Source organism: Pelodiscus sinensis, chromosome 3 (genome assembly GCF_049634645.1).
Source record: "Pelodiscus sinensis isolate JC-2024 chromosome 3, ASM4963464v1, whole genome shotgun sequence".
NCBI classification, from domain to species: Eukaryota; Metazoa; Chordata; order Testudines; family Trionychidae; genus Pelodiscus; species Pelodiscus sinensis.
The window spans coordinates 71,127,058-71,188,005 of NC_134713.1; the positions used below are offsets into that span (position 1 = coordinate 71,127,058).

At 39.1% G+C, this 60,948-nt stretch overlaps 1 long non-coding RNA gene across 1 annotated transcript; it reads right to left on the reverse strand.

The window, feature by feature from the left end:
- Positions 1 to 30,246: 30,246 nt before the first annotated feature.
- Positions 30,247 to 38,917, reverse strand: LOC142827611 (uncharacterized). The gene is made up of 3 exons (XR_012902305.1): positions 38,109 to 38,917; positions 32,734 to 35,302; positions 30,247 to 30,674 (listed from the first exon to the last, which is right to left on the reverse strand). It is a non-coding gene; the product is annotated as an uncharacterized LOC142827611 (long non-coding RNA).
- Between the last annotated feature and the right edge of the window lie 22,031 nt (positions 38,918 to 60,948).

Consider the following 60,948-nt stretch of genomic DNA (forward strand, 5'->3'; position numbering starts at 1 on the left):
AAGACAGTGAGTGGACAGCTTTGTCACACTCAGCACAAGGATGAAATATGAATGCGGAGAAGCCCTCTGAAATAATATAACTGCATTTACATTGTATGAGTAGCAGCTGGTCTTGCACTGGAACCATTAATACAGCTTTTTTTTTTCATTAGTTGGTGAATAGTAATAATATTTAGGTGTGTTGGACATAATAAAGATAAGTTGTATCTTTGGCGCACTGGGATTTTCACGAAACTTGGTCAACTTCCAATTCAAGAGAAATCTCTTAATGTGAGAGGCGCCCTAGAAATTCTATCTATCTAATCTATCTAGCTAAGGTTAGTTCCTTTGGCACTCTGGGATAATCAAGAACTTGGTCAGATTCCAGTTCAAGATATTTATTTGGCTTGTAGCAAAGGGATTTAAAATGGCCTGCTGGATTTAGTAATATATAAAAACTAAAATAGTATCATGAAGCCAGACCTGCAGGAAAAAATTCCCTTTTGAATATGAGCAATCCAAACAGATCCATCAGTGAAGCAGAAGCCAAGAACCCTGAAAAGTTGGATTGTCTGGTGAGTGTTTGCAATCAGGACCTATTCCACCCCCCCCCCCCCAAGGGTTTTGTTTTGTTTTATTTTGTTTGTTTTTGCACAAGTAATCCCATTTAATTTAATTGCATTACTGTTGTGACAATGGAGTAAGAGTGCATCTACACTGCACCATTATTTCAGAATAACAATGCAAGCATCTACACAGCAATTCTGTTATTTTGTTACTCTGTCCACACTCATCAGGACTCTATAGTTCCTCTTCCCCTGCAGCCCTTAAAGCTCCAGACACAGGGGAAAGGGCTTGTGGCAGGAAGCTGGCCCCTCTAGCCTTCAGCCATAGCACTGCAACCACAGCACAACATCTAGCCAGCATGGCTGACTGTTGAGCCCTCCAAGAGCCATCCACCACCCCCAGGGAGTATTCTGATGGATCCCAAAAGCATGCCAGATGCTGAAAGAAGCATGTGCCATCTTGGTCTGGGGTGGTCATCCTGGCCCTCGTCGAGGTATGCGGTGAGGAGGAAGACCTCCAGGATCTCCACTCCAGACAGCACAACACTGACATATATGGCTGGATGGCTGATAGCCTGGCCACAAAGGGACACATCTGGATCCAGGAGCCGGTCTGAATGAAAGTTCTGCAAGGGCAAGGGAGACTAGCTCACACACTGGGGCAGAAACCTATTTCTGCCCCTATTACAAAGAACTCCACTGTATTCTGGGGGGCGGTACAGCCCCTTCCCCACCTCTGGTGGTTGACTCGGGGCTGGAGACACTCATCATTGCCCATGCAGGGGTAAGAGATAAGGAGGAGGATCCCAACATGGCCTGCACCATGACTTTTCTGACCCTTGAGCCGGTACTCCCCTGGCCTGGATGTGTTCTAGGCATCCTCCCAGATCGGGGAGGGAACATCAGGTGAGTGACCTTATTCTTCTCACACAGACAGGGTGGAGTGTGCTCCTCACTCAGCCTTTTCTGTCTGAGAATTGCGCTGCATTCATGTGCAGTGGCTGTCTGCGCCACAAAGCCCCAGGAGGCTGCATCTGCACACCTCTGGGCTCCTGCTCACAGAGTCTGGGGAGGTCACACTTCAGACACCCAGGGAGGAGTGACACCCCCCCACCTCAACTCAGCGCTAGAAGGAGGTTGGAGACAAGGACATGCATGCGCACACTCAGGAGTGCAGTACATGGGCATGCCTGCACGCTTGAAGCAGCACCCGCTCCTAGAGACAGCGCTGCCAGGCACAGGTGTGTCTGCTGCTCACACCTTCCTTCCCACCTACACCCTCACATCATTTCCCCCAGTGGCCAGGGATACAAGTTCTTTCCCTTTGGGATTCCACCACTGCCAAACCCGACATGTGGGTGGCACCGAGGCAAGGTCAGCCAGCCCAAGGCCCCCCTTCTTCCCAACTGGATCCCAGTGTGGCTGGCAGCTCATGGTGTGTGCGGGGGGGGGGGGGAAGCATGCTCCCCTGGGGATATCCGGGCCCTTGTAAGTAAGGGCCTGCTGTGCAGGCTACACATGGCCTTGCTCCCAGGACATCACTTTCATCTGACCCAAGAACTGGAGGTCTCGGCTCACAGATGAGGGCAAGGCTGCAGTGACAGTGTCTCCGGGGATGACTGGCCATCTCTCTTTATTCTCCCTAGCTGGACCAGCTGCGAGAAGGGGGTGGGCAACACCACCCAAGGCAGCCTCCTGACACTGTGGGAGCCTCAGGCGCCGGAGAACTCAGGAAGCCCTGATACGGGAGCACATCTCCATACTCTGGGCCCTGCACCAGACACTCATCCACTGATCCCAGAGGAAGGTTTCTTGCTTATTTCATTCCATCCTATTATTTTGTTAGCTTTTCCCCACTTCACATTTTAATGTGGGCTTTTTCTTAGTTATACGTCAACATATTATACACTTCAGAGTTACATTCAGTATTTAAATTTTCTGTGGGATTGGGTGGTTTTCAGCTGAATTTTGTGGCAAAATAAGCCTATAATAAAACTATATTTCTGTCTGTAAATCTTAATGAAGAAAAAATATTTGGAAGTATATTTTATCTTTTCTGCTATATTCTGATAGATCATAATAGGTATTCTAGATGATAAAGGCTCGCAACTGTCGAGTAGTTAAGCCAAGGCTAGTCAGTTTAAATGAATTAAAACCCATTATGTCCTCTGAGGCCTCATGATTTGTGTCCAGATTTAAACCGTAGTCACAGCCTTTTGTTAACTAATATGCATGCTGTGGATTTTCCATCCCGTAGATAACAAATTCCTACAGTAGTGGGAAGAAGGAAAAAAAATCATTCATCTTAGTTATAAATTGCCAAGCAATGACTGACAAGAATGAACACAATCTTTGCACAATGCTGAGCTAGGGATGGCTACCTGCCAGTCAGGCTCCAGAACTGCATGCTGCTATTATCTTTGAGCAATTATAGAAAATGATAGCATACACTAGACCTTGGGGTAGGGTAAGAGAGATAGCATTAGACCTTTTACAATTGTCTTTTCCTGTTTCACTTACTTCACAGAAAAACAGAAAGGAAATAAAGATAAATGAGAAAACTCTATGCCATATGCTTTGCAAAATGAAAAAAAGACAATATAATTAATATGCAATGTTTTCTGAATGTTAGGGGTTTCGTTTTCCTTAAGTCTTCAGTACTAAGTTGATGTTTGTATATATTTAATATAATTCAGTTGGAGCATTTTTTTACATTCCTTAAGCAAGTATTTTTGCTGGAAAAAATAATTTCCAACCACTTACATACATATAATTCGTAATACATTCATATATTCAATAATGTCTCTGCAAATTCAGTCATTCGACTGATTTATGTGCACAGCTGTTTAATCACTATTTGGTATTTACTGTATAGCCACAAGTATTCAGTGTTGAACTTAAATAATAAAACTAGACAGAAAATACTTCACAGACTATGTCATTAGTTTCTTCACTGTTACAAGGGGACACTGTGATCAATCATTAATATATGCATGCTGCCTGTGTACCTTAAGATAATTTACTTAACTGGTCAAGGGAGAAAAACATTTCACATTAATAGATTTCAGAGAGGTAGCCATGTTAGTCCGTTTCAGTAAAAAAACACCCTGCCCCCCCCCCCCCCAAGAAGTCCAGCGGCACTTTAAAGAATAACGAATTTAGTAGGTTCTTAGGGTATAAGCTTTCATGAGCCACAGCTGGCTTCCTCAGAGGCTGAAGGGAAAAAAGGATACAGAGAATAGAGTGTGAAATCAGTGCTAATTAAATCAGAATGGATGTGGCTCATCAACAGTGATGAGAAGACGAAAGTACCTAATTGGGAAATTACCTGTGGGACTGCAAGAAACACTCAATGTGTCTATTTAAACCTTAGTTTAGGGCCAAATTTGCATATGAATTTCAGTGGAGCAGTTTCTCATTGCAGGCTGTTTTTGAAGGTTGTGGGTTTTGGGGTGGTTTTTGTTTGTTTGTTTGTTTGTTTTGTTTTGTTTTTCCCCAGAGAATAGAAACTTGCAAATCCAAAACTGTGTAAGAACATAAGAACGGCCATACTGTGTTATTCCAAAGGTCCATCTAGCCCAGTATCCTATCTGCTGACAGTGGCCAGTGCTAGGAAGTCAATAAACCCAACAAAAATACCTACTGAAGCACACACTACATGATTGTTGACAATAAAAGGAAGGGGAGAAAAAAGGGTCTCATGCCGAAGTGGACGTTTTTTGTAGCAAAACCTGGGCATTTTCCGCAACTTTTCTAGTTGTTCTCCAGATTTTGTTGCCAAAAAGTTTTTTTTTGGTGGCAAAACTTGCAGTGTAGACAAGGCCAGAATCTTGGCAATCCCAACTCCTGGAATAGCACATTGATTGCTCTGTTCTGTATATTAATAATCCTTGTGGTACATTTTAAAAGTTTCTGATTTCCCTGGGCTTTTTGTACGTATGCTATGGTTAGACAGAGGGTCTGCCTATTCATCCAGAATACTAAAGCTGGAACAGCAGGGACTTTCCATTCTGTGTAAAAAATATATCATATCTTCTTGGTCCATCACAGAAGTAAAATTGGGGCACGAAGCACCCTGAAAAGAAATTCATTTTATGTATCTAATTACCAATTAAATGATTTTAATCTCTCTTTCTATCAATACCCCTGTCCCAATACAGTCAGGCAGCATTACAGTAGAAGTAAAGGATGAACTAAAAATTACTATCTGATCCCTGCAATTACTCATGGAAACTGGTGATACTATGGAAGCTAGTTTACTTTGCAGGCAGTTCGAGGTAGGTGAGCTATAGCAAACTAAAGTGCCAGAAAACCTTTTGCTAGTTAATAATAATAATATTGTTAATGTATGTTTTATACTTTACCTCACCTAAACTTTTAAGCTCCATATTGTTTGTTATGCTTTGGGAGAACTGACCTCATAAAATCTGTTGTCATATTCACCATCCACCATAAATATTCCCAGTGCTAATAAATAAGATTTTTTTGTTTGCGTTTTTTTGAAAGGTGGCACTTTTAAAAACGTTTTCTGGGTTATCACAGTAAAAGGAGTCAACATTGCCATCTACCACTTCTCTCATTAAAGATTTGTTTTTACCTAAACATGCCTCTGATATAGGGGACATAACACCATTTCCAGAAGGTTCACTATAATGGGATGGTGCTTCCAGAAAAGTTCATTTCCAACTGATCAACGCTTCTAGTGCAGTGAGGTTAAATTGTGAAGATCTTATAATTTCTCCTGAGAAGGATACATCCAGGAAAGTGATTTTAGTATAGCACAGAGAGATTTAGTTGTAAGGATAGAAAATTGCCCCACCAGTTGGAAACATGTCAGATCCCCAATTATCAAAGATGCCTGAGTACTTCGTAGCATGATGTGTATCATTCCCAGGGCTTGACAAACCTCAGCGAAATCTACTCACCAGCCCCGCACTGCGCATGCGCAAGACCCACATTGAGCATGTACGCGCTGCCGGTGAACGGGATGACTGGCTGAATTCTACTCGCCATGGGCGAGTAGATGCACTGATTTGTCGAGCCCTGATCATTCCTGTTCTGCTATGTCTGGCCCTGCCAACACTGCAAAGGTGGGCAAATACATTTCTTTTAATGTTCGACAAAATGTAGTAGAAAGAAACTCACCTTTAAAAATATATGAACTGGGGTGGGGACTAAGTGATGTAGCACTGGAATGGGTTATTTAGGGAGATGGTGGAATCTCCATCCTTAGAGGTTTCTAAGTCCTGGCTTGACAAAGCCCTGGGTTGGGTGATTTAGTTGGGATTGGTCCTGCTTTTAGCAAGGAGTTGGACTCAGTAACCTTCTGAGGGCTCTTCCAACCCTAGGATTCTATGATTTTGTGATTCTATGTATTGCATCAGGATATGTCTACACTGCAGTTCTCTTTCGAGAGAGGAATGCAAATGCAGCTGAGTGAAATTGCAAATGAAGAGCGGATTTGAAATTCCCATGCTTCATTTGCATAATCTCATCCAGGTGCTATTTCTAAATATCCCATTTCGAAAAAAGAAACGCAGTCTAGATGCGGTTATTTCGAAAGAAAACCCTTCTTTGGAAATTACCCTTACTCCTTGTTTGAGGGTAATTTCGAAAGACGAGTTTTCTTTCGAAATAACTGCATCTAGACTGCATTTCTTTTTTGGAAATAGGGTATTTCGACATAGCGCCCGGATGAGATTATGCAAATGAAGCATGGGAAATTTAAATCCGTGCTTCATTTGCCATTTCGCTCTGCTGCATTTGTGTTCCTCTCTAGAAGGAGGAATCAAGAGTAGACATCAAGGCTATGTCTGGACTGCAAGCCTCTTTCGAAAGAGGCTTTTTCGAAAGATACTTTCAAAAAAGCCTCTTTAGAAAAAGAGTGTCTACAACCAGTACTTTCTAAAAAGCAAGCCGCTTTTTCGAATGAGAGCACCCAAGCAGTCTGGATGCTCTCTTTCAAAAAAGCACAGTTTGCATTACATAGCGCCTTTTTTTGAAAGAGCACTTTAAAAAAAAAGGCGGTCTTCCTCGTAAAACAAGGTTTTCCATGGTCAAAAAAACTGCTGCATTCTTTTGATTTACTTTCGAAAGAACACAGCAGCAGTCTAAATGCAGGGGAGGTTTTTTTTTTTTTTAAGACCACTTATTTTGAAAAAACCCTGTAGTCTAGACACACCCTTAGTGAACTAGACTTTAATCTCTAGAGACCTGATTTTAAATCCTGGTTCATACTATGTCAACAAGTGAGAATACGTTTGTTGACCTTATTCTAGATGCCAAGGAATTTTCCACATAAAAGTATCTGCACGATTTGGCTTGATTGGCAGGCTATGCTGAAAAGAGGCCAAAGAATGAGGGATATTGGCAGAGCTCTGTGGGAAGTTGACACAACATCTACATGCATTATGTCTGTCTCAGTTATGTAATGGATGTAGCCATGCTATTGTTTCCTCACAAATTTAATTTTAAACTCACATACTATCCAACAACCCTAAGAATCTGCTTTGTTTTATTAATACTTTTGAAATTTGTTCACCAAGTTCAAGCACGATTTTAGACACAACACAATGAAGTTTCTTGAGACATTCCACCTTTTTTCTCATTTTGTCTGGATTCAGCAGGTTGAGAAATATGAAAGGGTATGTCTACACTACCCCGCTAGTTCGAACTAGCGGGGTAATGTATGCATACCGAACTTGCTAATGAAGCCCGGGATTTGAATTTCCCGGGCTTCATTAGCATAAAGCCAGCGCCGCCATTTTTAAAAGCCGGCTAGTGCGAACCCCGTGCCGCGCGGCTACACGCGGCACGGGCTAGATAGTTCGAACTACGTAGCCATTCCGAACTATCTAGGAGGAACAAGGAGTACAGATAGTTCGGAATGGCTACGTAGTTCGAACTATCTAGCCCGTGCCGCGTGTAGCCACGCGGCACGGGGTTCGCACTAGCCGGCTTTTAAAAATGGCGGCGCCGGCTTTATGCTAATGAAGCCCGGGAAATTCAAATCCCAGGCTTCATTAGCAAGTTCGGTATGCATACATTACCCCGCTAGTTCGAACTAGCGGGGTAGTGTAGACATACCCAAAGGGACTATGGCTTAAATGTTTCTATATTTTATTGAATTGTGAAAATTAGTCTGTTTTCATTCACTCATTTTCCATTAGCATTGTGAATAAACATGATTAGAAAATGGGAACTTTTGGGGAGGCAGGCCAGTCCTCACTGACAGACAACCCCCCAACCTAAGAAAAGTACTTACCGCCAACTTCACACCCCACAAAAGAAACACTAATCTAGGAACCTATCCCTGCAACAAACCCTGATGCTAGCTCTGTCCACACATCTACCCCAGCGACACCATCACAGGTCCTAACTTCATCAGCTATATGATCAAAAGCTAATTCACGCGCACATCTGCTAATGTGATATATGCCATCATGTGCCAGCAATGCTCTTCTGCCATGTACACTGTCTCTATGCAAAAGAATAATGGATACAACTCAGACATTAAGAATGGCAACATATAAAAACCTGTGGGGGAGCGCATTAGCTTTTCTGGCCAACACCTTGGGGATAAGTATCAGAGGGGTAGCCGTGTTAGTCTGAATCTGCAAAAGCGACGAGGAGTCCTGTGGCACCTTAGATCAGTTAGTCTATAAGGTGCCACAGGACTCCTCACCTTGGGGATATGAGCTTCCAAAAGGTCCAGTCTGCTATAGAGACACCTTCATCTCCCTTTCAATCTGCCAAAGGCACTTTCAACAACCATATGCCATTGGCTTAGCTTGTTGTTTATCTGCTCCTTACCGTGGTCCAGGCCACCCATGTAAGGCTTCATGAGCTAGGGCTGTAAGGGGTAAGCTGCATCACCTAGGATCATTATAGGCATTTCCACATCCCCCACTGTAATTTTCTGGTCTGGAAGGAAAGTCCCAGTGGTGTAATCCTACTGTTTTTATACTGGGATGCTGTGCTGGTAAAATGTAGGCCATTCTTGCCATGAAATGTTCATCAATATGAAACACTGGAAAAAACCCACCACCCCACAACTAGCTCTACTGATCTGTTCATTGTATTTGTTTATTTGTGAAATTCCTTCCATTGGTAGCTATATGAGGTAGTTCTATTTTTATTGTGTTTGCATAATTCATATTGGCTTCTCTCTTCCTGGGACCCAAATATTTTGTTTTAAAATCTAAGAAAAGACAGTGTGCCATAAGGTAAGTACTACTTTAAAACACCAGAAAATTGGCTTTTTTAAAATGGCAAGCTCTTATTCTTTTAGATTTCCTCCTCGTAGGCAGTAGTGGGCGGCTTATTTTTATACCTTAATTTTTTTTTCTATTTTTCTAGTGAATGGAAAATCAGACAAGTCAAGAGAAGGTATAGAACTGAAACTTACTTTGGCTTCTTGTTCCTCAATTTCATATAGAAATTTGAGAAAACTTGATGTCAGTTTTGTTCAAATGATGGAAGGTCTGACAGCAGCTCCTTTGCCTTGAAAAAGCCCTCGGCCAGCATGAAGTCTACTTAGTACAATAAACAGCACAGTGTGAACTATTTTTGCAGGTGAGAAGTCCTGCTGGTGGCCCACCCATAAATCAAGGGCTCTGGGTAACAGCAAGGGAAACAGCCAGAGCTAAAAGAGGGGGAAATGAAGTGTTGCATATAACCCCCTACCGACTGAGGGTCAAAGACCTGTTGAGACTGACCATTTATTATAATTTATTAGTGTTGCATTTCTTCCTTAAACCAGCAGGAGCATCAGAATCCAAGCATATCAGTTCTGAAAACTTGAGGAAGAATAAAAGGTCTTTAGAGGGTGTGCACTAAGTGTACAAAGGAAAGGGAAGTAAGGAAAAGCTAGCTAGAGCAGTCTATTTTCTTTTGACAAAGGTTCGGTTAGAATGTTGGCTGAGAAACAATGTTTTCAAACGTCCAGACCACCATAAAATAAACCTTCATTACAAAGACAGAAATTATTAATCACATTCAAAATAGATGTGTGCCAGAAATACCTGTCAGCAATGCTGATACCTAATGTTTAGATCCGTTATAAAAGACCCACTTGGAATTTTTACCATATGTAGTAATTAAATGAGCCCAATCCTTCAGTCTCGCTGTGTATTCAACTTCCAAATGAAGTCAGTAGGAGTTCAGAGTTTTGAAAGACTGGTTGGGCCAACTTCTGTAGTCTTTATTTAGGGAGGATTCTGGGAAATTTGCAAGTGGATAAAATACTGTTTCAAGTAATAAAAGCACAGGGTGGGATCTTCATCTGATGTAAATCAGCATCATTTCATTGAAACCATAAGTGATCTGAAGATCTGGTCCATGATTTATAGGGAATAGGAAAGAACAGATACATATTCTTTTGGGCATCATTCCTGCAACAAGCAAGAGGAAAACATCAACTTTTATATGTCAAAATAATGGGTCCATTAACAAGGGGAAAACTGTAATTCGCTTTCTTTTGCTAATATTTTCCCTTTTATATATTTAGTCATTTTATAAATTGATTAAATATATTATTAAGGCAGGCCATGATCTTTCAAACAATTACCCATGTGTGTAATTTTATGAACATGAGCAATCTCCTTGATTTCTCATTGCCTTATGAACTCAAAAATGGGCCTATTTCACCAAACAATACAAAAATGAGACTAGCCAAAACAAAAGACAGCTTTAAAGTACATATGCAAAAGTAAAATGGGAATTTTCACATTTTAACGCAAAAATTGTTCAGGTGTCAATTTTTGAATAAAAGATGCATTAAAGGGATACTAAATTATCCAAAACAACTAAAAATTCCACACAACTGTATTAATGAACTCAAAAGCTTTCCTTGGAGTGAAATGTGAATGTAAAAGTAATGTTTATTCAGAACTCTTCTGGGATACCACGCACATTTAAGAAAAACTCTACACTGCACATAAAACATTACACTACACGTGCAAAAAAATGAAATACATATGTCAGATGTAGTTTTGTCACTTAATACTCTACTGGACTGTACTCTGCTACTATAGGGTATGTCTACACTACAAAGTTAATTCGAACTAACAGACGTTAGTTCGAATTAATTTTGATAGGCGCTACACTAGAGCTCCGCTAGTTCGAACTTAATTCGAACTAGCGGAGCGCTTAATTTGAACTAGCGGAGCGCTTAATTCGAACTTGTAAACCTCATTCTACAAGTACTAACGCCTAGTTCGAATTAGCTAGTTCAAATTAAGGGCTGTGTAGCCACTTAATTCGAACTAGTGGGAGACTAACCCTTCCCAGCTTGTCCTGGTGGCCACTCTGGCCAACACCAGGGAAATTCTTCTGCCCCCCTCCCGGCCCCGGAGCCCTTAAAGGGCCACAGGCTGGCTACACAGTTTGTGCCAGTTGCAAGGTTGCCAGCACCCAGCCAGCAGACCCTGCACCTGGCATGCCATGAGCCACCCACCCGATGCCACCCAGCCCTCCCCCTCTTCCTGGGACCAGCCTGGCGGCTCCCAGGAGCCTGCCCGGGGCCGCAAGAGGCGGGCGCCCGCTTGGTCTAGTGCGGAGATCGTGGACCTCATCAAGGTTTGGGGGGAAGCCTCCAATGTCCACGATCTCTGCACTAGCCACAGGAACACGGCTGTCTACGGCCGCATGGCTGACAGCCTGGCTGCCAGAGGCCACCAGTGGACCCGGGAGCAGGTCCGCTGCAACATAAAGGACCTGCGGCAGTCCTACTCCCTGGCCTGCCTGCCAGAGGCCGACCCGGAGGCCTGCCCCCACTTTCACGCCCTGGACCGCATCCTGGGGGCTCACGCTGTCCATGCCCCCCCGGTGGCCTGGGCTACCACTTCCCATAGCTCCCATAGACTGAGAATGGCAAACTGTGGCCAATGTGAGCTCTAAGTGGCTGTATCTACAGACACACAAGAACATAAAGTATTCAGCAGCGCACCAGGGGCTAGCCTTCATTAACCACATATGGCCTGTGGACTGCTTATCGCCCACCCTGGGATTTAAAGATGGGTCACCTATACCCCAAGAGAATACTATTCTCAAGTATTCCTCATTTTTTGGTTTTGACCACAAATGCCATCCTGGTCCTGACAAAACTTCCCACCGAAAATTTAAATAAAACTGGTATTTTTCCACAAAGATATTGATGTCGACAAACTGAATTTTTCTAATAGAAAAATGTTTCCTTGAAACATTACCAACCAGCTCTAGTTTTTGTTTCTTTTTTGTTCAAAATGCCTTTAAAAAAAAAATCATCCATTTATACTGAAAACATATTTTATACTAAAACATGACGGTCAATAGCAAAATGAAATGCTTTATAATTGTCAAGAAGAATGTTTCAATCAATCCAACAAACTGCCTCTCCCTCCCAGCCCCCCGGTCCCAGATTATCAATTTGTAAAAATTTGGGATTTCAACTTTTCATCTCAACTCATGAAAAGCAAACTAAAATCTCTTTAGGAAAACTGTTTCCTGCCTAGATGCATTTCTGAATTTCTCACGTTGACATATTAGACATTAGCAGTATTTATTTTTGTCCATGTGTATTTTTATTTAATTCCTTTTCCTAGAAGTCTATAATTTGTCTGAAACGTACTCCTATGTCTCTGCAAAATGTTCCTTCTCCATTTCAAATGCAATTAATGTCCTATCCTTTAATTGTGGTTAAAGAGTTAACTTTATATGTAGGGTTGCCACCTTTCTAATTACACAAAACTGAACACCCCTGCCAATGCCCATATCTTGCCCCTTCTCTGAGGCCCCATCTCCACTCATTCCATCCCCTCTCTTTCCATAATTCATTCTCCCCCTCCCACCCTCCCTTTCACCAGACTAGGGCAGGAGATTGGGGTATCCGGGGTACTAATATGACTTAATTCACAGATTAAATGACCCTGCTTCTTACTGACAACTGCTCTATTTAGCAAAGTGGAATACCTAACTACTGAACTCCTAGGCCAGAATTAACTACTGATCTCCTAGGCTAGAACTTTCAAAAAAAATTTCCTAATTCAAAAATTTTATAAAATTTTCTTCATTGACCTACCTTTGCTGAAACTGAAACCAACAGGAGTTTTTACCACTCAGCTTCAAGAGGTGCAGATTTTGGCCAGTGCCTTTCAAAATCTGTTCCACCCCTTGATTCATCCCTCATTTTAAGAGGGATAAGGAATCTTTCGGAAAAGGCTTTATTTTCCTAAAGATCCGCATCTAGGGTACGTCTAGACTACATGCCTCCGTCGACGGAGGCATGTAGATTAGCCAGATCGGCAGAGGGAAATGAGGCCGCAATTAAAATAATCGCGGCTTCATTTAAATTTAAATGGCTGCCCCGATCTGCCGATCAGCTGTTTGTCGGCAGATCGGGGCAGTCTGGACGCGCCGCGCCGACAAAGAAGCCTTTCTTGATCGGCACAGGTAAACCTGGTTTCACGAGGCATACCTGTGCCGATCAAGAAAGGCTTCTTTGTCGGCGCGTCGCGTCCAGACTGCCCCGATCTGCCGACAAACAGCTGATCAGCAGAGCGGGGCAGCCATTTAAATTTAAATGAAGCCGCGATTATTTTAATCACGGCTTCATTTCCCTCTGCCGATCTGGCTAATCTACATGCCTCCGTCGACGGAGGCATGTAGTCTAGACACACCCCTAGACTGGCGCTTTTTTCCGGCAAAGCTCCGAGCTGAAAAAAAGCAGCAGCCATTTTTATGCTAATGAAGCGGGGAGGATTTAAATCCCCGCTTCATTTGCAATTGCGATATGTCTAATTTGCATCCCTTTTACAGAAAAGGGATGCAGTCTAGACACAGCCTGAGGGTATGTCCATACAGCAAAGTTATTTCAAAATAACAACCCTTATTTTGAAATAACTTTCCTAGCGTCTACACAGCCAAACTGCTATTTCGAAATGAATTCAAAATATTGGAGTGCTTATTTCAAATTTGGTAAACCTCATTCTATGAGGAATGATGCCAAATTCAAAATAGCTATTTCAAAATAAGTGCAATGTAGACACTTATTTCAAAACAGGGGACCTCGAGCCTTCCCAGGGTGCCCTGGTGGCCACTCCAGCCTCAACCAAGAACACTCCTCTCTCTTCCCTCTCCCTGGAGCCCTTAAAGGGCCAAACTCTGGCCACTGTGCCTGTGCCAGCTCCCAGCCTGCCAGCCCAGAGCCAGTGGTCGCTGCCTCTGACCCAGTGGCCCCAAAACAAGAGCCAGCAAGCCACTGGCAGACAGCCTTCCACCGCTCCCCAGGAGCAGTCTGCCAGCTCCCAGGAGCCTGCCAGGGCCCGGAGAAGGTGGGTGCCTTCCTGGTTCAGGGTGGAGATCATGGACCTTATTCGGGTTTGGGGGGGGTGCCCCCAAAGTCCATGATCTCCACACTAGACGGAGGAACACAGATGTCTATGGCAGGATAGCTGCCAGCCTGGCCACCAAAGGCCACATGCGAACCCAGGAGCAGGTTTGCATGAAAATCAAGTTGGTTTTGCAAGACCCCCAACACTGAGCCCTGGGCTTCCTCTCCCTCTTCTTCCCCTTGCTTCCCCCTTCCAGCTCCCTCCTCCCAGGTTTTGCCCCCCTCACACCCTCTCTTCTCCCCTCTCCTGCCTCCTTTCCCCAGTCTCACCAGAGTTTCATCCCCCCCCCCCCCATTTTGTTAAATAAAGAGAGTTTGTGTTCAAGAAAATACATGTATTTTATTTGACATCAAGAAGGGGATTTATGGAGGGGTAAGTGGAAGGATGTGAGGGAAGAATGAGGCACAAGCCCCCAGTGGGGCAGACCAGGGAGGCTCTTAGTGCTCCTCAGGGTGGAAGCTCTTCCACAGGGCCTCCTCGATACTGAGAGCCCCCCGATGGACTTCCCAGATGGCAGCCTTCAGAAAGTGCAGCCAGGCTCGCAGCAACGCATCCAAGAGAAGCACCAGCGTGCCCAGGGGTGGCTCCGGCTCATGTTGCATAGTGCTATGGTGTCCCGAGTGAGGGCAATCAGAGCACGCAGAGACAAAATGCTTTGCTGTCCCTCATCAAGGTAGGCAAGCAAGCAGGGAAACCTGAGAACTGGCTGTTCGGGGGGGGGGGGTGTCTTTAAGCTCAGACCTCAGATAGTCTCAGGCAGCAACCCCAAACAGTAAGTCCTGACCTGGTGCCCTGCTGGAACTGGTTCTGGTCAGCCTTAAATGCGATTCAGAGTCCACTCAGTATGGACGCACTATTTCAAAATAGCAAAATGTTATTTCGAAATGCATTTAGTGTATAGACGTGTTATTTCAAAATAAGCTATTTCAAAATAACTATTTCAAAATAAGATATTTTGAAATAACACTGTAGTGTAGACATACCCTGATTCAACTCATTTGACCTATGTTCAGTGTGCAGTTGCAGGCTAATGATTAGTAAATTACTCAAGTCACCTATGGATACCTGCGTACCTAAGCATATATATCCAGAGATACTCAAAAACTTCCAAACCAGTTTAACTTTCCTGATAATGACATTCTGAAATGTGAAGTCTTTGTGATTCCCAGAGTACAATCCAACCACCAAAAGTTGTGCTTAGTAAATGTAGTTGCCATTCATGTAACAGCAAACAGACCATTCAATTTTAATGACTTGTGATTCTATAATCCAGGCTAGCGTTCAGTGGTGAGCTCACAATTTGCAGCACTTTCCTCTTGAATCTTGCAATACTTTCCTAGTCTTGAAAGTATCTGTCTGTCTGGCCACAGATCCAAATTACAGACATGGTATAAAACTGAAACACTAAAATCAAATCAAAACAAACAAACAAAACATTTCAACCTCCATTATTTTGGATTGATTTGTCCATTTCTTTTCATTTTTAAACCGAATGAAATCCAATAGAAATTCCAAAGTTAATTTGTTCTACTTCTTTGACTAAAATATTCTGGACCTGAATCATGGCGATATTACTTCAGTCACTAAAATGAATGAATTTACATCATCTAAAAACTGTAATAACAGAAGATAAGTCAGGATCTAATGAACGCTTATCTATCAGATAAATATCTCTCTGCTATGCCTATTTTACTTAATTTCACTAAAAGCAGCTTCCTCTATTTTAAAAGGTTTTCCAGGGGTCAAAAACCTAATAGCTTTCTTTTAGTACAAGCCAAGACAAATTGTTAAAGTACAGCAAAACTTAACGTATGAGCTACTGTGTTACTCTATTTTCTAGGCTTTAGATTGTAATATTGATTAAGCACTTGAGTATTAATTATTTTTCATATTTTCCTGATATCAAATAGGCTATGACGAGAAAGTATCTATAACATGAAGTTTTATTTTTAAATTATATCATTTTCCTCTGGTTCATTTCCTGGTTATTCTGCTAAAAAATAAATAAAAACAAAAAAACCCACTAAACAATGAATTTATATTGGAAACAGAAAAATCCCTGTTGAAACTGTACTAAATTCAGAATGGAATGAACACTCATTCAGTCAAAAAGGAGTTTGGTTGTTATTTGGTATACCCAGCACCACAGAAAAAAAACAGAAAAGCCACTGGGGATAGAAAAGGATACTTTTATTATTTTATTTTTTTGTATTTTTACCAATAGCCAAAATGACCTAGAGTAGTTAATAATCCCCGTGAAGTAGAAGGGGAATAGTTAATAATCCTGATGGGACAAGAAAATATATTCCATGTAGCATCATATTGTCCCATTATAAATATCCCCAATTACAAGAATGTCTATCTTAACTTCAGTCCCTAGGACTGTAGCAATCAAGGGCAGAAATAAAACAATGTTGGCTCACAAAGAAGCAAGCTAAAAAGAAGCTCAACTGATGACTTCCTGTTTAGTCTTGAGCAAGTCACTTCCAGGTTTCCCATTTATAAAACAGATATTATACTTCCCAAATGCACAGAGATGCCTCCTATATAAAGAAGTAGCTATAAAAGTATTAAATTGTTACTTTGCCATCACCAAAAAGCAGGCTGGTTGAAAGATTGCGCCAGGTACTTAAAATGACATTACAGAAATCTGTGGATGAGACAGCTGCCATTCTTTGATTTTCCATACCACTACCACAAAAATTATGCTGAGCTTCTCACATATCCCTTACTCTCTGGAAAGGATGTTTGGCACCTAATTCTAGGAAATACAGACCCATCTGTACACTTGTGTATTTATTTCAGTTCACTGTAATGCCTTTTATTCTGAAGGGGGCCACGGCCACAATCCAGAGGCTTGTGAACATGGACTTGGAAAGGAATCAAAATTTTGCCATGGGCTGTTTAGAAAAGATCATTATTCTAGGAACATAGGAACTTCTATTGGATTAGACCAGTGCTCCTTCTAATCCAGGATCCTGTCTCCAGCAATGGCAAATACTAGATGTCTCAGAGGAAAATGCACGAAATTCTGAAGTAGACAATTATGGAAACAACTTACTATTTTGGGAAATGTCTTCCTTTTTCAGGTATTGGTTAATTTTTGGGAGTTTATATCCCCTCCCAATCTCTTTTAATTCTTCTTACTGTACCTATGAATTATATTCATTCAGATCATTAGAATCAAATACTTTCTGAATGTACTAAACACACACATTTAATAGTATTTTTTGGCAGGGAAAGATACAACTGGAAGGGGCCTGAGGTCTGCAGTCATGGCCAACTCTGACTATGAGTTCTACACGTTAATTGTATGTTGTACAAAAAAAATCCCTTTTTACACTTTAATATACTGCCTTTAAATGTTATTAAATGTCCCTTTGTTCTTGTAATTAGGAGCACACAATTCGCCTTCTCTTTACCATTCATTTTTATGTATATTATTGTCATCATCACCTCTCTAAGCAGACCAATCTTTTCACACTTACCATGTGGAAATCTTTCCATTTCTTTAATCATTTTCCTCAGCCTTCTCTGAACCCCAACCATTTCTTGTATATTATTTTTTATGCAGGTCAGGATACTCAGAACAGAACCCAATATTCCAGATGTTGGCTTAATATTAATTTATATTCTGGCATGGCAATATTTCCAGTAATATTATCTATCCCATTGCTCAAGTATCCCAGTATTTTGTTAACATTTTTTGACTGCAACAGTCAACTGAGAAGAGATTTTTATTGAGGTAGCCACTGTGATGCCCACATCGCTTTTCCAGAGAGTCTATCATAAATTTAGAATTTAGTAAACTGCATGAATAGTGCAAGTTATTCCTTTCAATACATTTATCAACACTAAATTTAACTTCCATCACTATGATTTTGCCAAGCCTTGATAGGTTGCCTTGGTGTATTTCTGTCCTATTTAGTCTTGCTTAGCATAATTATTTTTGTCATCTGTAAATTTGCATCCTGACTATTCCCACCCTTTTCCAAATCTGTAATAAATGAATTAAACCACCAGTCAGGTAAGATTCCACGGTTAACATTTTACCTTATTGAAAGTTGGCCTTTTATCCCTACTCATTGTCTCTTAGGTCCTGATCTCACACAACTGAAGGAAACGAAGGGTCAGAGTCTTGGGTGCTATAAATTGTCATTGCTCCATTAAAGTCAATTTATACCAGCTGAGGAGATACTCCTTCAAATTTTGTCTTTGACTCCATTGGGAGACGGATCAGGCTTTTAAAAGTTTCTAATATATGTGAGCACTTTGCCTCCCACTCAGATGCTATTTACTAACCCAGTAGTAAAGGGATATTATTGAAGGTGTTTTGGAAATCAAATAAATGCTTATATAATTTTAATGCTTATAGAATTCTAATAGATTGATGTTCCATAAAGAAGTTTACTCCCCTTTATCCTGTTTGCATAAATGTTTTAAAATATTATTTTAAAATTTTATATCAACCAATCTACTTGTGGCTCATGTAAAATTTTCCGGTATTTTCAGGTCCTAGTCCTAGTCCATTCAATATAGCAGCTGATTTTCATTATTATATTTTTTCCCTAGCCATTTCATTTTTAAGTTCTTTCCTAGCTCTTGGATGGAAACCATCTGGCTCTGGTAATTTGTTTCTTCTTCAATTATCAACCTGTTCTGCCACCACTGGACAGATCATGAAAGATATCCTATCTCCCAGTGAGGATGTAGTCCCACATCTATTGCTGTATGAAACTGACAGTTCCTCATCTTTGTTACCTAAACAAAGGCACCTGACATTTCAGACATCCACCGTGTAAAAGAATGATTCATTGAAATCATTTAGCGTCTCTGTAATGGCCCTATCCTCAGTGTTCAGACCCTACCTGTTTTCCATGATTTTGTGCCTGTCAGAATGGGAGTAAAATCTGTGGTTAAACTTATAATTTCTTAAAGACCTCTTAATAAGGGAAATCATAATAAAGATAAAAGCAGGGAGACACATTTCTGCACAGTGGTAAGAAACTAGTAATGTGCTAGGACATATTGTAACGTGCTTTCTGGGCATTAAATGTTCTTTCTGAATTCATACTCTCCTTATCTCTTTAAGAACTGAACTAGCTATCTATGGTTGCATTGCTTCACCAACCCTTTGATGGGTAAGATTATAAAATGCTTCCATTATAATATCCTGTTTTCGCATGCTCATTATTTTAATAAACATCCACGCTGAAAAAATAGATATTTGATCTTTGCATAAAAGTGAGTATTTTAGGGGAAATTAACAAAATCCTTTCAGCTGTTTTGGATTCAGTAAGGATGAGAAAACACAGTTTTCCTATTTTAAAAACATTATTTAGGAAGGACTACAGTAAAAATGGGCTGAAATTTGAAACCTTAAGCTTGTCTTGGACAATATCCTGAGTACTTATGTTTGGTTTGAAAAATTAATCATTTTGATTTAGCCAATTTCTGAGCATTTAAAACTCCATACTGAGCATATGTAACCGATATTTTCCTTAAGTCTGGTGGTGTATACTAAAGGGCTAAATCCTGAGATCTGCAGAATACATCTCCTTTACTTCCAGGGAGAAAATTAGCACACCAGATCAATCCTCAGCAAAGTGAATAACAGCTTAGAGGAGACCTTCAAATGCAAACTGATTTACTGCATGGTTATGACACATGAAGACCCAGAAGAGTTGATTTGCATGAGAAACCTTTCTATCAGAGCTTTGAACAACCTCACTCCCATCTTTTATCTTAACACAGAAGTCAAAGATGATATTGCTAGCCTGTGTACCAGTAGGCACTTTTGTGCTACCACCAGTGGGGGGGAGGGGGGGGAAATGAGACTGGTGAAAGCGGACAGGCATTGCAAGTGGATTATATGGCTGTTGTTGGGGGCCATTAGTAGATTCTATTTATTTCAAGTGCCCAGGGCAGCTTCTCAGACACTATTGGCCCATGTTGCTCAAAGCTGGCAACATTCTATTTACGCAGAATACTAATGGCATGAAAATGAGTGATGGACCATCAAATATCTCTATGCCACAACCCCAACCCCAGCTTCCACGGTAGCTTTGGCAAGGATGCTTCCATCAAAAGGTATGTGGCTGGTGATCAAATCACCAACTCTACTTAAAGTACAGGTTCAAAAAGCAATATTTTATTTTCCATCTAAATAATTCCTTAGATGTAGAGTTACTTGTGTTCTATATCCCTGAAGGCAAAAAACAAAAAAACACACAGACAATGCTTTTAAGTAGTGATAACTCCAATTAATAATTTGCTATGGGTTTTTTATAGCTGGCTACCACGATTCAAACCCCTTTAACTCAAAACTAGCTTTAGGTTAATTATTATATATTTCCATATTTTCTTAAATATATCATAACCTTTTCTTTTTCTTTTTTTTTTTTAACTTCAGCTGATTTATCTTTATAAGGACAAATTCTCATTTGCACTCAGGCTGCTTTCCATTGCTCTGACAGAGTAAAGCGGCCTGAGTGTAACTTATAGAAATATTTATGGGCCTGATTCTCATTTGCAGACATGAAGTTCTAGTCTCCTTAAAATATGTTATTTTTTAAATCAAGTGACTATTTTAGGAGAGTAGTGTTTAATCCCAAAGCTGTCATATTTCTGGTATGCATGATGTAAAAGTTATTAACTTAAAGCAGTTGTTGAACTATGATTCCAGCTAAAATAAAACTTCTTTACTATGGAAATGTATCTTGTCATATGTATGTAATCTGTTTAAGACACAAATACAGAAATGGGTAAGATAAAAATATCTTATATTACTAGTGTGAAGGAACTCTGGGAATAAACAGTGAGTACAATATTGGACAGTAAGAGTAATATTGATATTCATACTTTTCTTATGCTGCTAACATGGTGTATCCATTTTTTCTCGCAGTGATCTCATGATAGCTATGTTGTACTGCTTAGCAATTTTCTTCTTTAAATCAGAAATCTATAATGTAACATTGCTCTTTTTCTCATGGCTGACTCTTAAGGTTTCCCATCTCTCCTTCCACTGTTATCATTAGACGTCATCATGAAAGCTAATGGAGAAATTTAAATTGATGATACCAAGCTGGGAGGAGTTGCGACTAATCGGGAAGATAGGGTCATAATTCAAAATGACCTAGACAAATTGGAGAAGTGGTCTGAGGTAAATAGGATGAAGTTTATTAAAGACAAATGCAAAGTGCTCCACTTAGAAAGGAACAATTAGTTTCATACGTACAGAATGGGAAGCGACTGTCTGGGAAGGAGTATGACAGAAAGGGATCTAGGAGTTATAGTGGACCACAAATTGAATATGAGTCAGCAGTGTGATGCTGTTGCAAAGAAAGCAAACATGACTCTGGGATGCATTAACAGGTGTGTTGAGAGCAAGACATGAGAAGTCATTCTTCCGCTCTACTCTGCACTGGTTAGGCCTCAATTGGAGTATTGTGTTCAGTACTGGGCACCGCATTTCAAGAAAGATGTGGAGAAATTGGAGAGGGTCCAGAGAAGAGCAACGAGAATGATTAAAGGTCTAGAGAACATGACCTATAAGGGAAGGCTGAAGGAATTGGGTTTGTTTAGTTTAGAAAAGAGAAGACTGAAGGGGGACATGATAGCAGTTTTCAGATATCTAAAAGGGTGTCATAGGGAGGAGGGAGAAAACTTGTTCGTCTTAGCCTCTGGGGATAGAACAAGAAGCAATGGGCTTAACCTGCAGCAAGGGAGGTTTAGGTTGGACATTAGGAAAAAGTTCCTAACTATCACGGTAGTCAAACACTGGAATAAATTGCCCAGGGAGGTAGTGGAATCTCCATCTGTGGAGATATTTAAGAATAGGTTAGATAAATGTCTATCAGGGATGGTCTAGACAGTATTTGGTCCTGCCATGAGGGCAGGGGACTGGACGCGATGACCTCTCAAGGTCCCTTCTACTCCTAGTATTCTATGATTCTATGAAATGTATACAATATATATAAAGTTCTCTGGATCCTCTCCACTTAAAAAAAGACAACATGCTGGAAACTGGGAGTGGATGATCCTTGTGAGACATTTTTCCATTAAGTGCTTAAGACTGCTGTTCTAATCACGTTACCACCTACTTAGCACAGTGGTGAAATAAACAATCTGGCACCAGCTTTAATACACAATAGAACAACTCAAAGTGCCAGGAAATCTTGGGGTCACCTGGCATTTGTACAATGTTCAAATTTATTGCGAGATTCCCCACATACATACACACATACCTGCCCCAGTCTTCACCCAGTTGCTGAGTAAGGTGAAATGAGCTTTGGTGTTTGCAATTCTACTGCCATTCAATTATTAATGCTTGGGACACTGCTCCCAGAAGAGGTTCATTTCCAGAGTTCACAAGATCACTGTCTGGCGAAATTACTCCTTCGTGTGCAGTTCCAAAAGCTCCTACTCTAGTCCTCGAGAGAGCAAAGTTAAAAAGTCATACAAGGCTTCCCCTTGTAAAAAGTTGTGTGTGTGTGTGTGTGTGTGTGTGTGTGTGTGTGTGTGTGTGTGTGTGTGAGAGAGAGAGAGAGAGAGAGAGAGAGAGAGAGAGAGAGAGAGAGACCTGGGTCCAAAAAATAGCAAAAATCAGAGAAGTCAGTCTCTAAAAAATAAAGTTACTGAGAAAATGGGTAGTTATCCATTTGGGCTTTGATTCAAAAATTCTATTTAAGGCTTTTTGTTTTTCATTTAAAATTAAAATAGAAAATGTAAAAGTGCACAGAAAAAGCCTCAAATTTATTCTTTGATATTGGCCAAAATATTTTCATGAAGTAAAAACTGTCAGATGTGGAATTAATTTAAACATCACAAAACCAAATTCTAAAAAGGAGCTCAGAGTGTAAAATGATCTTGCCATTTTCCACAAGCATTTCTGTGCATGCAAACACTCTGATTTGTGTGAACTGTATTTACATGTACAAAATAATGCAGTCATATAATAAGAATGTAAAAACCAAAGCCTCAAAAAAAACTTCCCAATTTTTGCATATAAATAACTTTAGTCGTTGAAAATCATTCATAAGAGACTGAGTCTGCAGTTTGAAAAGCTAATTTTGAAATTTTGGTTATAAAATATAAATACAATTCAGAAGAAAGCATATTCATGGAAAAATAGTCAAATACTCTTTCCCTGATGTAACTATTTGGTTCACTGACAGTGAGCCAGCAATCATACAGGAAAATGGTTTCAATAGTGTAGCAGTTCTGGATTGGTTTGTTTCTATTCATACAGGTGTCACTGTGCTGACAGATACAGCATGTGACACTACTGAGACCTGGTCTACACTAGGATGTGGCCTACACTACAGGAGAAGGTAGGGTAACAGGTGCAGTGTTCGTCATCAAACGCCTTCTGGTATTTGTATGGAGATGTTTTGTAAAACTCTCTATACTTTTAAGTAGACCATTACCAAAAAAAAGCTGGTTAAAGTCTAATTAGCATCCTTCTTTATGACAATCTTTTTTACTCTTCTGCATCACAAATCATAAAAAATAGTTAGAATGCAACTGTTCTCTTTGCAGTAGAATTCTGATTTAAAATATTCAGCATTCTTTGAGTTTTAAGTTTCCAAAAATATACAAATATTAATTAATCATACATTAATTTAAAATACAATCTAATTTCATAATCACATAAAGCATTTTTATGATAGAATAGCCTGTCACCTTAAGAGAACACTCCTGTTCTCAATTTTCTTTTTTGTGATGAGAATACATGGGTGAATTTGGAAATAGAAAAACACCCCTAAAATACTATTCCTCCAAACACTCTCTTCACGTATCTATAAAGCTATTTGACTCCTTTTTAGTATTGTATAATAATAATCAGCATTCAAGAAGTTTAGAATATTTTTTTTCTTTAAGTTAAATAGTTCTACCAAAGCTCCACAAAAAGATGGTTTGGTTTTCTTTCCCCTAAAAGCCAAGAGTCTTGCAAAGCAAGCACATTAGGAATTAACCAGAGCTTCATCTATTTAAAAGGAATTACCTTCTTCTAGATCTAGATATAAGGAAATGCAATCATAGCTATGTTTGAAAAATTGAAAAGAAAATACACCAATTTGGTCATTGCTTTTTCCTGATTCTATACTACTTAAATGACAACTCTAGGGAAAAACTAAATGATATTTGCTACTGCTGTATTTCCCAGACTGCGTTTTAGTGGACACTTAGTAGAAAGGAACAATCTGATATCCATAGCAGAGATATTGCACAGCATTCTGACTCTGGAGAATAATTCACTGAATGCCAAACCAGAGAAAATGTGAAATCTTTGGAGAGCCACACTTAGGTAGTAACAATTATGTACCTGAAAGAAATTGCACCGCTGTCCAAGATAAGTTAAGTTCAAAGTGAACAACCAGCCTCTTTCTGTCCAGATTTTCCCATTTATGTGGAACAAAATACAAATTTTAAAAGTAACTAGACTTGCCTACAGTATAAAAAAAGATGTAACAAAATATACCAACATAGTGCCTTACAAAATTGAAATCAAATAATGGATGCTACCATTTACATAAATTCTGTTATTAAAAAAAAAGTCAGAAAATAATTGACCCTGAGAACTTTAAGAGATAGTAAGGTATGAAATGATACTATGGACAGTGAATGAGAATTATTTTTAATTCTGTATCCTAAACAGCCCTTTAAAGATGAGCAAATAAAGCCATCTCTAGCTCCAAAAACTTATATTAAACTCATGGGGAGTTTTCCCTGTTTCTCAACTCACCATACAAAATTCTGTCTCTCAGTGATTAACTAGCCAATGGTGTTGTTTTTCCTTAAAGTAAAATAGTTACCTATTATATCATCCTTATATCAAAATTCAAACGGTCGCCTTTGTTACCGTTTTGTTAGACTACACTGGAGTCATTTAGCTTTAATTTGACCATTAGAGCAAAAGTCACAGATCCCTTTTGTGCTAGGGATGTCCAATAGACACTTAGTAGTTATTTTACAATATTGGTGACTTTCCTACTCCCATCATACATAGTTGACACTTAGAGATTTTCCATGTGTGATTTTAATAAAATGACCAAAATCTCATGCTGGATGGCTATTCCATATTGAGAAGAGAACTACAGTGAGGCACGCATGACCTCACCATTCTGTTCCATAAACTAAAGATATCAGATGCAAATCTTTCAAAAACTCAACCTGAAAATGATATAAAAGGAATATTAGATTAAATTACGCTTCAGAGGAGCAGTGGAATCACTCTACCACAGATGAGCATATACTGGTCATAACACACTGTGTCTCTCGAATACCCCTGTGTCCCAAGGTACGAAAAGCCTGCACAAAACACATCTTTATAGCAAAGTCACTATAGTTAACCACACCTCAATGCCACACAATCATTCTAGTTTACCTGCCTATTGGACTTCCTTTACCCTTTACTGTAAAATCAGCAATTCTCTCTTTTTTTTCTATGGTGCAGAGCAATGACAACTGAGGGGAAAGAGGGAACAGGAATATTTTCTGGCAATGCTAAAAAACATGCTGAGGGACTAGTGAAAAAAAGCTTTCACATTCACAGCTTTTTTATATTCCCTTGGCCATCAATCTCTTTGCAACAGAAATTTTGTTTGTAGGAATGTTGCAGAGATGAGAATTTCAGGGTGGAAGATGCAAATTGCTTAATAAAGAAACAAAATGCAATTCCTGACAATACAGAATTTGATTAAGATGGAAGTGGCAGGAGTTTAGAATGTTAATAAACTATGTATCCCCAATATATTTTTTTAAATTATTAGTAACATTTTTTAAATATTTGGGAACAATTTGCAAACAGAACATGGCCATAATAGGTAAATAAGCTGTTCAAAGAAATATTTCAACAAGTTCTAAAAATACAACATTTAGTTAAAACAGAAGGTCATTTTTGGAACTTGCTGGACACCAAGTAGAATGAAAAAGGCATTAAGAGGACCCAGATTCTTCTCTGTCTCTAACACTGGTGTAATTGAGGTGTAAGGGAGTGGAGAATCAAGCTGTGGATCCATTTGGAATGCTAAGACTTGAAGGAGAATCCTATACAATTAATGTGGCATTGCTCAGAAGTATTTGGAAGAAACTGGAAAGACAAATACTCTTTAAAGAGTTTATGTACTAAACCTGGAAGATCCAAAGATGTTCAAAGTGCAGAAGAGGAAACCTAACAAAGGGTTAAATAATCCTCAAGAGTAAATCTGACTGAAAGCATCTGCAATTGCAAAGAGGGCATTCAAAATTTGCATAAACTGGCACATCATCTGAACATTTTGGTATGGCATAATAAACAAAGGACATTCTCCCCTCAGATATGCAACTTAGATTAAGCTCAAAGGAACTGCACATAATCATGAAAGGAAAGACTATTAGCTCTATGTAACCTGCAAAACCTGGAAGATACAAAGGAAGAGGAAAGATTAATGGTTCTAAGGTAATTTCAGCCTTCTGCTAAATATTTTTGTTAAATCATTTAGTAACAGGCTTGTTTTAACCAACTATACTCAGTTCTTTTGCATTATTTTAAAAGTGAAATCTTACTTTTACTGTGTAGCCTTCAGAGTGTCTTTATTTTCCCTGCACTTCAATTAAAAAATTTAATAACAAAAACATAGAACCACTTAATATTTCTGTTGTATTCTTTGTCACAAGAATGTTTTATTGGTATCTGATTTCTAAATGATGGCAGACTTTAAGAACTCTAGTAGCATCATATACTATTTATTTAGTACCCATATTTTCCCTTTGTCCTTTCCATATAGCTTCTAGCTTTCACAGTGTAAGTAACCTGAACTCAAGAGTAATCTATGTATATTTTAGAAATGTCTGTCAGTCTGACTGTGAGTCTATTTGTTCAAGAACTTCTCCTAAAAGGTAAGAGCTAGGACTACCAAAGTTGGCATACCACTTCCTCTTATCCTAACTTAAAGCAAGGTCAGGGTTTGGCTGTATCAAGAAAATGGGAAGTGCTGGAAGTGGAACTGTTTTCCATAACATGAAAATGGAGGGGGCAGAGAGAGGAGTGATGCCAAAGGGAGGGGCAGAGAGAGGAGGGATGTGATACTGAGAGTGGCAGTTGGAGGCAGCTGCACTATCAAGAGAGTGGCCAGCAGGGCTGGGGCTCCACCATCTTGCCTGCCACCAGACCAGGTAAATAGCCCGCCTGCTCTAAATCCTTTGCCCTATCCTCTGGCCCTTGACCTCGGTGTCAGAGTAGCGGAGAGAGAAAAGGTCCCTGGCAGGCAGAGGGAGACAAAAGGCCCCTGGCAGGTGAGGGGATGACTGAGAGGGAGAAAAGGCCCCACTGGCCAGGAGGGGAAAGAAAGCCCTGTCAGATAGGACCACCACCCTGAGCTGCTCCTCACACTCCAGTCTTCTCTCTCTCACACACACACACCTACCACTCCCAGCATCCTGCCCTGCACCTCCTTCACATCCTCAAGGCTCTGCACTCGTTCCTGCACCACTACCACCCCACGCACACACCAGCAGCCTTCTGCCCTGAAGGTCTGGGAAATCATAGAATCATAGAATACTAGGACTGGAAGGGACCTCGGGAGATCATCGTGTCCAGTCCCCTGCCCTCATGGCAGGACCCAGTACCGTCTAGACCTAATAGACATTTATCTAACCTACTCTTAAATATCTCCACAGATGGAGATTCCACAACCTCCAATTTATTCCAGTGTTTAACCACACTGGCAGTTAGGAACTTTTTCCTAATGTCCAACCTAAACCTCCCTTACTGAAGTTTAAGCCCATTGCTTCATGTTCTATCCTCAGAAGCCAGGAAGAACAAGTTTTATCCCTCCTCCTTGTGACACCCTTTTAGATACCTGAAAACCGCTATCATGTCCCTTCTCAGTCTTCTCTTTTCCAAACTAAACAAACCCAATTCTTTCAGTCTTCCTTCATAGGTTATGTTCTCTAGACCTTTAATCATTCTTGTTGCTCTTTTCTGGACCCTCTCCAATTTCTCCACATCTTTCTTGAAATGTGGTGCCCAGAACTGGACACAATACTCTAACTGAGGCCTAATCAGCACAGAGTAGAGCGGAAGAATGACTTATTGTTTCTTGCTCATAACACACCTGTTGATGCATCCTAGAATCATGTTTGCTTTTTTGTAACAGCATCACACTGTTGACTCATATTTAGCTTGTGGTCCACTGTAACCCCTAAATCCCTTTCTGCGGTTCTCCTTCCTAGACAGTTGCTTCCCATTCTGTATGTGTGAAACTGATTGTTCCTTCCTAAGTGGAGAACTTTGCATTTGTCTTTATTAAACTTCATCCTGTTTACCTCAGACTATTTCTCCAATTTGTCCAGATCATTTTGAATGATGACCCTAGCCTCCAAAGCAGTTGCAACCCCTCCCAGCTTGGTATCATCTGCAAACTTATTAAGTGTACTCTCTATGCCAATATCTAAATTGTTGATGAAGTTATTGGACAAAACCGGTCCCAAAACAATGCTGGGTAGGTCTTCTAGTTCTTGCATAAATAAAGTCTGCAGAATTGGGCCTATGGGATATATTAAGAAACACCATCCTTCTAGGGAAATGTGCATCTGCTGTGTTAATAGTGCACTGTTCAAAATAAAAAGGATTATCCAGAAACAGATTATTATGAACCACCCCATTCTTAATATAATTGTAAGGTTATTATAGAATTTCAGGGTCCGATCAAATCAGTGTATCTCCATTCAGTAAAGCTATGCTGATTTGCCACAGTTGAGGGTATGATTTTATGATAGGATCTTAATTTTATTTTTGAGTAAAACTGTATTATAGAAACTATATTATAGAAACACAAGAAAGCATTAAACAGGTTTGTACCTTACTGCAGAGATCCAAAAAGCTCAAGGATAACTTTCATGTAACACCAAAACATGACAGTGTGGATTCTAAACACCTCCAAATTGAGAAAAATTATGATTTGCACAAGCTAGTTTCGAGTTACTTTTTTAAAGATGAAATTATTGGTATTTTATATTACAAAATACAAATATAGACAGAAAGAAAAATGAGACAAGATATCTAATATATTACATAGCAGAGCTGCAAAATATAAGGTAAATTGTAAAAAAAAACTTCCAATTTTTTCATTACAGATCACTTTTCTATTGACCATGGGTGTTTTTTGTTTGTCTAGTTTTGCTTCATTTTATGAAACTTCTGTAAACAACCCTAATAAAAATTGCTTTCAGTAAAACATGATAGCAAATGACAAAGCACATGGGTCTCCCAGAGAGGAATAGACTTTTTGGAGGGGAAAAATGGGGAAGCAGTGAAAAAAATTAAAAAGAGATTCTAATGGATGAGATCTGAACTCTTCAAGGAGGAGGAGCAGATGAAACCAGGACAAACAAGAGCATAGGTTAGTTGAGGTTCTTGGAACTGAGACATCTAATCAAAAAAGCAAACTGAACACTGAACCTTTGTGTTTCAAAATCACTTTAGGTATCCCATTTTGTGTGCATTTTACCTTTCTAGCTCAGAAAGAAAAACTTTAAAAAAAGTAAAAACCCCAAACACCCTTTTAATGGAAAGTAAATGGCATACTTTAAAGTCTCACTAAATCAAAATTCTTTTGTTGTTTGATTAGGAATGCGTTTGAGAGTCTGAACACTTTCTTTCAAACATGTTTGCTTATTTCCCCTCCTCTCCACATTGTCTGTCTCTGATGCCTGGATTTTGGAGCACTCTTTTTACTCCTTAAACAGCTGCTGTCAAGGACTACAATAAAAAGGAGAACTATAATAGGCAGAGTATTCTACTGAGTCTTTTTCTTTATATACATAACCATTATATCTTCTGACAGCCCTTATGATTAATACTGTCATTTTAAGTCAATGAAATTGATCCTGTCATCACCTTTGAAAAATGAAGACAACCAGAAAAAAAAGTTCATTTCTAGGGTTTACAAAGGAGATGTAGAAATTTAACAATGGGTCAAATGTGGATGTCAAGCAAAAAGTAAATTCATTCTTGGTATGTTGTTTACCACAGACCTCTGTCAACTATGCCTAATTACATAACAAAATACCTTGCACTTTATCACAGTCTAAATCTATAGTTCCTAACACACATTGGTCAGTAACATTCTTCAACAACATGGAGAGTATTTGCACACAGTTCGCAGTGAACCATATGTTGTTAGTCATTTGTCATCCCTAGTTTAAAGCCTCAAATTCTTCTGCTCCTATACAGAACTAGTGGAATTATCAGGCCATGTCAATTACCAGGAAATGACACAGAACAACCTTCAAACTGAACAATTTTATTAAACATGAAAATATTTGTAATTAAAAGTAACAGGGAACCACACACTGCATCTTTCCCAAATTTTTCTTTCCTTCTCTCAGGCTACATCTAGACTGCTGCTTTTTCTCGGAATAAGCTACACAAATTGCACACCACAATTTGCATACCTTTTTCCATCTACACCGGACCAAATTTTGGAAAAATCTCCTCTTTCAGAAGAGCCTTTCTTCCTCCTGGAATGAGGAAGACAGAGCTTCAGAAAGAGTGCGTCCGCTCTTCCACAAAAAATGTTGGAAGAGCAGACGCGTTTCCTGTACGCAGCGGAGTTTTTGGTATCCCAGAAAAACTCCATAGTCTAGACATAGCTCAGTGTTTTTTCATCTTTCTCACAGTACATAAATGTCCAGAGGAAGTATATCTTCTTTGGCTTTAGTCACTGGGTGCTTTTTTCAGTAACAACGTGTGTCTTCTTTCGATTTTCTTTTGCTGCATGAGTGAAACATTCTTTTTGAAAAATTGCATTTTTGACTGAATTGATAGCCCAAGCCTTTAATTCTAATGTTTCAGTACACGAGCTTCTGGCTATTATAGATGTGTATTGAGTTTCATAGACTTTTGGTTGTGATAATTTAGGTTTAGATTGCAGATAATGTTAGAGCATTAGACAATATATAGTCTGACAGCAGTCATAAAAAAGGCATTTGTTACAGCATTGTTTCGTGTTAGTAAATGGTGTGTCCACAAATGTTTGCAAAACATAAAAAATGCCAATATTTTAATGATGCAATAAGATTGAATCAAATAAAAAAGCCCATATCGCTGTGACAAGAAAATTTATTCCAGAACAAAGGCAGTAGAATTTAAATTAAAAGTTTTATGGAAAAGAATAGCATGCTTAGAGAAAGAGAGAGAGAGAGAGAGAAAGAGCAAGAGAGAGAGAAAGAGAGAGAAGAAGAAGAATGCTATTCTTTTCCATAGATATAAAAATATATCTCTAACTATAAGTGTGTGTGAGTGTGTGTGTGCTACATTGATTATATATAGTACATGGCATCATTAGTATATATTATTTCAATCATTTCCAGATGGCTTAAGATTTTATTTTGACTTTGCAGTTATAAATGTTATTTGGGTAGGTTTCATTGAGGGAAAGGGATAGAAGGAATGATTACCTGAGTAATAGAACTATATACCAAAGTAATAAATATTTGGCATCATATAGATGAAATGCAAATCCAAAGTCCTGAACACTTAACAGTAATTAAAAAATCTATGGTATCACAAGAATCGGGTGATCATTTGAATCTGAGCACTACTTAAATGGCCCTTATTACCATAGTATGGGGAAGTGAGGCTCACAATTGCTAATGTATCTTAGCCCTCACAACATCTTTTTTTGTGTTATTCTCAGTTTTTACAGGTGGGAAACTGAAGCCCGGAGTATATCACGTTTCATAATTTCATAGACTTTAATGCTAAAAAGGACCAAAGTCATCTCCTTTGACTTCATGTAGCACTGGTCTTTACATGTCACTCTAATCTCCCTATATGGAACCCTATGACTTTAGTTAAACTAAAGCATCTCAGTCGTCAGAAGAGTAATCTGTGTGTCACAGGGAAAGCACAGGAGGAACTGGAGTACCACTAATCTCTGAGGTTCCTGCAATGGCAGGGAATTGATTAGCTGTGATATAGACAGCAGGCAAGCCACACTCCATGCTGCAGAGGAAGAAAAAAACTTCAAGATCCTGGTCAACCTGACCTGGGGGAAGTAACTTCCTGACCAGGTGAGGAACTAAAGCAAGAGGTTATATTATAATAATTGTCTTAATGCAGAGCTGTGTTGTGAATGCTGGGGACAATGCAGGCCATTTTCTTTTCCCTGTGGTCCATGAAATAAAGGAATGAACAGGGAGATTCATAAATTCACAGATCCCAAGATCAGAAGAAACCATGACAACTATCCAGCCCAACTGCCTATCCACACAGACCATAGAATTTCTCATAGAAGCTGAATTGAAACATCTCTTTAGATTTAGTATGCTATCTAATCTCATTTTAAAGACTCCAAACAATGGTGGATCTACCACCAACCCTGGTAATTTGTTCCAATATTGAATTACCTTCACTGCAAGGAGATTCCATCTTATCTGAATTTATCTAACTTCAACTTTCAGCCACTTGGATCTTGTTATGTCTGTATCAGCATGACTGAAAAGCTCCTCACTATAGGATATATTTTACATGTGTAAATTCCTATATACCACAATCAAGTCACCTCTCAATCCTTGATTCCATAAGCTAAATAAGGTGAGCTCCTTAATTATCAATTTTATTAAAGCTTGTTTTCCAGCCTCTGTATCATGCTGTGCCCTTCTTTGAATTCATTCTGGTATTCCCACTTCTCATTATTAAATGACTGATGAGTTTTCAGGAGTATTTGCAAATTCTGTACTGGATAAAGTTAGTCCAGTATCTATTTTAGTTTTTCTACATAAGCCCTGTGACCTGACACCCTAGAAAGTAAGTAGGTCACTATTGGTACCTGTTGGTGAAGAGCATCCAGAGTTGCTTCAGGGCTCCATGTAAACAGAGGATCCACATAGACAGAGGTTCCATGGGGGAGGGAACTGTCTGACGGCATCTGTAGATGTGCAGAGAGACGACTAAAAAAGGTCAGTTCTCATTTGCCTTGTTTTTTGGAGCTTTATTGTCAAAAATCAATTACATTTTAAGTGTTTGAGTAATAAAAAGTTGTCCTCACTGCTGGGTAACTGAAGGCCAAGAGAACTGTACCACATGTACCTGGATTACCTTGCCCGATGCCTCCATTTTCCACACCTGGGTTGTGGAGCTGGGAGCAAAGGAGCTAGACTTCAGCTGGGAGTGCATCCCAGGTAGTAAGAACTCTGGCTGAGGGTCCTGTACACCATAGATCCCCCTCAAGGTCTGTGAACAAACTGGGGCCTTTAGGCTTAAGCCGAATGGAGAAATAGAGGCACATGCCTTAAAGTAAGTGACAATGGTACAGGTAGTTTTACTAATATCCGCCATACATCTACTTCTGTAAAACTGCATTTACACAAGTTGGTTCTCAAACCAAGAAACACCACTTTAGTGTTCCCTCAATAAAAAACAAAGGGTGAGTATGTGCTTCCAAAACTTAAAATATGAGCAGCTTTATGTTCTTCTCCAATTGCACAGCAACTTTCTTTCCCTCTCCACTTTGAGGAGCCAGCTGTGTGTTAACAGGCGCGTTGTGTAGAAATAAGATTTTAATCAGTAAGAAATGTGAACTTCAACCAGCAGAATGTACAAACTTTTGCATGCTTCGAAGGGGAGACCTGTGGAATAACTGAGTAACAGGCACTATCTAGAGTGAAATTTGTTCTGAGTCTGATTGTGTTGGCATCTGTAAGAGAGAAAGAGATCTTTAAGCATCAAAATCATACTTTAAATGTTATTTTTGTTTTCAAAAGACTCCCTAAAGACTGAAAACAGATAGCACAGGAAGATGGATCAAGCAATAAAATATCCACAAATCTAACTGTCAGCCAGAATACTGACCCTCTGATATTTTAAATTATTCAAGGTCAGTCATTCTCAAAATACCACTTTTCAAAGGTATGTTTTCTCCCCTTTTATTTTAATTAAGCTAGCAGGTGAACTTTTGTGCCTGGAACATACCTTCAGAAGTTAAAAAAAAAACAGAAGAAAGTGCCAGAGATCTGTGTCTAGAGAATGGGTTTCTATGTACTTTAAAACCTGCACTAAGGACCACATCCAATGGGCTACTCCCAGTCTTACACAACCACCTTAAAGTATCCCCAAAGTTACAATTTTGTTCAACTTTCAGTTAAAAGCCAGCACTTATAAGCAGCCCATTTTTACTCAACCATTTGGCTGTTGCCTGAGACATGCTTCAGTTGATACCTCAGAAAAATAAGCATGCTTGTAGGGTGAGTGTTCATTAAGTTTCCGTACCTCTAATGAAAATTAGAGACTTGCAAATGTCTCATCTAGTATTTTTTTCATATTGAGAAATTAAACCACATTTAAAGTGCTATAGTCTGATGGTGTGTATTTTGGCTAAGAAATAGGAAATAGACTGTTCCAAATACAGTCAATGGCAAAACTCCCTCTTACTTCACTGACAGTAAGATTGGACCCAATAGTGTTGTCATAGCAGATTCTTTTGCCATTTTGTAGGTTTAAATGTGTGTTTAGAATAGTCAGCTGGGCAAAAGCTCTTACTTTTTAAAACAGCTTTTTCCCATCTTTTTTATTTTAATTCTGAGAGAGGATTGAGAAATGTGTACACAAAAAGCAAGTTAATGACACAAAAGTGATGTACACAATATCAATAGCACTCCAGAATGCTAGTTTTAAGAGTCATCAATAGCCAAATACTGCAAATATCCCACCTATTCTAAATTAAGATATCAAAACTTCTTTAAGAAAGGCAAATCCATCTGCAAAATGGTAGCTGGTAAGATTGTTTCAGAAACACCAACAATATCACAATTACAGCTAGATAAAGAGGCACAGCAAACACACTCCCATAGTCTCAGAAAGATCTGAGCTTACAAAGATTAAGGAAGGAAAACTCTGGGAAATGCAGTTGAAGAAATATCCTTAAAGATTATTCTACTTCACATCAGTTGTGGAAAAATCAATAGAAAACTACACATGAACAAGTTCTGTGTGAAAAAATCCTTATAAAAATAACCTGGAGCAAATGCAAGCAAGTTTGAAAACCAGCCCCATGATGTTGGTTGTCATTAAAATGCTACCAGCAGTGGATTTAAGTCCTGAGCTCAGCTGACTTTCAGAAGCATTCTACAGAGGGCGGGCTGGAATGGAACATGTCAGTTTCTATTAGGTGGTGAGAAAATGCAAGGCACGCATGATATTGTTCAGGTTAACCCAAGTGATCATATCTCATATGACAGAAAATGACATCACCTCCTGAACCTTATTTCAGTATCAATGGAGAAAATAAAAATGCTGCTGCTTTTGCTGTATCTTTCTGTTTTAGGTGTTCAGGAGTGGTAGCCTGGAGTTGGAATTCTTACTACACCTTGGCTTCTCCCCAAATCAGATACAGTGCATACCTACAAAGGAAAAAATGAACAATTATGTTTTTTCTATGAGTTATCTCTTATGTTATGTTTTTAAATATTTTAATAATATTGTGCTGGTATATATTTGACAAATCTCATTGAAATACGCTCTCTTGTGGCTGAATATGACTAGCACAGTTTTGTTAATAATAATCCAAATTATTGTAAAATCTTGGAGCCAGGGACTATCAGTCGGTTGATATTTGTATAGTGCCTAGCACATTGGAGCCTCTAAGTTAATTGGCCTCTGCAGTGAGGCAGAGTGGAGAGCAAGAGACCATTTCACTCCTCCTGGTAGCAGAGCTAAATCCAACTCGGCTCCCTGATGCTTAGTTGGGGCTGGAGCACTGGAGGGAGTAGACAACATATCCAGATAGCTGGGATCTCAACAGCATCCCAAACTAGGCCCTAAGTGGATCTGCACCCTGTGGCTGGAGGAAACAAATGAGTTCCCAGAGAAGGTGACAGGACTCATCAGACAAATGCCCTAAGGAGCTGTGGAGCTGTGCCAGCAGCTGAGTATCCTAAGGAGACAGAAGACCTTTGGATTGCAGAGACCTACAAGTAGACTGCGGTAGCAGGTCGCCCAGGGGAACCAGACTCTGGTCCTGTTTTGCTGATGGAGTGTGAGTCAGTGTCTTGTGGTGGTATTCCCCACTGAGCCAGGGTGGAACACTCTACCCATTGCTAGGGATTTTGGCTGGCATGCAGTAGAGTCAGCTGGGCCCCATATACCTATCCCTATTATGCGCCTTAGGCCCTAGAGGGCTGTGTTCATTTACTGACCTACCAAGCCAGGATGCCAGACCCCAGATTGCTTTGTCTGCTGTGCTTGCTCTGCCCCTGCCTAAAGGGCCCAGAGCTGATAGATTGTGAGCTTCCCCGCCCAGGGAGCCAAAACTCCATTATAGACTGTTAAGTACTGTTGTTCCCAACCAGAAGGTGCTGGGCTATAGACCGTTTGTATTCTAAAATTTCCAGAGGGCTGGAATTTCTCCTACAAACTTGACTTGCAGTCTGCCTGTAAGTGAGTCAGAATGGCCTCCCTCCCCTACTTGAGGGTGAGGGACCACTACAGCCTCCTAACACTACTGCAATATTAGTAATAACTTATATTACTAATAAATTATCCCTTCAAATTTTACTCATTTGAAATCCCTATTCATCTCAATGAAATTTTGGATGAGTAAACACTTCAGGATTTGAGTCATAGCTTATTAATCTGCGAGTGTATTTTTTAAGATTTATGGCCAAAATAATTCCAGATAAGTGATCACATCTTACAGTACTATTACTGGATGAAGAAGATCCAAGGATAAGCCATTTTTCATCCTACAATACAACTTGATCATATATTGTTTAGGATAGGGATGGGAAAACACTTAGTAAGAAGATTTATTCATTGCAAGTCTGTTTTCCATTGGCTAGCAACTATGATTCTATGTCACATGATCTCATGTTTCCTGGCAATGTTTGAATCTAGTACTTTGCATGGACTTGCAAAGAACATGATGAGTATGAATATGGATGGCAGCTTGATGGACCTGAAAGATCCTTCTCCAAGTTCTCCAAGACTATTTCTTCAACTGTTTTTCAGTCAATCTCAGGAGAGTTTTGTTTTTCAGCATGAAGCCCATTAATATTATTTTTCGTTGCAAATGTTAATAATGTCAGGGTTCTGATTTTTTTAAAAGTCAGAATTACAACTACATGAGCAAAAATGCCTGTGCATTTTGTGATTCATTTGTGTTCAATTACTACAAACATAAATCAAGTTTATGTGCATGTGAATGACCATAAAAAAATTAGGCATATATATGTGTATGCAAATACTGGCATTCTGAAAAAAATCAGACTTTGAAGATGTGTGGTAATTTAAGATCTTCCAAAAGTGCAATCACATACAAATTACAAGGTAGAGTAGGCTTCCTGTGAAATCCTGGGCAAGTCACTTTAGTCCTGCAAACAAAAGCTTAACTGTATGCATGCAGGTAGCCCCAATGAAATTAATAGTGTTCCTCTTTTGCATAAAGTTAAGTGCATTTCCTAGTATTTGCAGAATTGAGGACTTAGTTTCTCTGTGCTTCTTTTAAAGTGGCATAAAATAATAATCCTCTACATCACAGGACTGTTAAAAGGGTGTATTTATTGTTTGTGAGGTAAAAATATACGATGGTGAAGTTCACTCTAGACCAGTGGTTTTCCAACTATGGGTCGTGACACAGTACTGGGTCATAGATTATCAGGCACAGGAACTCATTGCTGCAGGATGATCAGGTGACTAGTGATGGTGTAAACGCAAACTACCTCCCTGGCCTGGCACCACAAACTGTGCTGCAGCCCAGAAGCAGACAGCAGCAGGCTGAATTTCTACATGGTGGCAGTGGGAGATAATGTGGGTTCTGTGCACTGACCCTTATCTGAGCACTAACTCGGAACTCCCATGGGCTGGAATTTACTGCTGGCTGCTTCTGGGATGCAGCATGGTCAGCGGTGCCAGGACAGGCAGGAAGCCTGCCTTAGCACCTTCTGCTGACTGGGAGCTGCTCGATGTAAGCCCCTCCTGCACCAGCTCTAACCCCCCCACCCCAAAGCTGGAGCTCCCTCCTATACCCCAAATCTCTCATCCTCAGCCCCACCCCGGAGCCCATAATCTAGTCAAATTATGTTGGGTCATGGGCATCAACAATTTTCTTCAACGGGGTCATGAGAAAAAAAGTTTGAAAACCACTGCTCTAGGCAAACTGATACCGCCTCTCCCTGCCAATGAAAACAGGCCAGAGATACTTGGACTTACCTTCAAACACTTCACATTGAAGAAAAGCTGTTACTTTGGACCCTAGAATTGTTGTACATCTTCTGGCCTTTTAGGGATTTCTCCAGGGCCTCTTTCACAATTCTTTGGATGAGGACTGACTGCAAACCACCCTCATCCCATTGTAACAATGAAAAGAGAATAGGCATGATGGGGACAGTAGGAAAGAGAAGATGAAGATGGAAATCACTGACTATTTGGCTGAAAAATTATAGCCCCTTTAACCCACCAAGAACAAAACATATTCTTGAGAATGGGGCAAAGACAAAAGCTAAGACATTTGGACTGCATTAACTGTTCAGTGGGAGGGAATTTAAAACAAAAGGTCTCTTGCCAAAGACTGCATGTTTGGCTGCTTTTTAAAAACCTATGGTTGTCATAAAGCTTAATGTTATGATGTTTTCAATTAGTTTAAAAGCTTTTTTTATTGTTCATTTTTATTATAATTTAGTTATTTTGTAACTTTTATTGGAATAAGTCTAGATTTATTTAAAGGGTTTTGAAAAAAAGTACTATACGCACTTTTTTCAAGTAATATAAATAATGTATGAAATTGTCTTGGTGTATATGGTTTAAGTTTTGAAAGTCTATTTATAATTTCATTGAATAATATTCATTGAACACTCATTATTCATATAGGACCTGTTCTTGCAAAATGTGAGTTTTATCTGACTTCAGTGGGAATTGAGGACACTCAGAAGCTGCAGGATTTAGTCTCTGACTGTGATGCAAAAAATTGAAATACTTAAAATTTGAATGGATTTCTGTGCATGTCAGATTTTATATGGGGATTTCTCTCATCTCTTTTTAGGATTTTGGGTAGTTTACTGTAGACTATTCAAGTTGTGTTAACTTTCTTATATAATCATTTCATTTTCAGATTTGCATTTCTATTTTGTTTTAACACTAGGTTTTGTATATTTCATTCATTTTCTATTTAATTTATGGTTTTAAAATTCTGATAAACAACTAGAACAGCAAGAATGTAGTACCATTATGCTTGGGTAACACAAATCACACACTCTATAACAGTGGTTGTGAACCAGCATAGAAGTCTTCCTGGTGGTACATCAAAACTTTGCCTAGTTTTACAATTGGCTACATAAAAAGCAATAGCAAAGTCAATACAAAATACATTTTGATACAGACAAAATGAGAAAGTAAGCACTTTTTCAGTTATAGTGTGATGTGACATTTTTGTATTTTTATGCCTGATTTTAGAAAGAAAGAAAGAAAGAAAGAAAGAAAGAAAGAAAGAAAGAAAGAAAGAAAGAAAGAAAGAAAGAAAGAAAGAAAGAAAGAAAGAAAGAAAGAAAGAAAGAAAGAAAGAAAGAAAGAAAGAAAGAAAGAAAGAAAGAAAATCTTTTTGTGAGGGAGGAGCAGAAAGAAGATAGGAATAGGGAAGCGAATAAAAGGAATGGAGTGGCTGAGGTGGCGGAGGATGCAGCTGAAGACGGAAGTGGGGACAGAAATGTCCACATTTGGGGATAATTTACTTGGGATGATGAATGAAGATTGTCATGCTAATTTATACAAGTTTTGCTCAAGGAACTGAAACATGCTACTTGTCCTATGTGCCCAACCCAACCCAATTAAAGCATCTTAAATTCAGAATGCTGAATGACATACACTCTCACTGAACTTTTTGTAAATGATCTACAGGCCAAGGATTATTTATTTTAATTATTCACCACATAGTAAATTCGAGAAGATTATAAGCTTCCTATGGACAATTCCCAAATGGAAAAAGAGGCAAAACTGAATGAAAAATTAGTTGCATAATTCTACAACTGTTTTGTCTCATGAAAAAATGAATTAGAAGGATAAACTTGTTTTGTTTTAGCTTCAAGGCCATAAGAAGACAGGGAATTTTACACTTCCACTAATGCACAAAAATATTCTTTTTTCCCAACCCACAAATAATATTTACTCTGTTTTTAGTAATGCAGGGATTTTTTTAAAAAAACTTCTTGAACTAAACAAGACAACATACAGGAAAGCACTCAAAAACCAGCACCTTGACATAGTAAAGCTACATACCAGGATTGACAGCCTCAGTGTTGGAAAAATGCAAGTAATAAATCCAAGGATAAGGAAACATTAAAAGATTCAGAGTCTGGTTTTTCTAAGCATCCAAAGAAGCGGATACCCATTCAATCTCCTGGCCCTCCATCTCCAAATATCACCTGCCCCCTACATTCCACAACAGGCAATATGAAAAATTTTGCCTCTTCCCCCCAACATCCCTCAGGTCTCCCCTACCTGGTTTTATCTTCTTCATCCTATACCTGCCCAGAATATATCATCTTTTGAAGGCGTATTTTCTTTTTCACATAGGCCTGAAATAACAAGAATGTAAAGGGCTTTTGATGACCCTTCTGATCGCATGGAGCAGGCTCAAGTAATCAAGGAATTGGAAGAAATATGACACTGACCATGAGATGAAACCCAGTTTTCCAAGTTTGAAACACACTGAACGAAGTTTCTCTAAAATTTTTGCTGATATCCAGAAATGGTGGCTGGTGCAGTTTTCAGAGAGGAAGGAAAAAGATTGCATCCATCTTTTAACATGAAAAAATGGCATAAAACAGTGTTTTGATGGAAGATCTGCAACTCAGCAGGGACACATTTGAATGTTCACATTTCTGCAATGCATTTCCTGCCACTCAACTAGTTTTGTACAATACCAAGAAAGAAGCAGCAATATTATTAAAAGTGAAGGGGTGAGATTTGTTTAAGATTTCAAGTTTGCTAAAACAGAAAGAAAGAGTTCAACAGCATTGTTTAAAGCAAAGAAACTACACGCTTAACTTCACAGTGTCCTTATTACTGATTGAATGCTTTAGCACTCTGATTTCCTTTCCCAGAATATGAAATCAGATCACAGAAGGGAATAAAAGATCCCAGAGAGAGGAAGAGAGAAAGAGAGAGAAAGACCATTACTGACGGAAGCCATGTGTCATTAATTCAGTTATAAATTATTAGCTGAAAGCAGCCTCTCAGCATTTGTGTTTGATGAACAAAAATTGATTGCTTCAAGGACATTTCAATCCTTTTGATGTTACCATCTTTTAGTCCACCACGAATCTGAATCCTTAACAGAATGATTATAGCATTATAGTAATCCTAAGAGCCAATACTAAAGGATTTGGAAGAGAAACAGAGATCAATAGTTTGAAAAAAGCATGTCTTTTCGAGTTGACAGAGCTGTCTAGTCTGATAGTGAACCTGAAAAAAATAAGTGGGGACTAAGCACACAAGCAATCGTGCAGACTGAGCTAAGCTGAGATGATGAGCCATTTTTCTGAACTGTTGAATACACCATGGAGAGCTGAATATTTCCAAAGGATTTAAGCAAAACTAATGGCAACGAAAAGGATATTTTACCAACAATAAAAGAAAAGTTTTAGAAATATGTTGGGACTGTTTTCAGAGCTTTGTGGGTTATTCTGGAGGTTGGCATGTTCTGTGGGGTCAACATTTGTGCTTAGACTTGGAGATTATTTGAACTGGGATTTGAGGGAACATTGTCTTAATGACTGTCTTCCTTTTAGCCTCTTTGAAATCTAGAATCTGGGCCATATTCCAACACAGAGATGAAAGCTTAGTTCTCTCAACAATCGGATCATGAGATATACAGTAGACAGCAAAACCATACATCCTTACGCTGTAATTTCTACCAAAGTCAAAGAAGTGTTTAAACCATGCAAACAATTGGTAATATCTATATGATAACCAGGTTGTAAGTAACTACGTTTTTTCTCAGTTCTTGTGCTCGCAAATGAGTCAAAAGCTAAAGCCCTCCTCAGCAGTTCAAGGATTAGCATAAATTTATACTTTGAAGGAGGAAAAGTACAGCAATGCAACAGTGGGGTATTGTTAAAGATCATCATTAAAATGGAGGGAAGAAAGTACCAAAAAAAAAAGAAAAAAAGCTTCACAACAGAACACTGCAGACCCATATGATGTTTAGTAGATATTCAGCAATTCTTTTGGTGTGCTAAACAACAGATTAACTTGATAGAATTCACGTGAAAAATTCAGAGAACTTCATAGGCAACACATCTGGAGAGCATCCAGGGGCAAATCATGAATAGCTAAGTAATATATTTCAATAGAAAGACATGTAGTGATAATTTATTGTTTGTAAGAAGGGCTGTGAACCAACCATTAATTCTAATGTGAAAACTTTTAAAAAAATTATTTGAAGGATAAATACAGGACTCTTTGCAATCACATTTCTATGGTGATACATATACCAAGACACATTCCCTCTCCATAAAATATGCCATTATAAACACTGTTTTAAAGGGTTTTAAAAAAATTCTATGTGCTCCTGCATAAGAAAATGAAAGAAAAAAAAGTGCATGCTGTACCTTCTAAGCTACCACAGATGCTTCCCTTTATGGTACATAGTTTTAAAACTTGGCTTGTATTTTCATATTTCTTACATCTGTAAGAGTGGCACAAATTAAATGCACATTAAAAACATGATTTCTGAACATTGTGTTGGAGCAGATTTCACCCATTTATTCTGAAGCTGTGCCCGGTAATATGCAAGCTTTATGTTTAACCCTTATCTCAAGCTGTTTAAAATGTTTTGTAGCTGTTCTTGTCTAAATGAATAAAAAGGAGGAGAAGCAGGAGCAGGCATAAATAACAGCTGCCTGAGAGCAGACAGCAAAATTGATAGAACTACAAATGGTAGCCACCTGTATCAGGGAACTAAAAGAAAAGTATTCATTGGAGGAGAGTGACAGGGAAACTGACAGCAAAGAACAGAAATAGCAATGGGAGGCATCTTTAAAAAGCTTTTCTTTAATCATCAAGTGCCACCTTAGAACCATGAATGAAGGCTTTTGAACATAAATAGCAGGACACATTCTATATGCAGCCATAGTACATCTGACTTCAGTGGGGTTGTAAGATGTTACTGAGGGCAGAATTTGGCCCACTGTGTAAGTTATATGCTTCATGCCTGATTTTTCAGTATGTGTTCCTTTGCAAAGTTGTTCTTCTTCCCCCTCCCTCCACTCCCTGCATATGTAATTTCCATTCAGGAGAGCTAACAAAATAATTGCCAGGCCTCTGGACAATATGGGGGTGGAGGGGTCTGCTCTGGAAGGAGTGGGGCCTAGGGTGAAAGGGGAAGCCTGGACAGCTTGGCAATCCCCCTTACCCCCAGCCCAGAAGCCATCCAGAGCACATGGCCTGGTGCTCCTGCAATGACTCTAAAGGGCTCGGGGCTCCAGCCAATGGCATCAGGGAACCCCAGATACTTTAGAATCACCGGGCTCTGAGGCAGTTGCCCCCTTTATACCTTCCCTCCTCATCGACAGACCTGCTCACATTTGAATAGGAGAGCCTCTGATGACTGTGACTGTCAGTGGGGTACCCATAACTGACATTCATCTCATTACACCTGCCGAGAGAGAGAGGAACCTTTTTGACACCACCAGCCTTTCAAGCACTCTCCTCTGGGCTATGCTAGCCCTAATTTATCCTTGCAGGCGGACATTAGGTGTATCACAATCCATGAGTCCCTTTGAATCATCCCGTGATAGCTAGTCGATTAAATTGGCTACTCACAAATATTCCAGCTTGTCTGTACCCAAAGGTGCAGTGTACCTCAACTAATTATTTTTACCTTTAATCACCGTTTCTATAAACCACACACAACTTGAAATAAAACAAAAGTTGATATATTTTTAAAAGAATAAAGACTTTACTAGAAGAGAGAAAAAATAACGGAAACAACTAACTACAGCTCAGAACAAAATAATAAAATGCAAACCTCAGTCTATACTTATCAATAGTCGTATTTTCTATATACTCTCTGGTGTGAAATTCTCTAGTCTAGCAACATCCATGGTCTGGTGGGACCATGGATATTGCTGGACCAAAAAGCCCAGGTGGCTGGGAGTGGGGGGTCAACTGGGAGTCCAGCAGCAGAGAGATCAGCAGACGGGGGCCAGTGGTTGGGACTGGAGCAAGGTCGGCATCTGGGAGCCCAGCTGAGGTCAGGAGCATAGATGAGTTGGGGGGGTGTAGCTGGCTGGGTGCAGAACTTGGTGGCTGATGCCAGGAGTGGGGTCGGCAGCTGGGAGGGGAACCTGGCACTTGGGGCCAGTGGCTAGGAAGGGAGCCCCACCAGGAGGCTAGGAGCCCCTGAGGAGAGCCCACAGGCCAACTGCAGAGGTGGAAGGCATTGACCTCCCCTGATCCAATTCTCTTGTTTGGGACCAGTTAGGTCCGGAGGGTGCAGACCAGGGAGGCCAAGTCCCAGGGAGGGGATGAGAGGATGTTGATACTGAATTCAAAGACAAGAAGCCAGGTTATACACTCATAGGGCTATGGAGCACAGGCATAGAAGTACTGTGGACAACTGCATTAGAACCTGCCCTTCTAATGCTGCGGGTTTAGGGAAAGCCATATGTTATCCTGTGTTAGTGTTGCTGAAACTAATAGCTGTAGTTCCACAACATCTCAGTTTAAGGTCTGAACATTGTAGTCAACAATTCTCCTCTCCTTCTAGCCCCCTGCTCACTGTGTCTCAAACTCAATCTCACACACACACATACGGAACCAAAATACAGGACTATGTAGCACTTTAAAGACTAACAAGATGGTTTATTAGATGATGAGCTTTCGTGGGCCTGACCCACTTCCTCAGATCAAGTAGTGGAAGAAAATAGTCACAACCATATATACCAAAGGATACAATTTAAAAAAATGAACACATATGAAAAGGACAAATCACATTTCAGAACAGAAGGGGGATGCAGGGGGGGAAGGAAGGTAAATGTCTGTGAGTTAATGATATTAGAGGTGATAATTGGGGAAGCTATCTTTGTAATGGGTAAGGTAGTTGGTGTCTTTGTTGAGCCCCCCGCGGTGTGTTGAATTTTAGCATGAATGACAGTTCAGAGGATTCCCTTTCAAGTGCAGATTTGAAAGTCTTCTGGAGTAGGATGCAGGTGATTAGGTCATTGAGACAGTGTCCTTTCTGGTTGAAATGGCAAGAAACTTTTTTCTTTGTGATCCTGTCTAATGTCTGTTTTGTGGGCATTGAGCCTGTGGTGAAGTGTCTGAAACATTTTGTTTTGTTTTGTTTCAGCTACACCAGACTAACACAGCTACATTTCTATCACTATTCTACATACGGAACCAGAAGGCTTGTTATGCTGCTACTCAACAGAAGCAGCTTTCCAGATGGCCTGACTTGATATGCGACCCTCCCCTTTCCAATTATATGGTACCATATCCTGCAGCCCAGACACAGAACCAAGCAAATTGACTTTCAAGCAAAACTCTCACTGACATCAAAGAGTGCTTACCCTAATTTTTCCTATGTAGTTTTCTTCCCTTCTACAAATGGTTCCTATGATATTTTGTCATACGTTACTCATATCAGCAGCTGCTGCACCTATGGAACTCCTTGGGGTTTATAGTTCCCACCATGCCCCCTTCCCAACTTGTCCTTCCATTCAGAGAGGCAGAAAATGCTACTCCTTAGCAAACATAGCATGGCACCAGATCCTGAGAGATGCATAGAAACTTTCCTCCACATATTTTCTGCAGATTAGCACCTTTCTGTCTCACAGTCTGGCATCACAGCATTTTGCCTTTACCTGACCCCTATAGCATAATGAGTAGCTGTTAGTAAAATTCTGCAGAATACTGCTGGGCAGGTCTACAGCCCCATATGATTTTATTATAAGTCCCTTTGATCCATTTTTTAATACTGTGAGTGATATAATACATGTTTTTAAACAGTCTTTTATGTGTACATAAGCTAGGTTTGCATTCTGGCCAGGACAGTTTCTCTTCCAAAAAAAATGTATACCATTTCCACGGTATCTGTTTAAACTATTCCTCATAGACAGTCATATATTCTAGCATTCACTTCTATTGCCTGCAGTGGGAGCTTATATAATTTGTTTTATAAATGAAGGAAGAGAAAGAAAAATAAAATATCTATAAAACAAGAAAAATCGGTTACTGGCAACTTAATTTATTCCATGACATTGACAGATTATTATTTTAATTATATATATAATTAAAGATGCTCTGTGCCCTATGGAACTTGCCATTTAAATATTTGAGAAGATTCTTTTAAAAGATTACTTCCATAAAATATCTTAAAGTAGTCATTCTGCAGAAGAGTTTAGTTAAACTACATTTATTCCTGAGAAAATAGTAACACTCATGGGCTGTGTCTACATTGGCACCCCTTTCCGGAAAAGGGATGCTAATGTAGACTTGAAAGTAGGAATAATAAATCCTCCGGAAAAGGCTTTATTTTCCGGAGAATAACGTCTAGACTGGCGCTTTTCTCCGGCTTTTCCCCAAGCCGGAAAAAAGCGGCAGCCATGTTAATGCAAATGCTGCGGGGGATATTTAAATCCCCCGCGGATTTGCCTATTCCAACGTGCTACATTAGCATCCCTTTTCCGGAAGGGATGCCAGTGTAGACGTAGCCATGTTGTATATAAATCCATGTATTTTGATGGTACCAACTGATGGAAAAGTAACATTTGAAATTTGTAAAGAAAATGCAGAACTTATACATGTACATAATTTAGGAGCCCATCATTATGTGTGCATAACACCTGCGAAAGTCAATTATTTGTGCAGTCAACACCAGTAGGGCAGCTCTATGCAAGGTATGTATTAAAGTGTACTCCTCCAGCAATGTCTTTGAAGGATGAACTCGGCAAGATTTCTTCACCACTTTGAGTTTGTATCATCACCCACTGTGATGATACACAGACAACCATTAAAAGTCAACATTAATCTGCAAATAGCACATGGTATCTGAGATACATCCGTTATCCCTTATTGTATGCATACTTTTGGTTAACTTATGGTCATTACATCAGGGTTGTACTGTAATACTTTACCTATTTCTCAGACATATTGCATGTGTCTTAATATTGAGATTTTATTTTGAGATTTCCAGCTGAAAGGAGTTATGTTTTATGTGTGAAAGGTGTTATTGAATACTGCTGTACATCATGCAATTCTGGGCAATATGAGATGCAGAAAATGTGTAATCAAAACACAACCACTCATCTTCAGAAATATGTAACCAGTGCTTTTGATCCAATGGTTCCTAAGAGCTTCATGTAGTTTTTTGTTGCTGGGAATTTGGAGCATCACAAGTATTTATTTTGGGGGAAAATTATGTTTCTTCATCCACTTTTGTTCACTATGAGTTAAAGAACAATAAACTATATTCACAAAAAACTTAATGGTTGATCCACCAACTAGGAAAAAAAACAAAAATTGTCAGCAGTATGAAAAAAGCTTTAAAGTCTGGAAGGGATATAAAATCATAATAATGAAAAATAAAGTGTTTCAGCTGTGAGATACTGACTTCATGCCAGTACTGATGGAGTCTATAAGGCTCTACAGGGAGAAAACTCAGAGTTTCTGAATCAGGGATAAAAAATTAATAGAATTTTCATGTACCACATTCTTTTTAGGTAGTGCCAGGTTACTGAAGTGAAGGTCAATTAAAGGATTTTGGAGAATCCACTCTGGTCCTGTTTTATTTGGAATAAAGGGGAAATTCAGCATATAATGTATACTTCAGTAGGGTCTGTAGCATATTTCAACCCGTATTACCAGTTTGGTGTGACAAGCCGTTTTATCCATTATTTAATAAAAACTATGCAACTAAGTATCGTATGACTATATACATAGATAATATATAAAGAATGTACATTAAAGGAATGTTAAAGTTGGAAAGTCAAGCACTCAGATGTTAAGAAATGCTAGAATTAAGGTTGCATGTGTAACCTTAAATCAGCCCTCTTATATATCTGCATTATAATAAATCTTTAATTATATAATTTCCATAATACCTATTTCATTGAATGTATAGACTGGACAATGATCACTGAATATGTAGCCATTCAGCATTAATTTTTATCCTCTTCATTCAATGTGTAGCCCCTATGCCATGTCAATAGAACACCAGCAAAACTTTGCTCAGGATACAGATTTATTGTAGGCCTGTTAAGCGATTCAAAACTTAACTGCAATCAATTGTGTGCACTGCCCCTTTGAAACACTGCAGCATTTCAAAGAGGCAGCTTGTTAGGAGCTGGGTATCAGCTGGAGTGCTCAGCTGATCCCAGCTCCACATTGTGCTACGTCTTTGAAGCATCTATCCTGATTATTCAGAGTATTTGGTATTTTTATAGGATTTTACATGTTCAAAGCACAGCTCCAATTGACCTCAGTTGCAGTTTGTGTGCTTCTGCACTTCTGCACAGCAAGCCTTCAGGGTCTCAAAGGCAGCAGAAAATTAGGGACTCACTATTAGTGACACCCTGGAGAAATTTAATGTACTTGATTACAGGAATTCTGTAGCAGAGATTGAGATAGAATCCAGTTCTCAAGGTGGCATTCAATTGTCATAACCATCAGACCTTCCTTTCTCTTCCAGCAATCCTTTGCCTCATTCCCTACACACCTTCTAAATTTTGGCAAGACATAAGGCGGAGGATATAACAAACAGCATCAGTCACTACAGAATTTTGATTGATTCCCTATGCATTGTGTAGCCACTGCAATGAATGAGGTGGGCATCTTATGGAAACAATAGCATGTAATCATGTAATTAAAGACTGAATCATAATGTGTATGCACATGGTGGCAAATTAATGCCTCAGAAGCAATTTTATGGCATTTTCTAATTTTTGAATGGTCAGATTTGCAATCTGTGTTCTTTTACTGTATTTTGGGGCATCATTTCCTCCATTTTAAACAAAGCAAGTTAAAAAAACCAGAAATTCCATGATGTGGAACAATATTGAGATTCACCTAGGTCATCAGTAGGAGATTGCCATTCTGTCTATGGACCAGCAGTAGAGAGAGATGACACAATTTTTCAGTGGGGTTTTCAAGGCAGGAGAGTAACACTGGGACTTAGGAATCCTGGATTTTGTTCCAGATACTGGAGGGAAATGTGCCCTACTGATCTGTCTTTCCATCCCAGCTTTCTTGCCTGTCCCCTCTGTTCCTGTCTCCTAGTAGGAATTGACATACATGAATAGCATAGCTGGAGTTGACATACCTTAAGTCGAGTTATTGTGGTCTCTCCACTGTGTGGGGCTAATGGGAGAAACTCTCCTGTTGATTTGCCTTACTGTTCTTGTTCAAGATGGAGTAACAGGATCAACAGAAGAGTGATCTGTGGTTAATTTGGCAGGTCTTCACTGGATCTGTTAATTCGACCTCTGGTGGATCAATCTCAGAGTGTCAATCTGGGCTGTAGTGTACATGTAGCCAAAATCTTATAATGGGAAGTATCCAGAAAACTTAGTTGTAGGGCTAAGTGTAAGCATTGATATCCTGCATCACCACCACTGCCAATCATATAGAATCAGGCTTTATAGGCTAGATGTGTCTTAAAAGCCCTATGTCTTTTAGGGCATGTCTACACAACAGAGATAAAGCCAAAATTAGCTACGCAACTTGAGCTACATCAATTGTGTAGCTTAAGTTGAAATAGCTTATTTTGGCTTTTGGCACTGTCTACATAGGAGCAAGTCCAAGAAAGAGCATTCTTCCTTCGACTCCCTTACTCCTTAAAAATGAGGATTACAGAAGTCAGAGTAAAAAGTCCTCTAGCTCAACATTATTTTGACATTATGTTGAAATAACTGCTTGTAGTGTAGACACGGACTATGTTATTTTGGAATAATGTCAGTTATTCAAAAATAACACTGCTGTGTAGATGTACCCTATGAGCCATTCTACTACCTGCTGTGGCTAGAGGGAATCCACCATTAGCTGCATCTGAGCTCCTGCTACCTCAGGAGACAAAGAGCTGAAATCTCCTAATTTGAAGTGCTGAAAATACACTCTTGACTGTCTTTCTATGGCTCTTATTGAGTTCTCCATGGTTAGAGTCCACCCAGAGAGATCCAACCAGGAGCATTCTAGTCAGAGAGACAAAATCCGTGGAGCATAGCTTACCTACCCACTCATGCGCATGAACTTGGTGCTATGGCTAGAGCAATAGCTAGCAGCATTCAGAACAATCCCCAGCCCAATGATAACAGGCAGGAGCAACTAATGCTAGACATCCAGCTATGGGTTAGCAGTTCAGCCAGACCATCTGTCAGCTGACTGCTAAAAGCAGCCAGAGACTACTCCTGGCCCAAAGCAAAGCCAGAGGCTAAATACCCTGCCACAACTCATCGCCCAGAAATATCTTCAAAGAGACATTAGAATTACAGTAAAACTCCAATAGTCCGGCATCCAATAGTCCGGCACTCCTGATAGTCCGGTATCAAAATGGCAAGAGCCTAGTGAGTGAGCTTCGGCAAAAAATGAGTCACAAGGTAACAGCGGCAGCAGCTGAACTGAGCAAAAAGGGTAAAAAAGGCTTAAAAAAACTAAAACATTACAGTATAGTGTATACAGTATGTACAATAAAAAAAGGTTAAGAACACTTTATATACAGTATATAATGTATACAGTATATATATATAACCAGTTTATAGTACCTCTTGATAGTCCGCCATATCTGATAATCCAGCACCACCTAGGTCCCATAGGTTCCAGATTATCGGAAGTCTACCGTATCTGGACAGAACCCTAGGAAAGTGCTTGAACCAGCTAATAGCATACAAATTCCGGATTTCCTAATGCTTGAAGAAGCCTTATTAGTCTAAAATTCTAATAATTGGGTTATTTGCTGTAATTTGTGCATGCATGTTCATCAGCTGTACAAATTAGAACATCAAGTCAGCTGCATAAAAATCTAGATTTCTGAACCTTCAGCTGTAATAGGCATGTTATACACTTTGATCTATACAAGGAAACCATATAATGCCAATGAAGGCATGGGCATATGGACTAAGGGCAAAGTATGCCTCCCTATATTGTCTAAGCTTCAGGGTGTAGTCGAGTTAGACTGTACAGGATAAACTTTAAAAACAACAAATGGTCTGGTAACACTTTATAGACTAACAAAACTTGTAGATGGTATCATGGACTTTCATGGGCACAGCCCACTTCTTCAGATGATTAGAGTTTTGAGTTTAGGATGTGCAGACCTAGATCTGTTATGAGCTTCCTCTTAGAAAAGGTGCCCTCCCAACCAACTTTACATTCTAGGTCAAAATCTCAGGTGGTATAAACTGTAGTCAATTATTGTATTCTGTGGAGATACATTACTTCACAATTGTTGAAGAGTCCTTTATCTAATTTTTAAAGATTTATCTAAGTCCTGAATGACAGCAGTGGGTTGATACTCTGGGTAGGGCAGCATTTGTGAAGTACAATATTTTGGAGGAAATTACTCTTTCTGAAAGAAACTCCTAAAATATTTCATAACTGTAATTTCAATTAACTGAAAATTAAGTAGAAATGTTGAAGAATGGAAATAAAGAGACAGTGCTCTTACCTTCTTAGCAGATCATTCAGTGTGACACTGATACTGAAATAGTATTTTTCATTTTTCTAGCCATACAAATGGAACTAGTTAATTTGCATTAGAATTCGTCTTTTCATTCTGTGAAGTATATTTCCAATGGGTAAAAGAGGTGGCATGGACCTTTTGTTACAAATGGGGGATAGAATCAGATGTAGTGTTGTTCCCCAGTCTTTATCCAGTGAAGATGAGTTTATTCTTTTATCCAAGGTCAACTATGATTTTTTTGCAACGTTGCAAGTGATGTCATAATTTGCTTTAGGCAAATTTTACATATAGTTAAGCACTAAAATTGGTAAGGTAGTGGGCCATATACTTGTGCTGATATTCAGACAGACACTGACAGTACAGATACCATGAGAAGAGGCACCAGAGTCCACATCGGTTACTGAAGCTACTAGAGCACAAACACAGAAGTGCAGAGATCTGCAGAAGATCCCGAAGCCATTATTACTTTGCATGCTGATTAGCTCTTACTGATTTTCTGAGGGAAATGATTGCATACTGCAGCTGTCTTCCAGCTTCATCCTTTTGCAGTTCAGACCCATCTTTAAAATCTCTTATGGGAGTATGATCCCATGGAAGTTTCCTTTCCCTCTGACAAGGTATATTCTTATTTCGTCTCTTCTGTTCCAAAAATGTATGGTCCTTCATGCTTTCCCCCTTGATTATATGTAACAAAAAGAAGCAGACACCATGTCAATGACATATCAGAACCAGTGATAGAAATGTAGACATGTTAGTCCTGGGCAGCAGGCACGCGATGCACGCGTGTCTCCGCCCCCGGGCGCACAGCCTATGTGTGGCCCCATCTCTCGGGGCTCCGCGTGACCCCCGGCCCTGGGCGCACGGTGCCTGATGGCAGCTCTAAGGGACGCCGCATGGCCCCCGGACCCAGGCATGCAGCGCCTGATGGCAGCTATAAGAGGCTCCACACAGCCAGGCGCGCTACTCCCCTTACAGCTGCCATGAGGCACCCCCCATAGGTTGGCACCCCAGGCAGCTGCCCGGCTAGCCTTCCCTTAATCCGGCCTTGATCAGAACACCAAACCAAGACCCAAACCAGAAGCATATTCGGCTTTTATATATCTCATAGTTATCTTCTTCCTAGGGTTAGAAGAGTTACATTTTTCCCCCAGCCTCCTACAATTTATCCCTCTACTTTGGGGGATTAGCTTTGAATATCACATTCAATCTGTTGCAATTCTCTAGTTACCACTGGAAAAAAAATTATCTTCCCCGGGCAGTTTTGGTATGTTTTCCATCTGTCATTAAAAAGAATAATATTATGATGTTATCCATTCTATTTTGCATAAATCCTTTGACTTCAATGGGTCTGATTCTCATTTACACTTTAAGACCCTTTTAAGCTGCCAAAGCAGTATGAAACGACCTTAATATACATAAGAATCAGGCCCAGTAAATTCATCAATTTAATACTTTAATACTTTTCAGTTTGCTAAAGTTTGTTGCATGGGAAAATCAAGGTTAGCACTATCATTGTAAGAAAGAGATAATTATATTTTAGTGATTAAATCATAAAAGACCTATGGGCAAAATGACTGAATCAAATACATTAATTGTACAGTACAGATTGTACAATGATGTTTTATATAATGCTTTTTGTTCTCAGGTTGTCTCACTGCTCTTTCTGAAGTAATTACGACGCAAAAGGTTGTATTAATATGGAGTTAAGACTGCTAATGTCTGTTCCTAATACAAACTACAATTTAAAAAAAAATTTTTTTTAAATCTAAGATTCAATCATAAACTAGAAATCACTCTCTTTTTCATTAATAATATTGCAAGCAATACAAGCCCAGCAATAGGAATACATATTCAACATTTAGCATCCAGAACATTCATACAGGAACTTGAATGCATTGAGATGTAACTCAAAGAGGGAAAGTTGGCAGAATATGTCATAGAATTTCTAACTTTTCCTGGCAAACCACAAGAAATTGACAGTTTTTTTATTTGATGTCTCAGTGAAAGACAAAAAATAAAAGCTTCTACAGTATTCATTGAACATTTTTTTGTACAACAAATATGTGTGACATCCTTCTTTTTATGATACCATAGATGCAATATAAAACTAACCAACTGATAATAATATCTTCTTTAATAATTATATTTAGAACTCACCGCATTTGCTTTTCCATTTGCTAACAAAAGGCTAGAAATATTGTTTGCTGTGGGTGAAGTTTTGACCCACAATAAACAATTCAATGTGTGTTCTGTCATTGACTTCAGTGGAACAATGATTTTACACTGTAATACTGAAGATATTAAGGAAAAAGTTTAACTGGTGGAGTCCAAATGATTAAACAGTGTGTGCAGTGCTTTCCTTTTTAGGCCTTTTCATTGAAGAAATCAGGATAAATATCATTCGTCTGCAACAATTAGATTGATCGGCAAAGAGCCAGACAAATTCTTGAGTACTATGTACATTGAGGAGTCAGTGATGAGGATGTTCCACCCTATGCTGTGATTTTGTGCTATCCATCAGCATGAAGAGTAGGGCTGGCCAACTATTATTAATAAGAGAGAACATTTTCGGAAAATGTTATTTTTCATCAAATAAATTAGCTAAATAGTTTTTCTAATCTTCAATCTGATCTAGCAGAACTGTTTCCCCTTCTATTCTTGCTTAACTATTTTCACAAGAATTTTTGAGTAAGTTCAATTTGTAGAATCTTCACGACTGGAGATGATGTGACATACAAAAATAACACAATTTGGTTTTCATTACTTGGGTGAGTTTTACACATAAGGAATTTGATATAGAATTAATGAGACACAATAAACATGAAACTCTACTTTAAATTGCAGCTAACTTAGATTAGATTGCTTACATTGTTCATGTCAGATTGACCAGTATATCCACCATGAAAAGTTATATATTAAAGAAAGAGGTATTCCTTTTTTTTATTTTCAAATACACTTTCAATAGATTTCCTGCAGGAAGGGAACTTTTGTTAGTTTATCTACAAAGAAGAAAAAGTTTATTTACAGTTTCTTTTGTATTTGTTTATCAGATTTGCACAGAAGCTACCTGATGTCTTTGGATGAAACCTGTTGTAGCAGACTAAAGTTATCTATGCCTTTCTGGAATGCAAAGAGTTTTGAGTCCATTTGCTTGGATACAGCATCTAGGGCTGAGTGAATCTGAAAAATCATCCAAGATTTAGAAAAGTTTGAATGAACCCACAAATACAATTAGAGTAATTAGCTACTGGAATAGTTTACATAAGGAATGTGGTAGATTCACTATCCCTTGGAGTCTTTAAATCAAGACTGGATATTTTTCTGAAAATATACTTTACCTCAACCACAAGTTATTGATCCCAGTGGAGGAATTAGTAAGTGAAGTTCTATGGCCTGTTTATGGAGGAGATCAGGTTAGATTATTATACTGATCCCTTCTGGCTTTAAAAATCTATGGAAAACATTTGGATCTTTATCCAAATTGCATTTTTTTATTTTCTATCTTGCTGTCTCACTAGTCCCATTCACACATGGCAATGTTTAAGTCTTGCTTCCAAAAAACACCCATGCTCTGCTTCTCATACTGATGATCCCTGTGAAAATATACCATAACTTCAGGAATAAGAGAAAACTTCACTAGCTGGAAGAAAAAGAGATGTACCCTACTGCATTCACATGTAAAATATACTACTGCTTTTCAACAGAAAACATGATGGAAAGATCCTATTAGAGAGTGAGCTCATCAGTTCAGTGGTGGCCAAGTATTCACATATAAAGTAGCTCCTGGTAAAGGGACTGAACTCCCACCATTCTGGGGTCCAATGATCTGTGTAAAAAACTTCCTAGAGCATGGCAAGTCTGTTTGAGTTACACAACTTTTGTTTTATTTGGATATTGTTTCTAATCTAGATGCCTTTTGGATTTATGCTGCTACCTGTGCTTTCAGTTTACTATCTTCCACTGCTTAATATCTGTTCTTTGATCAGTCACTCTGTTTGCACTAACCTAGAAGTGCTTCACCATTTTAGATGATAGCCTGATGACCTTACCTTGTCTGGCAACTAGTGACTGTGAAAGATCTAACTGGCTAGTGTTCTCTTGTTGGTCCCATATTGCCCTGAAGAGTCTCCAGACAAAAAAAGTCTCAGGGCATGTCTTTCAGTAATCGGGTTTGGTTCTTTAAAGGATTTGAAACCACAGATAGAGGAATGCTTCTTTTTAGGGTTAAACAAAGATTTTTATTTTCTATTTACTTTTATAATTAATTTTTCATTTAAATCAATTCGCTATCTTTGGTTCTTTTAAGATAGCATAACATACAAATAAAAAGTAGAAGAACAGTCCAGTTAAAAAACAAGAAATAATAACTCCTCCTACAACTATACCCTCCAGATTTACCTTTGAATAGTTTGTGGAGTTATCAAACATATAATACTCACATTAAGACAGATAGAAGCATTGTTTAGATTCAGGAGATATTCTTTTCTTTCTGTCTTTCCTTTTGGATTTTTCGTTGCAACTTACGACCGGTGTTCCCCTTTTGGAGCTTATGTGCGGCAGCGAGATTCAGTGCCGGGGAGGGAGCCCTGGTTGATCAGACCTGGCTTTTTGAATTTGCAACCCGTCCACTCTTGGTCTGTTCCGTTCAACCTTATATACCATGTTTCCGGTATTCCTCTACCTTCCTGACAATGCTGACGTTAGATTTTTGTTGTCTCATTCTGCCCTTTCAAAACTTTCGTCTGCTCCATTTGGGGTTATCAGCATTTTGTTGTATATTGCAGTCTGTGTTACTTTACTTCCCTAAAAATGGGGTTATTGTTGGTCATCCAATCAAATTTTGGTTTTTTTTGCTTACATCTCCTATATCTCTATAATGTATCCTTGCTTTACACTTTAAACTAAACCGGTGCTCATTTGACATATTCTGCGTAGGTCCCAATACTTTCCCTTCACAATGTCTACATTAGAAACATGACAGCCGAACACGTGCAGCATTTCAGTTGCATTGCTGTGGCATAGAAACTTACTGCAGTGAAGGAAGGGGCTCTTCCATCACTGCAGTAAATCTACCTCTCTAAGAAGCAGTAGATAGATCAACAGAAGCAGCCGTCCATCAGCCTCGCACTGTCTGCACTGGAACTGAGGTCAGCTTCACTATGTCTTTCAGGGATGCAAGCTAGGTCAACCTAAGTTTTAAGATATAGACTAGGTCTCAGATTCCTCTTCTTGGAAACAATGCATTTGTGTTAGTGGATCCCTTATCACTCTCAAGGGGCAATCAGAAGACACTGTATTCTCTATGGTGGTCACTTGAACCTTGTTGAGTAAGATAAAAAGAGATAATCAGCTTCGGATTCTTTTTCTATTGACAACCAATGAAATCTTCACTTTTTAATGACATTGGATCTATGGGTGAGTCGAATCAGAGTAGGGAGTGTGAATGCTGTTGTTGCCAACAGTCTATGGTACAGATGGAGAGATTTATTTTTGAATATGGTCATTGTCCTCTGCCTTCAGCTGGAACAGATTATTTCCAACATTTTTGAAAGGTCATTTGGTGCGTTTTTGTGTCAGCATTGTCAAGGATTTATGGTTAGGAAGAAAAGGTCAATAATGCACACAAAATGGCTTGCCAAGATGAGTTGTGATCCACTAGTGGATTGTTCTCCTACAAAGCTCCACTGAACTGTGGATAACATACAAAAATCCACTTATTAAATTGCTCCTACACTTGACCAAAGAGTATTTTCCCACTAAAATATAAAACAATAAAACTAGATTAAAACTGAACAGCAAATACATTAAAGGACATTATCCCCATGGTAATGTTTTATTTCATATGACCCACCAATGTGGAAATATGGGATTAAGCTAATTTTCTTCATTGCTATAGATATATATGTATGCATCCAATTCTACTTGATGTGACATGACAATGTCCAGCTCCTGTCTTTTGCTCTGCTTACACAGACTTGGAGACCTTCACTTGTTAAGCACCGCAGTGCAGTTTATTTATATTTGCTTTTCCCGTCATGTTACTGATTCATACACCATATTATTTACAGTTTCTCCTAAGTCCTTCACCAAGAAGAAGCAAGAGAAGGGATCTTTCTCCTCAGACCTCTTTTTTGGTTCTGCCTCTGCTAGCTTGTTTCCCCTCTTCAGCACTTCCTTTGTGCTTTCTTATACCTCCTCAGTTAATGGACCAAATGGCTTATTAGTTTCCCCTCTAATTCACTTCTTAGGCCCCATCATGTTCTCTTTGGAGGGAATTAATTGGTGTTTACATGACCCCAAGTGATGGATCAGGCATTGGGTCCAAACACTCTGTCACACTTCACCATGAGGTTTCTTGTAGCACTAGTAACATATTGCAGTTTATCATAACAACAGATTGGTGTTACAGTATAAATTTGGGGTGGCACCTATACAACATGGATGTCAATGGAATTGTAACATCTTACTCCAGTTGAGAATCTGCTTCTTAGGGTCTACTTCTGCTGTCACTCACACGGTTGTTATTGGTGCTGTACCATAATTAGCTCAATGTAATAAAGAACAGAATCAGGGCTTTACTTTTTAGGGTCAACCATGGTTTGACTGTCAATTTGCTTTAATTAGGTTTATTTTTTACCATCCCAAAGAAACGAAAGAAAAGCAAGCATAAGTAACTGACACTCTATGATTCTATTTGCATGTGTTATTCAGGCTTTACTTGCCCTATTTCTATAGTATTTATTATTTCTTTATTAAACTGGAATGAAGAGAGGTGCATTATAGAGCTGTCTGCATTTAGTCATAATTCTTAAGTGCTCATTTAAATGTCAAGCAAATGTTGGTGGTTCAGTTTGGTCCAGATAACCCATTAAAGGTATGCTATAAAATTAATACAAGAATTTACTTTGAAATTGGAGAATGTTTTCCAACTACCAGTATTTCCTGATTCTATGTGATAAATATTGTGATTGTGGCATTTTGATATTTATTTTGGCCAATAGAAGTAGAAAGAAGGAAGAAGAGAAGCACCCATACAAACAAAAGAAATTATTTTGAACCACAAAAAAGACTCACTTCAAGTTTTGGAAAAGACGAGATTTTATTCTTTGCTTTACCCAAATGGATTTTCCTAGTTCAAATGTTTTAATTGGATACTCTGAATCCACAAAGTACTTCGAGATGTGCTTAACAGTGCCTTAATTGGGCCTGAAGTGTGTACTTAAAGGTAAGGACATACTTATTTGTCTGAATGCCTGTAGCAGGTAACTGTCATTGATCAAGGACATCCATAAGCTGGCCAAAAAGATTGACCCAGGAAAAAGCTTGTTTTGGTTTAGATAGGAAGTGTCCTTGCTCACAAAGAATTGGACACATAAGTTCTGTTTCTGAAACCTCTGTTCATACTGAATAGTACTTTACTGTAAGAGCAGTCCTATTAATGTCAATGGGATTACTTATGGAGTAAAGTGCTAACCAAAGTGAGTAAGAAAATCAGAGTCTGGCCCATAAGTTAAAAACTCTGCCATTTCTTATAATAGTTTTGAAGCAGATCTTAACCAGTCTGGCTTCAGACCCTGTTGATGTTTTTCTCCAAGGTAAATAACTGTATATTGCAGTGTTTTCTTAATAACCCTCCCCTTTTCTGAAATCTGGTTAATTAATGTCAAGTTCAAAACACCACCAAAATCTTCACCCAGCCATCCTACCTGGCTCACAATCTCTAGTCCTGTCCCTATTCAAGCTTTCCTCCAGCAGACACATCTCTTTGTATAACACAACTCACACAGCTCTTACTCAAGTCTCTATGGGTACGTCTATACAACAGGGCTATCGTTGAATTAAGCTACGCAACTTCAGCTACATCAACTGCATAGCTGAAGTCAAAATAGCTTAACTTGGCTTTTGGCGTTGTCTACACAGCAGGAAGTCAAAGGAAGAACAGTCTTCCTCTGACTTTCCTTACTCCTCATAAAACAAGAGTTACCATGAGTTGGAGTAAGAAGTCCTCCAGCTCAACGTTATTTCAAAATAAAGGCTTGCAGTGCAGATAGCCCTTTTTATTGCCCAGGAGACCCAGTTTTGAATCACATGCTCCTGTCACAGAGACTTATTGCTTTCACCTGGGCTAATCCTGACATAGGTGCAGCTGAGCCCCAATCCTCACCCCCTTAAAGGACCAGCTCCTCCAACCTACCATGACAAACTTATTTATAGAGTTTCTGTCTGCTGCATTATTAATGCAATCCGTGGTTTGCTGTGTCTCTAACTCACTCTCTTGAGGAATATAAGCAATTGAATAACAAATTATAAGAGAAAGAATGTTTGGGAGATATTATTAATATACATCTGCATTTGCCTTTTAGAGACTGGTGTAGGAACAGAGAGAATTCTTACCTTTTATTATTATACATCTTATGGAAAATAGGCGAACATGGAACTTTTGTTTTGTTTATTCAAAGCAGAGACTGTTTCACCTTTGAGCCAGAAAGCCCTGCATAGCCAGGAAAGGCAGGAAGAAGTCATGTTTCCACTTTCAGGACTGAAGACAGAATGCTTTGTGCATTTCTAAGAAAAAGCTATCAGTCTAACTTGGCCAAAATACTTGCCTCAGATCTACCCATGACAGTTTAAAAATTAGTAAGGATAATCTGATCAATTAAAACCAGCTGTGGTTTGATTTACAATGACTGTACAACATCTCAGAATTAGAGTGCTCAGTGGGTGTTGTTGTCAATGGCTGGTTTACAGTCATTGTGCATGCATTACACACATTGAATCTGAGTTATTGTTTTTTACACAATCTTAAATCAGGAGTAATTGAATTAATGTCAATGGAGCTAAATTGGAATAAAACCAATGTCAGACTTGAACCAGTTCATAAGTGTATCTAGGCGGATGGATTCTGAAGTCAGTGGAGTTAGTCCAGATTTACATTAGTGTAACTGAGATCAGATGAAGCCTCATTTCCTCTGTCATATGATAAAGAATAGCATTGTCTTAAATCATCCCTGCTGATTGCTGTCATCTCAGTGCCGTATCCCTTAGCCTTCCAAATATTAACTATAGATCAGTGAGGAGACACTCACAGCAGCTGGAACTAAGAAAAAAAAAAGCCAGGCTATAATTTGAGTCTTCAAAGACACATTTGTGGAGAGCAAAAACAAAGGCAGATTTGGTTTGACATGGAAATGTCGTCAAGTTATTATGTAAGAAAAATAAGGAATTCTGGTGGTTGATTCAGACAGCCAGTTTAGAACATGTTGTAGCCAGGCACCATTTCTACAGCTTTGAGTCTGTACTAGAATGTGGCACCAGTTTGTCCAGCTTACAATTGTGGGTCAGAATTAGCCAGAATTTGCTTGAAGTAGAGTGGAAAGTTCC